The sequence below is a fragment of the Gossypium hirsutum genome, chromosome D02 (assembly GCF_007990345.1).
Source record: "Gossypium hirsutum isolate 1008001.06 chromosome D02, Gossypium_hirsutum_v2.1, whole genome shotgun sequence".
Taxonomy (NCBI): domain Eukaryota; kingdom Viridiplantae; phylum Streptophyta; class Magnoliopsida; order Malvales; family Malvaceae; genus Gossypium; species Gossypium hirsutum.
Window position 1 is genome coordinate 40,909,893 of NC_053438.1, and position 72,089 is coordinate 40,981,981.

The 72,089-nt window shown below is 33.8% G+C and overlaps 1 protein-coding gene across 2 annotated transcripts; it reads left to right on the plus strand.

The window, feature by feature from the left end:
* The first annotated feature begins 20,844 nt into the window (after positions 1–20,844).
* On the plus strand, positions 20,845–43,585 carry LOC107908438 (nuclear exosome regulator NRDE2). 2 transcript variants are annotated; one of them, XM_016835605.2, is made up of 10 exons: positions 20,845–21,479; positions 21,739–22,507; positions 23,181–23,799; positions 30,660–30,831; positions 31,977–32,337; positions 33,779–33,889; positions 34,587–34,938; positions 41,370–41,595; positions 42,302–42,523; positions 43,186–43,585. In XM_016835605.2, the coding sequence occupies exons 1-10, from the start codon at positions 20,992–20,994 to the stop codon at positions 43,337–43,339; spliced, it is 3,474 nt and encodes a 1,157-aa protein (XP_016691094.2). In that variant the 5' UTR covers positions 20,845–20,991; the 3' UTR covers positions 43,340–43,585. The 2 variants fall into 2 exon arrangements, with proteins under 2 accessions (XP_016691094.2, XP_016691095.2); XM_016835606.2 differs by lacking the exon at positions 42,302–42,523.
* Positions 43,586–72,089: the final 28,504 nt, after the last annotated feature.

The following is a 72,089-nucleotide window of genomic DNA, read 5'->3' on the forward strand; positions in this document are numbered from 1 at the left end:
AGCCTATAAATTGGTACTTAAATTATATTATTTTTGTCATTTTTTATCTTTTTTTTGTCACAAGCGGTACTTAAAATTATTTTTTTCTTAAGTTGATACACCTGTTAGTCAAAATGTTAAGTTTATGTAGAAAAAAGTTTTTACCCACAAATTGATATCTAAATTGTGTCTCTCTCTTTTTTTTTACTTGATACCTATACAAATTTTTTTTGTCACAAGTGGTATATAAACTATTTTTTCTCAAATTGGTACATTTGTTAGTTCATCGTTAATTAAATTGTTAAGTCTATTTAAAAAATAATCAAATAAAAATTAACATGTGTCAAAAAGGGTGAAAATATTATTTTCTCTTAATATATATTTTTTTCATTTTTCATTTTTCTTTCTTCAAAATGATCAAGCTCCAATTCTCAGTTTTATCTTATTCGTCTAGTTTGATAAAATAAATTATTTAAAAATTATAAAAATAGAAATATTTTTAAAAAATAGAAAAATTGGTTCAACTAGTTTTTTTTTTAGTTTGGTTCAACCAATTTGTATCGATTCACAGGTCTATTGACTCAACCCTATCTTTGAACCAGTAAGCCAACCAATTACCAATCCAATTGATTATCAGTTCGACTAGTCAATCCAATTCAGTTTTGAAAACACTGGTTTTAATCGATGGAATAACATTTTCGATCTTATCAGATTTGAGCAAGCAGGTGGTGAAGTCAGAAAACATAATTAATCGTCAACGTCTCAACTCAAGAGGGCAAATTTCGAGGATTGATGGTATTGCTAGACATTATAAATGAAGAAAATAGAAAAATAAAGAGAGAGAAATAATGTAAAATAAAATAAAAATATATATTTAAGTTTATATGATGTGGCAATTTATTATTGATTGAAAAAAATGTCGGATATAACATTTTTTGTGTAAAATGGGTAAACGACAAATAGTGTAGATAACACTTGTGACAAGATAAATGTTTAGGTATCAAAATAGGAAAAAGAAAAAAGATATAGTTTAAGTATCAAATTGTGGATTAAGCCTTTTTTTTTAAATAGACATTACGATTTGACTAACAAGTATCAACTTGGAAAAAAAATAATTTAAATACCACTTGTAACAAAAAAAATTTAAGTACCAAAATGAAAAAATGATATAATTTAAGTACCAATTTATAGATTAAACCTTTATAATATATATAACTTTTTAAAAACCTATACTTATATTATATAGGCCCTATTTGGCAATTGGCTGGTGGTTGATTGTTGATTGCAATGGTTGATTTGACCAACTAATTCTATTAACTATTTATTTAAAAGTGTTTGGTAAAATTTAGCTAATAGTTGAAACTTGATATATGTAAAATAACAAATAAGGGCATGACATATTTTATTGTTAAATATTTATTTGTTTATAATACTTTAGTCTTTATTGAGTGAAATTATTAAAATAAAACACAATTACCAAAGAATTAAAACATCCATTATGGAATTTAATGAGTGATTATTTTTGAAAATTTAAATAAACAATTTTATTAAATTCCTTATTTGCAAATATTAACCTTGTGGAAATTGATAAATATTGATAGTGTATCAATATAATTGTGAATTGTATTTTTAGTGATAATTATGTCATGTTCTTAGAATGTAAATTAGTGATAATTATGTCACATACTCAATAATTTTGTCAAGTGGCATATTTCAATTAATACAAAGTTACATAAGAAATCATTTTACACAAGTAAATTGAAAAAAAATTAAGAGTACATAAATATTCAAGAAATAGATACATGTGGCAAATGGAGTAATATTTTTGCAAGCATGTGACAAAAGGAGTAATTTTTTAGCAAGCATGGTCAAATATGTCATTTTACATATCTTATTACCAATCAACTGTGAAAAAAGCTATCCATCCCTGCATTTTTTGTTTTGGAGGTTTTAGCTCAATAAATTCTTACAAATCTTCATTAATCAAATACTACAATTAGAGGGTTTGATTACCCAATTATCTATTTGTACTCAAATCAACTAAAAAAAATTCAAAACTCTGTTTACCAAATACCCCCATAATATGTTTACTTTTTTATAGAACTCATAAAAAGGGTTAGAGTAGTAAAAAGACTCACAAGTTAGTTGTACATTGATTCAGCTAATAATTAACTAAAATATCATTTATTTTATTAAATAAATCATATCATATAGCGAGATATTTTATAAATCAAGTTAAACTACTTCCATGATAGCTATAAAATAAGATTTGTTTTATTTTAGGCATTCTAAATTTTTTTTCTCAATTAAGTCACCCTGATTAAAATAATTGTGCAAAGTAGTCACTGCTGTTGAAATTGTCATTTTCTCTAATAGATTGCACAGTCAACAATCCACCTAATTGTAACACCCATAACCCTCACTCGTTACTGGAATAAGGTTACGGAGCATTATCGAACTTTACGAATTAAATATGAACATTTCCTAACTTTTGTTACACATATTAAGAATCAATTATATAACACTCATATTGTCCCTTAGATGGACCTTCGAGGCCCAATATTCACCTTAGAAGTGAATCGAGACTAAACCGGGTACTCAGGGAATTTTTCCCAAAATTTTAAAAATTTTCTTAGAAGTAGGGGACACATGCCCGTGTCTCTGCCCGTGTGAACAAAAATAGGCCATTTTACAAGCCATATTTCTCACCCAATTTTGTGTCTATCTACAATCAACATTACATATATCAACAAGTCATAATTAGATATTCAAAACAAGCCAAAATAAGTGGCTAAACTCAACACACTACATATAAGCCATCATTAAACAAAATACCTATACATGCCATTGTAACCAGAATCAAAACATTCGGAAATACCGATAGAACTAATGGATAGTGTGATATATCTCTGACAATCTTCCAACCCAATCGAGTTTCCAATAATCTGAAAAGTAGAAGAAAATAAATACATAAGCAATGAATGCTTAGTAAACTCGTATAAACTTTAATCATAATACTTCCTTTTCAAATATGAAATTTATACTTATCAAGAATAATCTAATGTTGCTAACACAAACTAATGAAGTTATATTTAACAACTCACTAAGTGAATAAATCTACAGTATCACTTATACATAATATTCCTAGCATAGTAGGATTTTAAACAACTTTAACTCTTCCAAAATTTCTTTATTTTCATTTTCGTTTCTTTACTTTCCACACCCATTCCATATGTATAACACACCAGTCATAAGCATATCATTCAACCATAGATACAAGCTAGTGCATTTAAACATAGACATTTTTCGAATTAATCACACGATAACTCATTTTATAAGAAATTGCATAACTAAAAATTTACCATTCTTTCATGAGCACAAGTATATTTTCATTTGAGCACTTACCCTTTCAACGCATCAGATAATAAACATATTACCATTTAACCAGTAACTTGGCACTTGTCTAAGCGTCAACAACAACACTTGTTAACATACTTGAACATATTTCATATAAATTCAACATTGATAAACTTATTTTATCAACATATCACACTTGAGTTTATTACTCATCACAACTTACATAATGTCCAAGTATCAACATATCAAGATATTGATATATATACATATCATGAAACACATCATTCTCTTACTGTTTCTTCATATACATATATCATCCAAAAACAACTCCTATTATTTTACCATTCGAAAAACGACTTACGGATATGAGTACATTGTTTTCAAAAGCCCGAAGGCTGAACAGAAGCTCATGAGAGCTAAAAAGACAGTAAACACGAAAGTTCGCAACAAATGTTGAACCTCGGTTTACTTAGGTAATTTATCGTCAATTCATCCTTTACATTTTTCATCAATTCATCCTCTATATTCGTAGTGCCATAACCCAGTTATGGTCTTATCATAAAAATACCATAGCCCAACTATGGTCTTACATATAAACACTGCCATGGTCCAAACATGGTCTTACCTTCATATGTCATAACCCATTTATGGTCTTATCATCAGAATGCCATAGCCTAATTATGGTCTTACATATAAACACTGCCATGGTCCAACCATGGTCTTACGTTCATAGTGCCATAACCCAATTATGGTCTTATTCGTCAATCCATCCTTTGCCACAGAACAATTGTACTCAATCCCGCGTTCAATCCAAACTGAGTATTAAATTCGATAATCTATTTCTAATAATAATTCAATTTCAAAAATAGAACACATATACATATATAATATCCATCACCAAATAACATTCACTTTAATCAAAATTATACAGAATATAGTTCATACGAACTTACCAGGCTAAATTACAGAAATACCAGGATACAGGGGCATTTTGGTAATTTTCCATTTCCCTCGATTTTTCACTTGATCTTGATCTAAATTAATATTTCATTCAATTTATTAATTTAAATAATAAAACAATTCATTTCATGCAATTTGGTCATTTTGACATTTTTACAAAATTACCCTTAAAATTTTACTTTTATTTAATTTAGTCATTGAACCCAAATCATGCAAATTAACCATTTTTAATGCAAACCCATGCTAGCACAATATTCATGGCATTCAATACAGCCTAATTTTGCAATAATTTCATAATAAACCCTTATATTTTTACTATTTCAATAAATTAGTCCATAATCGAAAAATTCATCAAAATTACTTAATAAAATACTTTTAAATATCAACCAACATCTCAAATCCATCATTTAATAACTAAAATCATATAGATTCATCAATGGCAACATTCAAAATCTTTAACAAAATAAAAAAACTAGAGTAAGATTTAATTGGATCTAATTGTAATAATCTCAAAAATATAAAAATTACAAGAAACGAGTAAGAATTGAACTCACATAAAGCAAAATTGAAGAACCAGCTCAAGGAGCTCTCCCACGTCTATTTTTGAACCGAAAATTGGGAGAAGAATAAAGAATTGCCTAGAAACTTTCTAATTTCACTTTTATTTTATTTTAATTTCAATTTAATTACAATTTTGCCATTAATGGCTTTATTTTATTTTATTTTCCATGTTATGCCGCCTCATCTTTTCATTCAGGCATAATTGCTATTTAGGACCTTCTTTATTTATTAATCAAGCCATTTAGTCACTTTATTATAATTAGCAAGTTTTGCACCTTTTTTTAGTTTAGTCCTTTTTAATTAATTAATTGTTGAAACGTTAAAATTTTTCAACGAAACTTTAATACTACCTTAATGACACTTCGTAAATATTTATAAAAATATTTACGTTTCGGTTTATAGAAACGAGATCCCGATACCTCATTTTCTAAAACCACTTGAACTAGGGTTTTATCACTCGAATCTAATAATTCATTATAAGACATAAATTACTAATTCAAAATTTTTTTAAACCATATTTGACTCGTAAATATTAAATAATAAAATTTACTCGCTTACTCGCCGGATTTGGTGGCCTCGAACCACTATTTCCGACATCATTGAAAATCGGGCTGTTACATTAATATTTTTTTTCCAGGTAATACATGTTAACAAAAATAAAAAAAATATTTTTTAATTACAATTATATTATAATGGTTATATAAAGAAACAAAAGAGGGGGAGGAACTCACAAAGGAATACGGTAATCCATCTTCTTAATCCTATTATTAACTTGAATCAATTTTACTGATCTCGCATCCCCTACATCCTTTGGTAGCCAATATTATGCCAAAGTTTTTGAAAAATCCAACCGTTTGTTCTTACTCTCCATTTTTGAAAACCTTTTCATCGTCCCAAAACAATCACATGAACGAAAAACCCCCTACCACTTTTCATCTAAGCACCCACAATTCTCACAAACCTACCTAGCTTTACTTTTCCCTTTCATCTTATTCCCAAATATGTCTTTCAATCCCAACTCATTAACCAAGATGCCTTTTTTCGACTCATTTGTTGGATCAGGTGCCCTAAATATAGTATATTCATCTGTATACTTGTAATTTTTTCGAGCAGATTGGTTTAATAAAATTATTCATGAATTACATTAATACCCTTTGTATATTGTCCTCATATAGTTTTTGCATGCAAAACAAAATAGAAGTAAATATTAAGGCTTTTAGTGCAGGTTCCCAAATCTCACATCTTTTTTTTGTTAATGACATTATCCTCTTCTTTAAAGTAGATTACAAATTGGTTGACTTGATCAAGAGAGTTTTGGTGAAACTTATGCAGAAATCAAGCCAAAGGATTAACTTTCAAAAGACGAGAGTTATTTTTTCTCCAAAATATGACACTCAAAGGAAATCCTAGACCACAAATTCCCTGAACATCAGAAAATTCCCCCAGCTAGGTGTTTATCTTGGGTTTCCAATGCATTCGAGGTGTGTCAAGAAGGAAGACTATGCTTCCATAGTGGACAAAGTTTGAAAGAAATTGAACGCTTGAAAACCAAACCTTCTATCACAAGTTGATCATCTCATCTTGAACTAGTTTATGACCATCATTATCCCAAACTACTTTATGCAAGGTCACTTGTTACCCAAAAGCACAATTTACTACATCAATAGGAACTTCCTATGGGGTAGCGCAAAAAATTCTAAGAAAATTCACCTTACAAATTGGAAAAAAGTGATACAACCAAAATTGAGAGGAGGCTTAGGCTTGACAAGAGCAAAAAAATAAAAACAATGCCCAATTTTTAAAACTAGGATGTCTCCTCATTCATGAAAAGGAAAACTTATGGACCAAAACATTCCCTGATAAATATATACCAAACATGAGAAGTATGGAACGAAGAGGAAACCCATCCCTAACTTGGAAGGCACTACGGGGAAATTAGTTCTTTATTGGAGCAAGGATTGCACTAGGTAATTCACAATGGCAATGATGTTAGTTTTGTTGGAAAAATCGGTTTAGACAATAATGATTTTTAAGCATAACGAAAGTGTAAAATTCTTCTTTAAAACCAAGTCATTGTGATATTTATAGTAATAAAATTTAACCAAAATTATACATAAGATTTGTACGAGATGGTGAAGTTGATCCAAACTTTCTACCGAACGACCTCCTCCGCTATTCTCGAACCATAAACTGCTTTGAATGTAGGTTCAAAGAATCACAAACCAACCGCACAAAAAAAACTTTATTAACTTTCAATAGGAAAACTAATTCTCTCTTTAATCGATAACTATGCGTTTTTCCCAGAAAATAGAATTTATTTTGTAAAATGAATTATCACTATTTTTTGATAGAATAACGACACTTATGATGTAAGAGAACTTAGATTTGATAAATTTGATACATAACTTGTATTTATAGTAAGAGAGCTTGGATTTAATAAATGATGAGTTTACCCTGTTGTGAAATGTTCGACTTTATATCAAAATTCCCTTAACTACCTATGAATAATTGTCTGATCTTGAGAAGTTTGGATCAATATTGAGACACCATGCCTCATTACATCTTCATATGTGATAGAACTTTTAATTTAATTAAAATATTTTGACAAGAAGAAATTTAAATACAAACATTATTTATAAGAATGAGCAAAGTAATTAAAATTTCTTCCTTAGGATTTTAGTTTAGCCATGGTGAGATGGAATTTAAGAGAATGTACTCCTCTCATTGCACTGATTAGTTGTTTGGAAGACCACGAGTGTATCAATCCCATCGCACTTACCACCTCAACCTTTAAGGCATGTTTGGTTGGATGTAATAGCCCACGCAATCCAGCTCTATTCAATGGACCCACCATAAATAATTGTTTGGTTTGTTATAATATCCCATTACAGGCCGAATGGAATCAGCCTCTATTATGGTACGGCCTGTAATAACAATTTAGGGGCTTAGGGTCTGAATTGGCTATTCAATAACAAATGTAATTACATTTTTCCTTTTTGGACCAAAAAATCCTGGCCTCTCATCTCCATCATTTTCACTATTCACTTCAGACCATTTCATTCTTCCTTGACTTTTCCCCCCAAAGTGAACCCTAGAAATTAGCTTCTTAATCGACGACAAATCAAGCATTCATTCACCATCTTTATCTTCCTTCCAGTTGAACCTCCTTATTTACGGTAGGTGATGGTTTAATTTGGGTATTTAGAAGTATGAAACTGACTTGAATTAGCATAATCAGTGTTATTCTTTTGTTTCTTTTGCTTCCTTTTTCTTAAGCTCCACCCTGAAATTTGTTTATGCCTTAACAAAATCTCTCCTTTTCTTTTTACTTCTTATAGAGTTATATTTTATTTATTCATTCGAAATTTGACGATGAAAATAATTACTATTTGGATTAAAAATTTGGGTTCTAACCATGTATTCATCTTTCTCCATTTTTATGACTGCCATTTTTCTTTTGCTTGTTTCTTGAAGTTCAATCTTGTGATTTTTTAGCTCAATTTAATTTTTTATGAGTTTAAGTGAATTATTGTGGTTTAAATTTTTTTGGGGGCATGTTGCATTTAATTTGATTCTAGGTTTGCTTTTATTTTGTAGGTAAACTCGATTCTATTCTTTGAAGATATAATTTTGCTCTGTAATTTTATGCAATTTCTGTAAATTTATCATCAAGATGTGTTACATTCTTGTTATAATCTGTTTTGCATCTAATAAGACATGTCCATTCAAGGTGTGATTCCTAAGAGCTAAACTTGAGTCACTAACGTTTAAATAAAAGATTTTAGCTTCTCTTAGTGTATAAGCTATTGGTATATGCAAGAGATTGTTTGGTCATGGCATATATCATGTCGAGAGATTATTCCAATGTGGTCTGTGGTCTCAGGCCTTAGTGAAAGTTCTTAATATATTTGTTTTCATTTTCCTTATTTGAATTGAGATCAACTGTATTTTAGCCAATAAATTGTTGGATATCTATAGTGGTATTTGGTCAAAACTTGTTTGAAGCAGCTCTTGTCTGATATTTTGATGATACAGGTTCAAACTTTATCAAAAAGAAAAATGATGGTATTCCATGTGATTTACATAGTATGACAACTGTTAAATGAGTAAATCAATGGGGGTGAGAATAGAAAGGGGGCACATTAAAGGAAGTAGGTGAATAGTAAAAGAGGCATAATTAAAAGGTACAACATGTTGGCAGGTGTGGACAATTCCTCACTCACAACCAATTTTGGTACAAAGAGTGGTTTTCCATTTAGCCATATTCGTTAACCATCTACTGTATCGAAGAATTTTGCATCATTTACCATATGTGTTCTAGTTTAGATGCTCCTTGAATTGCTACTATTTGAAATGGTAATAAATTAAGTTGTCTCATGTTCAGATATGTATCATATATTCCTTTGGCACACATTTATGAACAAGATTATCAGGTTGTTTTGGCATATTTCGAAGTTGCATTGGATTCTACCAGGTGGTATGAGAGTAAACCTAAACACCTTCTCTCTAAAATAAAATCTTTAATTGGTTCTAAGTTTTTCCTTAAACTGTTTTTGGTCCATTTTTGGATTGCATACTTCAAGTTGCTGAATTAATGAAATCCTATACTTCTTGGTTAATGGAAATTCTAGAAGCATAAACTTTGTTTACGATTGTTTACATGTTCTTCATTAATTTTGTGAATCCTACTTTCTCCTGTTTGGAACTTTAAATTGGATGATAGTTAACTTTTATTTAAGGGCTAACTAGTCTTAACATCTATTGAAGCTTTTTCTTATTTCTTTTATTAAAGATGTTATGTTGTTTATAAATCCACATTACTTATAACAATTCTAATTTATCTAAGAACTCCATCTTATCAAAGGTATTAGTCTTACAATTTTTCTCCTCTCTCTATCTTTGGCTGAAATTTTTTTACAAAGCACCTATTTTTCTCTTTGGTTGAAATGCAATAAATTTTGAACTTAGAGATTAATACATATAGCAGTCAATAACTTTTATTTATTTGCAGTCATGGAAGTAAAAAGGCGAAAATGGGGAGGTTGGATGAATTGATGTTGGTTTATACAAACATACACTAGTTATTAGTTGAAAATCAGTAACACCTTGTTGACATTTTTCTTTTCAGAGTCGAAGCAAAAGTGCAAAATTAGATATAAAAATATTATTGAAGTTCAAATTATGTGACATAGTTTTTTAGATTTTATATAAACAATAAAAAAATAAAAAATCTACAATTAATATTATTATCTTGCAAAATAATATTGTTTTTATAATTTTACAATTAAATTAAAAATATTATTTATTATTTTATAAAAATATTATTTTTTTAATAATTTTACAATTAAGTAGAGAAATAGTCAATTTTGAGAGTAAAAATGGAAAAAAATTGTTACTACATCATTTGCTAAAACTTATATACACAAATTTAAAATTGTATGGTAGCTTTGTAACGCCCCAAAACCCGGCCTAGAAATTTAGATCGAATCCCGAAGGTCACATTGATCACCGAAGTGAACTAAAATATTTTTTAGTTTAACAAAATGGAAAACAAGACTGTATTTAAGTTACGTAAAAACTCCCAGTTATAAAATCCCGATATTACAAAAATTCGTACCACAGTATTCTAAATAGTACTCACAATTCAAAACTGTTTACTTATAAACTCAGAATTTATGAAAATACTTTTATAGCCTATTCTAAAACGTGGCTGTCCGAGACCTCCGGCGTTTCGAGTCCAGCTACAGAAGACAGAAATACCTGAAAAGGGAAAACCAAGGGAAGTGAGCTACCCTAGCTCAATGTGAGTTCAAAATGTAACAAATGACAGAGTTACAAAATAGAATTCCAAATTACAGTTCAACAGCGGAAACAAAATCAAGGGCAGTGTTTCAAGGTAGATACTTAACTATACAAGAACTCAATCGGTGTACGAAACAACCCATTTCAACAACCAGTTAAAAGGCAGGACGTATTACAAAGTTATCAATCATTACACACAGGTACAGAACACATCGAGCACATAACCTTTACGCAATTAATTACGCAATCCTACAGACAGATCAAATGTGATATGATGCACATACAGAAGAACAATCCCACCCATCCAGCCAAACACCTATCTGTCCCCCATTTACACCACGAATGAGCTATAAGAAGCTCAACCAACCATGCACACCACATAGGACCTCGAAAGACCCATCCAACCCTACACAACACGTATGTGGAACTAAGCCACATAAATAACAGTATGCAGCTAAGCTGTCAAAAGTATCGTATTGTGCGGTAAACCGCTATACAGACGCATTGCAGTTAAAACTGCCAAATTAGATCAGACTTCCTTCTCTTCATATCCCAACCCAAACATTTATGCAAATTCATGTATGTGAACAATCTCACAGAAATGATGAACACATTGCAGACAGTCAGACGGAATCAGAATTGCGCATACTCAATTGATAAGATACAAAATCTTTTATTGCATAGCATCCATTAGCTCACAATAAATCGATCAATTTAAGTTATGATTACGAATTACACACAAATTTAGGCCGAAAAAAAGTCCCGACCATCCTTACTAAGACTTAGTTAAGGGTCGGGACATACAGAAACATTATCGGATCAAAAACAAATATAGTACAAAAATTTATGATATAGGGCCACACGGCCGTGGCTACAACCGTGTGGAAAAGCCTAGGCCGTGTGGGGGTCAACACGCCTATGTGCTGGGGCACACGCTCGTGCGAAAGGAGGCACACACCCATGGGACGTAGGGACATGGCCGTGTGATTCGACCGTGTAACTCTCTGTCCAAAATGGCTAAAATTAAGGTACAGGGAAAACACGACCGTGTGAGGGTCTCACACACCCGTGTGCCCACCAGACAATGTCGTGGGTCTAAAACACATGCCCATGTGAGATAAGAACAAATCCCTAAATCCCCAAATGGACATGCTTGTGTGCCCATGAGCCACGATAGTGTAGAAGTCGACTAAAATCCCCAAATTTAGCCACACGGCCATGTGGCCAGGTCGTGTGGCACTAAAATTTTTCCAAAAACCCTCATTCCCTGCACACAGCTGTGTGAACTGCCCGTGTACGGCACAAACCCATCTGGCCACAAAACCACGCCGGAACAGGCTGCAGAACGTGCATTTGCTGTCGAAATAGTTCCCAAACCCTTGGTAACTCAGCAATATACCAAATTAAATCGAAAACATACGATTCAATGCTAATTTTGAATAATTTCAAAACACAGAATTTTCTGAATTTCACAGAATCAAATCGGCAATTCAACATTGAAATTACAGAGTTTCCAAACACACACATTATGTCGAATTTTCCAGAATCAACACAAAATTTCAAAAATGAAAAAGAAGAGTTCCGAACCCACACCTGATTTGCGAGATAAGCACCCAAACTCCATCAATGAACCATAATAATTGAAGACGAATATGGTGCAGGAACAAAATGACGGAGCAGGAAAACTGAAGAAAAAAACTAACGTGAGAAGAGTGGGAGAGAAGAAAGAAAAAACGTGCAGAGAGATTTTTGGGAAAAAAGAAACGTGAAAACTTTTTAGTTTTCTAAAATTAAAATAAAATAACAATTAAAAAAAACTAACTTTTGAAAAACAAAATAAAACCTTACTAAAAGTAATTCCCCAAACACACCTATGAAGGTTCAAACATAAAACCTAAATGTACACTAACACTTTACCAACCACCAGACCAATAGACTCATTCTAATACCAAAACGTGAAATGAAACTCAAATGTACCATCTAGCCACTGACCCTATCACAAAGTTCAAATCTTCTAACCCTAAAAACTAGGGTGTTACAAGATTGCTAAGAAAATGGTTTTTTTTTATGATAATTTTATATAATAAACATAAATTACACAATTAATCTTTTCCTTTTACTAATGAATGTGGTAGTTTAATACTTTTCAATTGAATTAATGTCTTATTAAACTCTAACATCAATTTAGTTAAGAATTTTATAATAATAATTATATTTTTATTAATTTTAGTTTCATTGTACAATCCTTTTTATAACAATTACCTTTTATAATAATGTTTTATTACAAAAACCAAATTTGTAAAAGAATTAATTTTTTATATTCTATTTTTATCCTATATTACAATTTTTTATCGATAACAATAACCATAAAGTGTACTATGTATTAATTATTATAGTTTTTGGTTATTTTAATTTTATTTATTTATGTCATATTTAAATATTTTAAAGTAATTTAGTTATCTTTAAATATCATCTCTAAAATAACTATAATTTTTGTTCAATACATTATTATTTGCTGAGCAAAGAGTCGATTTTGTTGAATGAAATTTGATAAAGAAATGAATTTTAGATTTTTTACTTGCAAAGATAATTGTAATTTCTATTTTGTGCTTTGCAAAGATTCTTAATATGTATTGTTCATTTTTCTTTAGCAGTGTATTATTGTTTCCTCTTCTTCTTTGGCTTGCTTAATTATTTCCTCCACCCATAGTTGAGCCTCTTGTATTCACTGAATCACTATAAGTTTTTTTGCAATTAAAATTTTTTTTGATTTTGTTTTACTATTATTAGGATTAGTATTGAAGAAATGTGACCTTTTTACTATGATTTGAAGATATGTAACACTTTAATATCTTGCAGTAATAGCCCGTCTGCCTTTAATAGTACAAAGTGAAAGGTGTAAAAGAATTGATCTTACATTGACAGTATGGTTGCAAATGTGTACAATGTGAGTTGGCTCTTAGTTACATTAAGTATCGTCCGTAGCCTACATACTTATAGACCAAGGACTAGATCATATATTTTATATTTTTATGCAAAACAAGATTATGTGAAAAGACTTGTATATGATAGTGACGAGACCTGTATTGAATAAGTTAGGATAAATAAAATTGTTTTTTTTAACTATGTGAGATGTTACAAACTTTAAGAGGATTGAAGTCGTTAAGGAACATGCTTGCTGATGAGCAAGTGGCAATGTTTTTACATATAATTTCTCATCACTTTAAAAATCGAGTTATCAAGCATCACTTTAATAGGTCTGGGAAAACCGTTAGCCGATCATTTTACAATGTTTTAAATGTTGCCATATGCTTACAAGATGTGCTATTTAAAAAGATAGAGCCAATTACAACTAATTCTGCAAACCCAAGGTGGAAATGGTTTAAGGTATTAAAGTGATTCCATATATAGCTCGTACATAATTTAGTTTATTTAGATTTAAATATAGTGTCCTAACCTGAGGTTTTATACATGTGATATAGAATTTCTTAGGTGCTTTAGATGGAACCTACATTAAGATTAAGGTTCTAGTAGTTAATAAACCTAGATATCGAACGCGAAAAGATGACATAACAACAAATATGTTAGGTGTTTGTACACCTGGTATGCATTTTGTTTATGTTTTTCCTAGTTGGGAATGTTCTGTTGCTGATGGACGGGTTCTTCGAGATATCATTAGTAGGAGGCATGCACTAAAAGTTCCTTATGGTAAAGTGTAGAATTGGAGGAATTTGAATTAACTTTTAAGATCATATATTTTTTGGGAAATTTAACCATGATAAATAGTTTTTTTTTCTTTTTTATAGGTTGTTATTATCTAGTTGATGTTGGTTACACAAACTGTGAGGGATTTCTTACGCCTTTTAGAGGATAAATATATCATTTGAATGAGTGGCGTTAGGGTTACCAACCAAGTAATCTGGAAGAATTTTTCAATATGAAACACGCTTCAACGGTAATGTTATTGAAAAATGCTTTGAATTATTAAAACTTAAATGGGGAATACTTAGGAGTCCATCATTCTATCCTATGAAGGTGCACAATAAAATCATTATTGCATATTTTTTAGTCCATAATTTTATTCTAACCTATATGAGTGGGAGAAGGATTACCTAGTAATGTGATAGATGGCGATGAACCGAATATCATAAATGTCCATCCATCGGATGCATTTGGTTACTTGGAGAACGGAACTAGCCAACCAAATGTTCTATGAATGACAAGCATCTAAAAATTAGTTAGGTTTATTAAAGCATAGTAGAAAGTTAATTTGTTTATGTTATCTCATGTATCTAGTTTATGAAACTTTGGTGGTGTTTGAATTGTCTTTATGTATTGTAATGGACTTGTTGAATTACAACTTTAATTTATTTTCTTTTGATTCATCATGTGTTATAATTTTATAAAGTGTCGACCTTTTGATTCATAATATAGAACCTAATTTTAATTTGAGTTTTTTTCTTAAGATAGTTATGTCAAGATTTTTGCAATTAAGTGCTTCTTCCCAATTCTCGAGGAATCAAGAGGAAATGAGTTCCAGAAGAAGATGCTACGTTGGTTGTTTGTATGGTCGACTTGCACAATATTGGAACCTTTAATGTAGATTCGGGATTCAAGGCTGGTTATTTAAATGAGTTGAAAATAATGTTAGAAAAAGTTTTACCCCATGCCATGTTGAAGGCTAAACCTAATCTTGAATCGAGGATTAGGACATTGAAAAGGGATTAGGCAATCATTTATGACATGCTCAGTGGAAAAGACAATAGCGACTTTGGTTGGGATGAGTATAGATAGCTTCTTGTTGTTGAAGATGTTGTGTGGAACTCATATATGTATAAGAATTATTTCTTGTTTTTATTATCTTATTTTGACCAAACTTATATCTAATGTGGATTTCTCCTTTTTTATAGAGTCATAAAGAAGCCGATCAATTTAGATATCACAGTTTCCCTTATTATGACCAACTTACTGCTATCTATGTAAAAGATCGAGCCACTGGGAAAGATGCTCAAACAACCGTTGATATTATTGAAGAAATAAATACTAAGGATATAGCTACTACAATTACTCATGAAGAAAGAAACAATCACCATGGATGCGAAGCTGATGTTTCTTTGGATGAGATGGATCTTTCAACTACACATCACAAACATTTAGAAACTAAGATGATTCCACATTTTTAAAGAAGAAAAAAAAGATTTCTGATATAAGTGAACAAATTTCTTCTACTTTATTTACTGATGTTGCCACGTTATTGGGGGAAAACATACAAACTGTTGGCCTTGAAATAAGTGGGAGCATTGCCTCTGAAGTACTAATTCAACAAAGGTTAGAAATGGTCATTCAATAAAGTGCCTAAAAATTATATCAGACCTTATGTGAAGTTGAAGGATTAACTGAGGATAAGCGCTTTCACGTATTGAGAAAAATTTTAGACTATCCAATGCAAATGCTCGTTTTCTTCAGTCTACCTTCTTCTGTGCGATTGGAATGAGTGAGAAGATTTATTTCTACCAATTAAAAATCATGATTGTGTTGGTGATATTTTGATAACTTTTTGTGTATGTAATATTTGGATGGTATAATGACACGGACCGGAATGAGTGAGAATGCCACGGATTGTTGTAACTTTTTTATCCTATAAAATTTAACATATAAGCTGATGACATCATGCAACTTTTTGTTAACGTATGAACATTATGTTTGGATGTAAAATATAATTATCAAGCTATTTATTCCTTCTAATCTTTTGCTTTTTAGTTTAGAGGATAATTAAATTATTTATTTTGCTAATGATATTCTATCACATTAAACATGCATTGAAGTTTAAAAATAATAAAGTAGGCTATATATTAATTTTCTAATATTATATATTATTATTTTTATTAATTCATATTTTAGAAATAATTATTTTAAGAATGTTATTAAATTATTTATTTTTATTTTAATTAATTTATATTTAATAATAATCCTATTAAAATTTAATAATAATAACAATAATATCTATTTAAAAAAAATTTCTCCTAAGAGTACTCTGGTCATTTCAACTTTTTTTCTTATGCTATTATAATTCTATTCCATTCAACCAAATAATTAAATTATTGATTACTCTATTTTATTACAACTCCATTTCATTACATTGAATCAAACTTAGTGTTGCTGGAGTATCGCTTCTGTCGAAAAGAATGCTATTCCAATGAAGCGTACAAAGATTTCATTTGTTGTTCTTTTATTTTATCGTGCAACTATACTGCCAATTATGACTCCTTGATTTTCTAAAGTTTTAAATTATTTACTTTTAATTATATTATATTAATGTAAATATGATTCTATTATTTTTATTATATATGCATACTCATTTTAATTTAATATCTATAATGATATTTTTTATTCTCTCTTCGTTAAAGGTGTGTTTGAATCTAAACATACATTCTTATCGTAATTTTTCTCATTGCCTTATCAAGGCAAACTTATCGCCCATCCAAAGTAAGCAGGGGCAGTGACATTAGGGCACTATGAGTGTAATTTGTTGGAAATATACTACTGCAAAACAAAATTGTTAGCGCTCACAGAAAATCAAATTGGTTGTGAATAAATAAAACAATCATTGTGTCGTGGAAGAACCACTGTCTTAGAAGCAAATTTGCCATGATCGGTATAATCGTGTAGTGGACGCTGCTTCCTAATACTAACACAGTACTTCAATATTCTTACACCTGAATAAAGAAAGTGGAACACAATTGGTATTACTCTTCTCGGAAGGAATCGAAACCGAAAAAACAAAAGCAGTTGGTTGAAAATCTGATTGGAAAATAAACTGGAAGAAATCGATGAAACCATACTAGGTTCAATTTCCAGGAAAGATTTGAGGGGTCATAGATGGTCCCACTTAAAACCCAATCTCCTAGACAGAATTTCTCTCTCGTTTAATTTTACGGAACACCATAATTTAGAGACTAAAAGGATGAGAGAAGTTGTTTTTCTCTTATTGTGTTCTAAATGAAAAATGAAGAGAATGACCTATTTATATTGTTTTCTAAATGGGCAAAATGATAAATTTGCAGAGTCAGTTTCCTAAAAAATCTTAACATCCAGAATCTAATTCTATCAAATCGTAACTGTTTAGAAGCTAGATTTTGATTTTATTAAATTGTAACTGTTTAAAAATACTTTTTTTCAATTTTTTTTTTGCATTACCAACATTCCCCCATTAATGCAAAGTAATTTTTGTAAACATGAAAAAAAAAGGGTAAAATGTGAGAAGAGCAACAACGAAATTAATCACTTAAACACTAGTATCTTGTGGATTTGAACTAGTACGTAGTGAAATTAATGGTTTTTCTCTTTAACAAGTGAACGGATCTTGAACTTATTAAGATAAGGGTTAACTCATGACACACGACTAATCTCGGATCCAATTGATGTTTCGCGATAGATCAACAAGTTTTAACCAAAACACCTCGTGATGCTGGTAAGTGCTCTAGAAAGACTGCCCAATGTCTTTTATAGAAGGTGACTAGTCCTTCACACTTACATAGGTGATTTCATCAAGTTTGTCTCAATATAGATCACCCGGATCGTAACTATGAAATCATTAAGAGCATTTATTAAATTAGGCCTCTCAAATTTGAATTAAGTGAATTCATCAAGTCCATCTTAATAGGACCACCTAAACTTTGGGATATGAACTCATTAAGAGTAATAAATTCAATCTCACATGTTGGTGAATATATCAAGTCCGTCTCAATAGGACCACCCAAACTTTGGGATATGAACTAATTAAGAGTAATAAATTCAATCTCACATGTCAGTGAATATATCAAGTCCGTCTGAATAAGACCACCCAAATCCTGGGATATGAATTCGTTAAGAGTGAGAACTCAATCTTATGCATGTACATCGTTCACCATAGGGATAGGTAGAATGCACACTATAAGTCTTTCCATGGTTTCGTTTGACCACGTTGAACTTAGAGAACTAAGTTGAGTATTCATCATGAATTCCTCAACCACTAGGCTTTAAGACCTATCCCCCTTTGACAAATCAAGAACCATTTTCCTACTTAACCTTTTGGTTAGTGGATCAACTAGGTTCCTTTGAGATGTCACGTACTCTAAAGTAAGTATTCCATTCTCTTATAAAGAAATCTCTACAAGTAGATTCCTAAGCCACTCGGCCTCTTGCTTGACTCAGTCAAGAGTTATAAATGCTGATTTTATCGTGGAGCGAGCAATAAAAGTTTGTTTAGCAGACTTTCAAGAAATAATTGCTCCACCCAAAGTAAAGACATACCCACTTTTAAAGCTAACTTTACCAATTACCCAGTTTGCATCATAGCATCTCTCTAGGACTGTAGGGTATCCAACAAATTCCAACTTTTAAATTATTGTACTTTAATTTCAATCAAGACAATTTGGGGAAAGTTCAACCTTAATAACTAGCATAATAAATTGCAGACCATGACATTCTCCCACTTACTATGTCGATGCCCTCATCGACATGAAACCACACTTTTAGTAATTTTTTTGCATTGAGTTGACATTTTAGTTTCAAGTCTATATTGGGTCTTCAAGGCCTAATGTTATGATCCATTCAACGTGCATTGGACATAGACTTGAAATTGGTCTCACCTCAATCGTTGGTGTAGCCTTGTCTATACCTATTCCTCCACCAAACACTCGGACTCAATGTTACAACACATAATTATCAGGTTACAACCTTGAGAAACCTTTAATGATGTGACCCTTTATTGATCGAATATTACCATGTCATTGATATTAAAAAAAACATCCTTTTAGATGTGGCACCAACAGTACTTTTGCGGCATCCCGTTGGATGAGTCCCTCTAGACGTGATTTATACCAACCGTCTATTGTGGCACTAACACAAAAGTTCTCAACATGAAAAATTCAGACACATTGGCCATCCCCAACTTAGGCCTTCTCGACCTCTCTATGGTCACCCTATTGGGTGTGGCCATCTTGGCCAACTGCAACACATATGGCACCACTGAACTAGGTTGATCTCAATATCAATTTCAGATTTTAATTCTCATTCACGCAAACTCTGTCATGCCGCTTCTTTCTCTGCACAATCTCATAGGTTACGTGAACAAGACATCCCCCACTAGTTCTTTTGTTCAAGCTCTCAGACTTGATAACCCTTCAATTTACTTTGGTTAAAAACTCAGTGACGCTTAGACTGGCTCCACAGATCTCATGTATTAATAACTTATCATGGATAATGGCATCGTAAGCCCTATCCCAAATACAAGGATCCAATGATCCGCTTATGGTCCTCCGACCAACTCAAACTCTAAGGTCTTCGGACCCACTCAAACTCAAGGGACCTTCGACTTATCTCGAACTCAAGGGTCTCCAGACCCACTCAATCTGGTTAGGCCTTCCAAGCCCATTTTGATCACAATGACCCACTGACCAACACAGATGGAGCTTGCAACCACTCCAACACTACTTAGGCACACTCTTGCACTATTCAAGTGCCCTCAAATCGATTGCCTCAATAGGACACTTCATTTGCTCCAACGACCCTCAAGTGTATTCTAGCCCATTGCTTGTAAAAGCCTTCATTGGTTCCATAGTGGGAAACAAAAACGATTCTCATGTTTAAACAGTAGTATAAATTTGGTTCTAAATTGTTGACAATATACTACTGCAAAATAAAATCATTAGCGTTGACAAGAAACCAAACCGAGTGTAAATAAATAAAGCAATCATTGTGCCGTAAAAGAACCACTGCCTTAGAAGCAAATTCACCCTGATCGGTATAATCGTGTAGTGGATGTTGCCACCCAAAGATAATACAGTACTTCAATATTCATACACCCGAATAAAGAAGGTGGAACACAATTTGTATTACTCTTCTCGAAAGGAATCGAAACCGAAAAAACAAAAGCAATAGGTCAAACATCTGATAAAAAAATAAGCTAAAAGAAAACCAGCGAAATCACACTAGATTCAATTCTAAAAAAAAACTAGAGAATAAAAGGATTAGAAAAGCTGTTTTTCCTATTGTTGTGTTGTATGAAAAACTAGAGACTGAACTCCTGTCCTGAATAGCTAAAACAGTAAATTTAGAGAATCAAATTCCTAACAAATTTTAACAGCCAGATTCTCAAAATCGAAATCATTTAAAAACTAGATTCTAATTTTTTCGAATCATGATAGATTAAATTTTTTTTTCAATTGCATTACCAACATAATTACCTATCTTTTTATTACCACGGCGCGGTGTCCCCGAGCAAAATGTTTTTAAAAGCGGAGGTGACATTAGACGAGAATAAGAATAGGAATAGGAATAGGAGCGGTAAGAATGGATGGAAATGGCGACGCAGTGGACGACCAACCCCTAAATCCCTCTCTATTTCCTCTCTTTCCTGCTGCCGCTTCTACAGTTACTAGTACTAGCAGCATCCCTCAATGGCTTTCCAACCCTAGCTTCACCACCGACCTTTCCCTCATCAACGACGCCGTTTACTCCCTTCCCCGCTCCCTCGACGACGTACAAGAAGAAGATGCCCAAGAGGAAGAAGAAAACGAAGCCAAGCGACAGGAGCAGGAGAAGCTCCCCCATTCTTACGAGCTACTTGAGGAGGAGGAAGAAGAACAAGAAGAAGAAGAAGATTCTGATGGAGACAAGTACGGCGAGAGAAAAAGGAAGAAGAGAAGTAAGAGGAGAAACAAGAAGAAAAAGATTTCGAAAGAAATCGGTGATTCCAAATCCAAATCCATTCATTCCAATGATTATTATTTTGATTCTCATCCAGATCATGATAACTTGGCCTACGGCTCTCTCTACAGGTTTTTTTTTCCTTTCATTTATTTTTTGGTTTTTGTATCTTGACCACTTAGTTATTTCTCAGGTTGATATGGCGTTTTCCCTTTGGCTAAAAAATTACCGCACATATATTTTTAATTCTGAGAATGTATAAATAAAACGAAAATCGGAAATTGCCTTAATCTCTGCATATTTCGCATTTCATTTTTTGACTTAATTGTTTCTGCTATCACCTCTTGCCGAAACATTCTAAATTGATTGTCCGACATTTTTCCACTGCAGGATGGATGTTCCACGCTATAAACTTAAAAATCCTGAACAATTATCTGGATATATGTCCCAAGGTTTTTATGGTCTGACTCACAGGTTTTCAACATATGATAAGGATGCTGATATTGATGCTTTGGATACCAAGCTAAAGTCTTCTGGTCGATACTGGTCTCCCAACAATGCTGCACTCGAACATCATAAGAACTTAAAGCGACTTCGTCGTTACCCCCCAAAAAATTCTTCACACGCAGTTCCTGCTGATTTCATTCCTTTATCTGATATTGAATCATCACCTCATCGTGGTGATGAAAGTTCAATCTCAAACAATTCTGTCATTGAAGAATCTTGGGAGGATGAAGTGCTACGTAGAACAAGGGAGTTCAACAAATTGACCAGGGAGCATCCCCATGACGAAAAAGCATGGGTAGACTTTGCAGAGTTCCAGGACAAGGTTGCAAGTATGCAACGACAGAAAGGTGTTCGCTTACAGACTCTTGAAAAGAAGATTAGCATACTTGAGAAGGCAACTGAGCTTAATCCCGATAACGAACAAATCTTGCTTTTTCTAATGAGGGCTTATCAGAAAAGGGATAACACTGATGTGCTAATTGGGAGATGGGAAAACGTGCTTATGCAGCATTCGGGGAGTTATGTGTTGTGGAGAGAATTCTTGCATGTTGTTCAAGGGGAGTTCTCCAGATTTAAAGTTTCAGATATGAGAAAAATGTATGCACATGCGATCCAAGCTCTGTCTGCTGCCTGCAATAAGCAGTTTAGACAGGTTCTTAATTTAGTGCATTTTAGTTTTATTTATTTATTTATTTATTACTTGGGTTTCTCTGGTATTACTGGTGATAGATATTTTCTTTCTCATGCATTTTTCATTTAAACTAGTCAAGTAATGCCTGGTGCACGTATGTTGTGAAGTTATGTGAACATATGTTTATTACTGCATTGCATTTATGGTGTCAAAGTTTGCTGTTTTATTAGTATGATTATGACTCCATCATGTCTTCTGAACTGATAACGCCAGTAGATGATTAATTCAGTACAAAATAATTGGGCATTATTTGGTTCTATCTATTTATACTGATATGTTTAAGCATAATTGATAAGTTGACGTCTGGGAGTTTTTATCTTTGAACTTATTAATAACCTTAATTTTGTAGAAATTACAGAGGGAATAACTGGTTTGTACTTGGAGATGAAGGCTTTCTGTATGTCAAATTACATGATAATTGATATTAAAAGTTGTTCGTCTATGGCTATTTTGTTGTTGTTGTTTAGGCTCATGTTGATACTGTTGGTTGATATGAACTACAGATCTTTAATCAGCATTTGGTTTCCACTCCCTTCCTGTCTTTTACATTATATGGACTTTGAGATTGCTAAAAACTTTCTAAGTTAGAAAAGTTTCTTTATCTTAGTGTTTATGGATGGTCAATTTCTTGCAGATTCATCAAACTAGTAAACCCACGGATAGTGCTATGGTCCATCTTGAGCTTGGTCTGGTTGATATATTTCTCTCTCTTTGTAGGCTTGAGTGGCAGACTGGTCACCAGGAATTGGCCACTGCTTTATTTCAAGCTGAAATTGAATTTAGTTTGTTTTGTCCTTCTCTATCGTTGAATGAGCCTAGTAAACAGAGACTGTTTAAGCACTTCTGGGATAGTGACGGTGCAAGAGTTGGAGAAGAAGGGGCTCTTGGTTGGTCCGTATGGTTGGAAAAGGAAGAAGAAAATAGACAGAGAGTTATGAAAGAAGAGAGTTCAGATAAGACTGATGAGGGTGGTTGGACTGGTTGGTCAGAACCATTATCCAAATGTAAGGAATCTAGCACAAGTCTTGAAAATGTTTCCCATGATGATGCAGCAGTTGAGGATTTCCATGAGAAAATTGAGAATGAAGATATTAAGCAAGAAGATGATACAGAATCATTGCTAAAACAACTAGGAATTGATGTTGATGCTGGGGTTGATGGCGAGGTTAAAGACACTTTGACATGGGCTAGGTGGTCAGAAGAAGAGTCCTCAAGAGACTCTGCTCAATGGATGCCTGTTCGTGCAAAATCTGGTCTCTCTCTCTCTCTCTCTTTCTGATGCGTTTGAGGTTTACATCTTATTTTGTGATTTCTGCAAAGAGTTGAAATACTTCATTTCATCTAGGTGAAAGGTTTTATGTTAGAAGTCAAATTAATTATTTTATATTAATTTATTACTTATTTTATTAGGAGAGGTATTAGGAGTTCAATTCTCTCCCTCTCTCTCTAATGCATTTGAGGTTTACATCATATTTTGTGATTTCTGCGAAGAGTTGAAATACTTCATTTTATCTAGGTGAAAGGTTTTATGTTAGAAGTCAAATTAATTATTTAGATTAATTTATTACTTATTATTAGGAGAAGTATTAGAGTTCAATTGAAAGTATCTTTATGGTATTAGGGTTTTAGAGTCTTTGTTTCAAATAAGTAAACCTATGTAACATCTACTTAAGAGGCTAATTGGTAGCAATAAAATTAAATCAAAATTTATTTCTATATTAAGAGGTTTAATACTCTCTTAACAAGTCTAAGGTCTGGAATTCCCTTTGACGAGTTCCACTTATTCATCATAGGTCATTTGCGAGGAAGAAGTAAAAATCAGGGAAAGAACCTTGCCTAAAACAAATAGTTTGTCGGTGAATCGTCTGGTGACAAGATCCTTTAGTTGGGACTGTAACAATTTAAAACATAAGCATCAATCTAAAATTATTCAAGCATTGGCTTGTTTCATACACTCCATTCTTAACTTACTATTGGAGTTTATGTCAATTCTAAATTTTTTGGAAATATGTTGAGAGCCTATAATTTAAAATATATTTTTGCTCTCTAGCTTTTATTTTATTTTAATGTTTTAGGAAATTGTTATCTCTTTATTATCCTCTTATCATTGATTTAGTTGATTTGATTATTCTCATTCTAATGACCAAGAAACCTCAGCTGTCATCTGGATGCTATATTTGGCACTAAGGATGTACCTTCCTTTTGGTTTGTCTCAGAATTAGTTTTACTTGCTTTAAGCAATTTTGTTTTATTTTTTATGCAAAATTTAATAATAAAATTTATGGTTCTATTTTGTTGTTCATTTATCCCTGTAGTACTTATCAAGGATGAAGTATGAAGGACTAGTAGCTTCACCAATTTCTTTGACCAAATGATAATTTTGACTTACCATCGAAGAAAATAAAAAAAAATGTTTTGCTGATTTGAAGCCAATGCCCCCCCTAAAAAATATAGTTGCAAAAGTCTTGTGTATGTTACTACATTAATAGTTAAATGGAAGTCTTATTAAAGATTCTTCAATCTTGAATAAAGCACCTCCTACCCTAATTTTTGCTTGCAGTTTCTGTTGGAGCTTGAATAATTTGCTTTTACTTGAGTTTATTTTGAATTAGAACTCTAAGAAAGCATTTCAAAATGGAAAATTCTTAATTTATGGAAATATCGAAATATAATTGATATAAGGTCTCTTTCTATAATCAAAGGGTTTATACACATTATATGTATTAATATTTGTTGTTATGTGTATTAAAGGTAATACTTTTATTAATCTATTTCTAAAATAATAATAATATTAAAGATAGAGTTGCATATTGTACAAATAAGTGAAACTACAATAGTTTGTATTAATTAACATTTGTGAAAAAACTCGGAGGAAAAAATTCAGTTATATTTCTACTGCTTTAGTTACAGATTTATATAGAGAGGAATAATCGTTTTAAAGGAAATAAATCCTAATTTCCTAAGAATCAGTAATTGATATCCTAATTTCCTAAGAATCAGTTACTGAGATTAATTTCTATTTACAAGAGAACTAATAGTAATAAGTTAAGATTTCTATCCTTAATTATAGGGATTCCAACACTCCCCCTCAAGCTGGAGTGTAAATGTTAATCAAACCCAGCTTGCCAATAAGTTCTTCAAACATGTTTATGTTCAAACTCTTAGTTAACATGTCTGCAACTTGTCTAGTAGGTAGGTAGGTAGGTGATGCATACTTCTCCTGAGTGTATTTTTTCTTTTATAAAGTGACGATCTATTTCCATATGTTTGGTCCGATCATGATGCACAGGATTATGTGCTATGCTGACAGCAGCCTGGTTGTCACAGTACATCTTCATAGGTCTGGTATAAGGCACTTTTAGTTCTCCCATAAGTCTTTGTATCCAAACTCCTTCGCATATACCATGAGATAGTGCTCGATACTCTGCCTCTGCACTGCTGCGTGCTACCACAGACTGTTTTTTGCTCCTCCACGTCACGAGATTACCCCAAACATAACTACAATAGCCGCTTGTAGACCGTCTATCATTAACAGAGCCTGCCCAGTCTGCATCAGTGTAGACTTCCATGCTTCGGTTGACAGTCTTCTTAAAGTACAGGCCTTTACTAGGAGTTCCTTTTAGATATCTTAGTATTCTATATGCAGTTTCCAGGTGCTTCTCCCTCGGGGCATGCATATACTGACTAATAACACCCATACTGAAGGCTATGTCTCGACGGGTGTGAGATAGGTAGATGAGCCTTCCTACTAGACGTTGATATCTCCCCCTGTCGATTTCTTCTCCATCCTCATTAGTTCCCAATTTAAGGTTAAACTCCATAGGAGTTTCAGCTGGTTTGCTGCCCATCAAACCAACTTCCGACAGTAGATCAAGAACATATTTCTTTTGGGAAATGAAGATACCTTTTTTCGACCTTGCTACCTCCATACCAAGAAAATATTTAAGACTCCCCAAGTTTTTAAGTTCAAACTCTGTACCAAGAAATTCTTTCAATCTCAAAATTTTGCTCGAGTGATTTCCTGTTAATATTAAATTCGTCGACATAAACGATAAGGATGCAACATTTACCCTCTTCCGAGTGCTTGTAGAACATGGTGTGGTCTGCCTGTCCTTGAATGTAATTTCTGCTAGTCATAGCTTTTGCAAATTGGCTGGACCACGCTCGTGGAGATTGTTTTAGCCCATGCAAGGACTTCTTCAACTTACACACTTGGTCCTTGTTTTCTTCAAACCCGGGTGGGAAATTCATGTACACTTCCTCATTTAATTCCCCGTTGAGAAAAACATTTTTAACATCCAATTGAGTCAAGTGCCGATCAAGGTTGGCAGCAAGAGATAGCAGGACCTGAACGGTGTTTAGCTTGGCAATCGGTGCAAACGTCTCGTTGTAGTCAAGACCATAAGTTTGAGTGAATCCCTTAGCCACAAGTCGAGCTTTGTATCGGTCAATATGGCCATCGGGTTTAAATTTCGTAGTGAAAATCCATTTGCACCCTACGGTTTTTTTCCCTTTAGGTAGATCCGAGACTTCCCATGTTTCATTGTTTTTGAGGGCCTTCATTTCTTCCATCACGGCTTGTCTCCACTTATCTGATTCAAGAGCCTCTTCTATATTTTTTGGAGTTTTTACATAATCAACTTTAGTCACAAAAGCTTTGTAAGACTTAGATAAATTTCCATAGGATACAAACCGAGAAATAGGATGTTGAGTGCAGCTCCTTGTACCCTTTCGAACTGCAATTGGAAGATAGATGGATGGTGACGGAGGTGGGACTTCTGTTTCAGAACAGTCCTCGGTTGGAGATGTAATTGGCACTGCTGTATCAGTTTCAGGAGAACGATTCCCTCGGGAGTAAACCTATATTTGTTGTTTTCCTTGATCAGGTGGTTGTTGTACTTCGGTGGAGGTATTGTTATTGGGAAGGCGGTGTTAAATTCTTGCTGCACAGGGGAAACAACAACTAAATCTGGGATAGGTTTGTTTGTGATAGTAGTAGTAGGATCAGGACGTATAATGAGGAGAGTATTAAGGGTCTCATCTTCATTAAAAATCTCCCTCTGAAGATGAGATGCTGCAAAGTATGGTTCATTTTCAAAGAAGGTAACATCCCGAGAGAAACATTCGGCGCAATGTTGGTGAGTAACACTTATAGCCTTTTTGTGTAGGGGAATATCCAATAAAGATGTAGGTGTGGGCTCGAGGATCAAGTTTAGATTGATTTGGTTGATGGTTATGGACAAAAGCTTTACAGCTGAATATTTTGGCTGGAAGATTAGGAACATGAAATAGAGGGAAGGCCTTTAAAAGAGTATTTAGAGGTGTTTGGAAATTGAGGATCTTTGATAGCATTCGGTTTATGAGATAACAGGCAGTGAGGACAGCTTCTCCCCACAAGTATTTTGGAACATTCATAGTGAACATTATGGCTCGAGCCACATCAAGGAGATGACGATTTTTTCTCTCAGAGATCCCGTTTTGTTGAGGAGTGTCAGGACAAGAGCTTTGGTGTATAATGCCTTGGTCAGAAAGGTATGGACTTAAGACAGAGTTGATGTATTCTCTCCCATTGTCAGTACGGAGGGTATGTATGGTAGAGTTGAATTGGGTTCGAACCATTGAGTAAAAATTTTGGAATACTTTGGGTGTTTCAGATTTTTCTTTGAGTAGATAGACCCAACAGACCCTAGTATGATCATCAATGAATGTTATAAACCATCTAGCCCCTGTAATATTTTTCACTCGGCTGGCTCCCCATAGGTCACTATAGATTAACGAAAAAGGTTGGGACTGAATATGTGGTTTTAATGGGTATGGCACACGGGTATGTTTAGATAATTGACAAATTTCACACTTCAAGGAATTAATACTTTTATTTCGAAATAACAGCGGAAGATGTTTTTCCAAATACAAAAAAGTTTGGATGTCCTAACCTACGGTGCCATAACATAATAGTGTCCTCTTTTGAAGTGGATAGAGCCAATCCCCCCTGTGTACTATTTTTATTCCAAATATATAGTCCATCATCAACTTTAGCAGTGCCAATCATCCTCCCTGATTTCTGTTCCTGTATCACACAACCAATTTCAGAAAATTCAGCAAGAACTTTTTCATCCTTAGTAAGTTTACTAATTGAAAGTAAATTACAGGACAAGTTTGGGACATGTAGGACTTTATCGAGAGAAAAACTCTTTGTCATTTGTACTTCTCCTATTCTAGCCACAGCTGAGTAAGAACCGTCAGCTATGCGGATCGGGATTTGTTATGACAAGGAGTGTAGGTGTGAAACAACGTGGAGTCACCTGTCATGTGATCGGAGGCACCCGAATCGAGTATCCAAGGAGATTGATTATTAGATTCAAAAGCAATGTTGAGGGCAATACCTTGAGTGGCTAGAGATCCATGAGTAGTGGGAGTACCAAGTATCTTATGGAGAGTCTCAAGCTGTGTTTTGGTTAAGCGAACATCAAGAACATCATCAGCAGTAGTGGAGGATAACATGGCAGTCTTATTGTCCTTCTGTTTTTTTTAAGGATAGCCATGGAGTTTGAAGCATTTTTCTTTGTATGACCAACGCGATTGCAGTGACTACACCATGGTCTTGTTGATCCAGAATCATTTTCAGCACGTTGTTTTTGTGGCTGTGGACCTTTGGAGATGAGAGCAGAGGATTCAGTAGGACGGTTAGAAATCGGGGTCATAGGTTTAGGTTCCTTTGAATCTCCCATCATGACAAGACGACGCTTTTCTTCTCTTCTAACTTCTGCAAATGCTTCACCTATCATTGGAAGAGGTGATCTGCCCAGAATTCGGCCACGGACCTCATCTAACTCACGGTTCAGTCTCGCTAAAAACTCATAAAGACGTTCATTGTTGAGATGGGTCATAAACCTGTTGTGTTCTAAGCCTTCACCCCAATATGCCTCATAATACATATCCAGTTCTTGCCACAAAATTTTCAGATTGTTGTAGTAGTGAGTTACCTCGAGTGTTCCTTGTCGGATATCCTTTAACTTAAGCTTGATCTCAAATACTTGGGAGGCGTTTCCAAGATCTGAGTAGTTTTCTTTGACTGCATCTCACATGTCTTTTGCAGTTTTGAAAAAAGATAGGTGCGGCTTATATGGCCTTCCATCGAATTGATTAGCCAAGCCATTACAATTGAATTGTTGAGTTCCCAAGTGGCATAAGTAGGATCAGTTATGGTTGGTCGTGGAATTTCTCCATTGATGTACCCTAATTTGCCACGACCACGAATCACCATAAGAACCGATTGAGACCATTGCAGGAAGTTCTTCCCATTTAGCCGATGATTGGTGATTATAAGGGATGAATTAATTTCACCTTGAGTGATTCCCTGATTGATATTCTGAGTTATTTGTGATGTCTCAGTTTCAGAGAAATTTTCATTGATATCACCCATTGGAGGACTAAACCGAAGGAATTTTTAGGAAGGAAAATTAGAGAAGAAAAATAGGATCGAATGAATCCTAAAGCTCTAATAGCATGAAAAAACTCAGAGAAAAAAATTCAGTTATATTTCTACTGCTTTAGTTTACAGATTTATATAGAGAGGAATAATCGTTTTAAAGGAAATAAATCCTAATTTCCTAAGAATCAGTAATTGATATCTTAATTTCCTAAGAATCAGTAACTGAGATTAGTTTCTATTTACAAGAGAACTAATAGTAATAAGGTAAGATTTCTATCCTTAATTATAGGGATTCCAACAATTTGCATTAACATGAAAATTTATTACATGTTCAGTATCTATCAGATTAGCATAAAGTTTGTGGCTTTTCATCAATGTAAAATGAGAACTTAAAAGTTAAAGGACTTAAATGTGAACTTACAAATTTTTTATTTATCAAATAAAGCCACTTGATGGGAGTCTTTCAATGGAATTATTATTCTTATTTATAGAATGAGTAAATCATATTATAAGAAAATTAAAATGTCAAATTTGCAATATGATGAAGGAAAATTTGTTTTCTCAATCTAACGTTTTACTAACATACATGTTCTTTTACATATTAAACATTTTATGCATAGATTGTGATTTACGGTTATCTGAAATAACTAATGACAGGTTAAGTTATTGGTTGAAAAACAGGTGCAGTCACTAATTTTTATGAGGAACCTAATGAAGAAGTGGATGAGCAATTTATGAGAGAGATATTATATGAAGATGTATGCGAATACTTGTTCTCATTGAGCTCGACTGAGGCTCGCTTATCTCTAGTATTCCAGTTCATTGACTTTTATGGTGGGAAAATATCCTCTTGGTAAGTTTCACCTTATTCACCATTTTATAATGGTGCAGTTTTGTGTCAAATCTTCTTATTCTGTTTTGCTCTCTCACTGGTCTTTGATCGACCTATCTTGTCTGTTTATCTATTTCTTAACTTGCATATGTAAATTTGCACGCATAACAAATAATTAAAAATTTGGTTCTCATGTGTGGCTGAAATATGTGGATACTTGATGCTTCATACCAAGTATTTACATGTGTTCTGAATTTTCTTTTTCGTTCAAAGCACCTTTATCTGTTATGGAATAACTTTCTAAAATATATATCATAAAATTACAGTATGGTATGCTTAGGAATACAGAATGTGTAATGGTAATATAGCTTGTTACTGATAATTTTGCATATATGTTTTCTGATTTGGACCCCCAAATGGTTGGAGATTAGTAATCTAACGACAGAGAACCATTAGAGTTTTATTGTATTTAAGAAAGAGTGCTTGTATAATGAATAGGCTTATCTATGTTACTAAAGGGAAATAATATGTGTTCGTTGTTCTGTAATTAAAAATGTGGAAAGCCCATGAATTTATTTATTTATTTTTATGTTTTCAGTCTTGGAAATTCGTTTAGAGTTTTTTGAGCCTTCACTGGATTTTAAGTTCTAGGTAATTATGTATTCCACTTTGACAACTTTTCAAACATATATTGAGTTGGAACTTGTTTCTTAGAAGCTCTAATCTAGCTAAAATAGTTGAATGTCAAATAATTCTATTTGTTGAAGGAAAACAATTTTACCTGGAAAGTAGATGAAATGATTAGGCTGATAATTTATTTTGTAGAATTTTCCATCTATTTTGGAGGGTAGGATTGTCATAGTTCTTTCTCAGGATGCTTCCATGTGGGAAAAAGCCAACTGGAAGTTGCATTTTCCAAGTCCTTAAAGCTGGCCAAAATTTTATATAAGAACTGATGGGTCTCTATTCTATTGGTTTTTGTTTAAGCTTGTGAAGGCATGATGCTCCATATTAGAGTTAATGCAACAGTGACCTGGTTTTAGCCTGTTTAAGGACGAGGGCTGCATGGGAGTGTTAAAATCTAACACCATGATGTGTGCATTAATATGTTAATGGTTTCATGTTTTTTGAGTTAATGTTATTTAACTAACTTCCTTCTCTTCTAGGGTTTGTACCAACAGTTCCAGTTGGACCGAGAAAATTCTTAGCCTGGAGGAGTTACCAGATTGTATTTGGCAAAATATGAGAAGACTGCAGGATGAGTTAAACAAATCACAGAGTATGTCTGGTGAATTCTGTTTTGAATTCCTTTTCGATGGTGCCAGAGGCATCCCTCAGAGGACTGAAATGATGAAATTTCTTCGTAATGCTGCGTTACTTTGTTTAACTGCTTTCCCCCGTAACCATATATTGGAAGAAGCTGCTCTCTTGGCGGAAGAGCTCTTTGTGACAAGAATGAACTCTTCTAGCTGTTCAGGTGCTCCGTGTCAATCTTTGGCGAAGCGCCTTCTAAAACGTGATCGGCAGGTATTTTTTATTTGTTCTACCTGCCTAAAGGTGTACATATACATACAGATTGGATCCTGTACTTGCTTAGCAAATATTTTTTAATTATTAACATGAAATGTTTGATTTGTTTTTCCATTTACCATGAGCCTTAGTTAAAGTTTATATTGTTTCCCTTAACCACTAGCAGTAGTGATGTTACCCATGAGTGTCTGTAAGGTTTCCTCAGTCATTAGGAAGAAATAATGCAGTTGCTTATAGAAATTTATGTTTCCATCTGAGTTCCTTCACTTGGTCAGAGGATACAAGTTTGCTTCCAAGTTTTTATAGTTATTTCTCAAGTTATTTTTTTGTTTGAATGTAATCTTAGATTGCTAAGTTTATGTGGTGCTCAGTGGAATAATTAGTCTTTATCCACTTATAAATGCTAAATTGTGTAGCCGCTACTTTATTAGTGGTGTCAATTTTTATGTTTTGTATTTTGTTGCTTTACTCAATATAGGGAAATATTCTTTTTAAGCTATTTCTACTATAGATTGGGATGGTTTTACTTCAAATTATTCATGACTTCTCTTTCCCTTTCTCATTCTGACCTTTTAATTTCATTTTGTTATATAGCTTTGGCTACTAATTTTTTGCTTTCATAAGGAAATATATTTGTTAATAAAGAAAATAATTTAGTTGGACAATTTAAAATTAACATTATAATTTTTTGGAGAACATAGTGCATGTTTTTCCTTTTATTTTTTGTATAACTGGTTCAATTGATATTGCATTATAGTTATGTGTTAATTTTCAATCAATAAGGTTTTTGTTTTTCCAATTGCTTTTTCTGTTTAGCAATTTTCTAGGAAGCAAAAGCAAAGAGAAAAAAAATCAAGTAGTAAAAACTAGAATCAAATGATGTCTAAATAAATATATGTGCATTTCATTAAGGCTAGAATTGTAAAATAAGTAGAAAGTAATTCTGGAACAAGTTTAGGAATGATGGAGCAATTTAAAGATTAACGTGTTCATAATTTGATTGAGTCTAGCTATTAAAACAAATAGAAAGCAATACTGGAACAAGTTCAGGATTATGAGGGAGTATTGTAAAGTTTTAACATTTTTATAGCCTGACATTGTGTGAATCTTCTAAATTGAAATGAATATGTATATGTAATGTCGTGTTTCGACTTTCTCCATTGCAATATGAAGCTTTAGTACTTTGTGATTGTAGGATCTCTTGCTTTGTGGAGTTTAAAGATTAACTTGTTCATAATTTGATTGAGTCTAGCTATTAAAACAAATAGAAAGCAATACTGGAACTAGTTCAGGATTATGAGGGAGCATTGCAAAGTTTTAACATGTTTATAGCCTGACATTGTGTGAATCTTCTAAATTGAAATGAATATGTATATGTAATTTTGTGTTCCTGACTTTCTCCATTGCAATATGAAGATTTAGTACTTTGTGATTGTAGGATCTCTTGCTTTGTGGAATTTATGCACGTAGAGAGGCTTTTTATGGGAATATGGATAATGCCAGAAGAGTGTTTGACATGGCATTGCTGTCACTTGCTGGGGTTTCATTGGTGAGCTCTTAGTTTTCTGATGACTGTTAACCCAATAGGTTGAATGTTGAAGCTGACCTCTGCTTTCCATGGACAAAAGAATTATGTTTTTAACAAATTTTTTTTCAAGTTTCATCTAGCTCAAGAATTATGTTTTATTCTTCCATTAATACCTAAAGTGGACACAATTTCTTATACATTGCTTTATATTCAATCTAGGTTTTGCTTGATTTTTAATTTATGCAGCTGTTTGACAATATGCCATATGGTTAATAAATATGATGTTCATGTTTGGTACCATAGATTGTGTGATGCTTTTATGGTTACGCATTATACCCAAAGTGGACTCTATTTCTTTTCCACTGATCTTTCTATGGTAATTTGCTGTTCTAAACTGTTTCTTGATGTGTTTATTTCTCTGATTCACTTTCCTCCCGTTTGTGTAAAAAGAAATGCTTGAAGTTTACAATATATCCGACTCTTTACTCTTCTTGAAGTTCTTGCATCTGGTTCATAGTCGGACATGGATATAGGGATATAAGCTTCCAATACATGAAAAAGTTTGCAAAAAATTGAGCATAACACTCGTACCCAAGTTCAAATAACATAAGATCTGACATCTGAACGTTTTTACTCATTTTATGTGTGCTTAAATGTAATAGTTTAATCATCTTTGAGTTTTTTCAGTGTAATGATATACTCTTATTTACATGAGCAGGGTCTACAGTCTAATTCTTCTCTTCTATATTTATGGTATGCTGAGGCTGAGCTTGGAAACAGTAATGGGAGTAAATCAGATTCATTGTCACGTGCAATGCATATTCTCTCTTGCCTAGGAAGTAGTGCGACATATGGTCCATTCAACTCTCATCCATCAAGCTTGCAACTACTGAGAGCACGGCAAGGGTTTAAAGAAAAAATAAACTCATTAAGATCAAAATGGGTGCGAGGTTTTATTGATGATCAGTCAGTTGCCCTAGTTTGTGCGGCGGCTTTGTTTGAAGACTTGGCTGCTGGATGGGCTGCTGGTATTGAAATTATAGATGATGTTTTTACAATGGTGCTCCCAGGTATTCTTTACTTTTTTCTCCCTTTTCCTATCTTCATTTGGTTTATAGCTCTAGGGCCCTTTACTTTTTCTTAGTAACTTAGCTGATTTATCTGTGTTACTGTCTTCTTCCTCCTTTTTTTACTGTTACATTTACAAGTAGCAAAAGAAATAATGGTAAAGTTGTGTGATTTTATTTGGCCTTAAATTTAGGGTTAGGATCTCGAATATAAGGTGTTTTAGACTTTAGATTTTGGCATTTGGCAATTGGATATATGATTGTTCTCTAACCGTTTCTTTGAGACTGCATGTTTTATACAATACAGTTTCAGTGGAATACTTAGGGCCTGAATAATTCAAATCTGTATTTGTTTGTTTTAGGCTTGACTGGAGATTTTTCTTTTAGATATTGTTTGGAAAGGACCTATTTAGAGAAGAATTTCCAAAACTAATATGCAAATGAACACAGGAAATATGAACTATGAAGATTAATTGTTTCCTCCGTTTTGAAATTATATGTATTTCTTTCAAATCTTGTTTGGGAAGTGACCTATTTAGAAAGAATTTCCTATATTTTACTCCATATTTTCTTATATCTTTGGACTAAAATTAAATTCCAAGTCCTAATATATTCCCTTATTCTGTTCTGAAAATTAGTAGATGTGCATATATTATTAGATGAATGTACAAATTAACTTTATAAAATACATAACTTGGGTAAGCAAAAAAAATGCTATAGTTTTAATATAATTGCAACCGTGTTGCTTACCTGTGCCATGTTCCCAATGGCTTGGTTCGCCAGCAGCTCTATGCTAGAGTCTGAAAGGAGAGATGAACTGGAAAAAGAAAAAAGAAAAAAACCTGAAGAATGGTGGAGAAAAAAGGCAAATTTGTATCCTGCCTGACTATATGCAGTTTTCTGTCGCCTTTTTATACACAATTTTTTATCCACTCTTCTTATTTCTAAGTGTTATAATTTTTGGAAAAAATAGGGTGAAATGGGAAAGCCAAAATTCCATTAAACGTGTGATGAAATTAGAGATGAATACTCTAATGTATTGAGGAAAAACACTCTCAAAAGTATGTATTTCTTAGAAATATGTACAGCTATATATACATGAAGCATTGAATCAAATAAGGAAAGAATATCTCTAATTAGAATCCCTAAAACTCAGCTGTAATCTCTAAAGATATGCTATTCAATGCTATCAAATAATCAAAGATTCTCAACACTCCCTCTCAAGCTGGTGCATAGAGGTCTCGCATGCTCAACTTGAAAAGAAGATTATGATAAGTCTTACAATTGAGCCCTTTAGTAAAAACATCAGACAACTATTTTTTGGATGCTAGATAAGATAAACTTAAGGCACCACTGGCTACTTTTCCTTGATAAAATGACAATCTATTTCGATGTGCTTGGTTCTATCGTGCTGCATTGGATTGAGTTATGCTGATGGTCACTTTGTTGTCACAGTACAAGGTTGATCCATTTTCATTCAACGACTTTAGCTCTTCCAATACCTTTTGCAACCATAAAAGCTCACTAATACCTTGAGCCATGACCTTATATTCAGTCTCTGCATTTGATCGAGCCACAACACTTTGTTTCTTGCTCCTCTAAGTGACTAAGTTTTCTCCCACAAGAGTACAATATCCTGTTGTAAACCTTTTGTGATCAAGAGAGCCAGCCCAATTTGCATGTGTAAATACTTTTATCTTGAGATGACTATTTTTGGAGAAGAAAATACCTTTGCCCGGTGTAGACTTCAAATAACTCAAAATTCGCAATACTGCCTGCATATAAGCTTCGCGAGGATCATGCATAAATTGACTTACCAAATTAACTACATAGGCTATATCAGGTCGAGTATGAGTGATATAAATCAATCGTTCGATAAGTCTTTGATATCTCCCCTTATCCACCATTTCACCAATCCTTGCTTGTAACTTGTGATTACTCTCAATAGGTGATTTTGCTAGTTTGCAACCTAACATGTCAATCTCTGCCAGAAGATCTAAGACATAATTTTTTTGGGAAATAAAGATTCCCTCTTTCGATTTGGCCACTTCTATTCCGAGGAAGTATTGTAACTTTCCCAAGTCTTTGATTTTGAATTTCGAGCCAATTGTTTCTTAAGCCAAGCCATTTCTTCCCTGTCATCTTCTGTCATAATTATGTCATCAACATAAACTATAAGGAGAGTAATTTTACCCTTGTGATGTTTTATAAAAAGGGTATGATCAACATTACTTTGTCGATAGCCAAACGATACCATGACCTTACTAAATTTGTCAAACCAAGCTTTGAGAGATTGCTTTAGTCTATATAGGGTCTTTTTCAGTCTACATACCTTCTCTTGAGTATCCTCGAATCGTGGAGGAACTTTCATATACACTTCTTCTTCTAGGTCTCCATGTAAGAGGACATTCTTTACTCAAACTGCTGTAAGTTCCTGTCGAGATTTGCTGCACATGATAAAAGGATCCTAATCGTGTTCAATTTAGCAACTGGAGCAAATGTTTCTTGATAGTCCACTCCATATGTCTTGAGTAAATCATTGCGCTACTGATCTGGCTTTGAGTATTTCAATTGAACCATCAGCCTTATACTTGATAGTAAATACCCATTTGTAGCCAACCATTTTTTACCCTTCAGGAGGATTGACCAGTTCCTACGTCTCATTTTTTGCTAAAGCCCTCATTTCTTCAATCATAGCCTTCTTCCATCTTGGATCAGTGATAGCTTCTCTTCAGTCCTATGGAACAAACATAAAGAATAAAGACAAAGCAAAAGCTCTATAGGATGGGGATAAGGAATCATAAGAGACAAAGTCAGAGATACGATGTAAAGTGCAAGTTCTACCACCTTTTCATTGGGCTATTGGTAATTTTAAGTTAGTAGCAAACTCTGGTAATGTAGACTTACCTGATAGTAAAGAGATCAGGGCATAAAGTAGATTGCATGATGGCATCTTTTTTGCTTTTTCTAGTTTATGTCCTTAAATTAGGCTTATCCAACAACTGTCCACTAGTCTTTTCTTAAACCGAAGTCTCTGTTGGAACTAAATTCTTTCTCGGAAGAGTAACAAAATAAGGTGTCATCTCTTCATTTCAATACCCTCCCCCTGAAGAGATTGTTATGATGAAGAAAAATAGGATTCATCCTCACGAAATGTTACATCCATATTTGCATAATACTTTTAGATTGCAGATGATAACATTTGTAACCCTTTTGTGTGGGAGAGTATCTAATGAAAACACATTTAACTGCTCGAGGATCCAGTTTGCTCCTATGTCGAAGATGAATGAAGCAAACACAATCAAAGACCTTAGGTGAAACTAGGTAATCTTTCTTGTCATGTAAGGTTTCTACGAGACTTTTAAAATTAAGGACCCGAAGAGGTATCTGATTAATGAGATAAGCAGCAACCAAAATCACATCCCCCTAGTAAGGTTTTGAGAGGTTCATAGTGAACATAAGTGATCTAGCAACCTCCAAAAGATGCCGATTTTTTCTTTCGGCAATATTATTCTGAGCACTTGTACCTGGACAACTGGTCTAATGCAAAATCCCATATTATTCTAAATAATCATTAAAGTTATACTCGGTTCAATTATCGGTTCGCAAAATCTTAACCTTAGCATAAAACTAGTAGTAATCAATTTATGAAAGAACGAAAACACGAGAAAACATCAATTTTGGACTTTAACAAAAATACCCATGTCATCCAAGTGCAACAGTCAATAAATGTAAGAAATCAACAATTACCAGATAAAGAAGTAAGGCGAGTAGGGCCCCAAACATCCGAATGAATAATCTCAAAAGGAACAGTACTTCTATTATTATGTAAAAGATAACTATTTCTTGTATGCTTAGCAAACTCACAGGTATCACAAGCTAAAGAGTCTAATTGAGTTCTTGAAAACAAAATAGGAAACATCTTGGCAAGAACAATAAATGATGGATGTCCTAACCGCCTATGCCACTGAATTATCTCTCGGTTGATATCTTTATTATTTCCAAATAAGGCTTGAGGCATATTGAACGATCGATCCAAAACATATAAGCCATCACACAATCTACCACTGCCAATCTTCTCTATCTGGAGGTCCTAAAAGGCACAGTGATCGAGAAAGAATTCCAGTTTACAATTTAAGGCTTTAGTGATCGTACTAATAGGTAAAATGTTAACTGAGAATTTAGGGACATGGAGGATAGAGGAGAAAGTGATATTGGGAGTACAAACAACAAAACCTGTTTTAGAGACGGAGGTAAGGGAGTCATCGACTATTCGTACACTATCTTTAGATGGACAAGTATTATAGTTAAATAAACTTTTGTTTAACCTTGTCATATGTTTATTCAAACTGGAATTAATAATTCAAGATTTAGAAGTAGATGAAGCATTTAAAACATAACTTGATTTTGCATGATTAGACTTAGCAATTGAGGTAGAGTCCAATTGAGAAAAGAGGCGTCGGAGATGTTGAATCTTGTCCGAGGTAAAACTCCTAGTAAAAGTGGACTTGTCCTTTATTGTCACAGAGTTTGACAAATTTGCTTGAGACTGAGAATTACCCTTCGTTTTCCACCACGACCTCAAGTGGGGTGACCATGCAACTTCTAGCACGAATCTTTGGTGCGCCAAGGCTTACCACAGTAGTCACAGGTTAAGTGATCCTTGTTAGACTTACCACCTGATGGACCATCCTGGTTATCAATGAGACTAGCTTTGTCAAGAGGTGGATTATAGAGTATAACAACACGATGACTCTCCTCCTGTTGTACATAGGAGTTTGCTTTATGAAGAGAAGGGAACGAAGTTTTGCCAAGAACTTGAACTCAAATATGAACATACTCACTATTCAACCCAGCTAAAAAATAAAAAACGTGCTCCTTTTCCACCATCTTCTGAAATTTTTCGGCATCATTGGTACAAGTCACTTGAAAAACCTTGATAATTGGTTAGAATCACGAGCTTCTTGTCCTTAGACATAATGCTAGAAAAAACATCTAATACCAAAAAATTGCTTGGAAAAAAATATGAAAAGAACACCCCAAAAGAACAGAAAAGAGATCCCACACAAAAAAAAAACTAAGCCAAAGAAACACGACGACTTAGAAGAGAATGAGCAGTGAGCACAGCAATGGCGTCGAAAAAACCATGGCGGTAGCAGGTGAAGGTCATGTGTGGCGTGTGAAACAAAGGGACCGTAACTTGCGACGGCGTGTGAGGCTCACTCGCGGGTTTTCTAGTCATCGGATTCTGGGGTTTTGTTGGCCAGTGGATGCCGACTTCAATGATAGGGGTGGTGAGAGAAAAAAATAAGGCTAGGGTGGAAAGTATCAATTTTGTGTTTCTAAGGTTTTTTTTTTTGAACAAACTTTGAAAATTAGAAAATATTATCCCGCTAGTCGGATAAAAAATCTGATACCATGATGAAATTGGAGATGAATACTCTAATGTATTGAGGAAAAACTCTCTCAAAAGTACGTGTTTCTTAAAAATATGTACAACTATATATAGATGAAACATTGAATCAATTAAGGAAAGAATATCTCTAATTAGAATCCCTAAAAATCAGCTATAATCTCTAAAGATATGCTATTCAGTGCTATCAAATAATCAAAGATTCTCAACAACTTGACTTTCTTTTTTCTTTTTTCCTAAACTGAAGGTGGGATTATCTTGCTATATTAAGGTTGATTCATAGTGCTACTTGGCCTATTTAAGACAATAAGCTAAACTCTTCTGTGTCTTCATTCATAGAGATAAATTGTCACTGAAGCAGTTGGCCTTAGGAGTGAGTATTCGATCGAGTCGAGTTGAATTGAGTCAAAAAATTTTGAGTTAGTCGAGTTGACGAATCTTATTTTAACAACCGAACTCAATTTGAATTTTTTTGAATCGAATCGAATCGAGTCAAAAAATTTCGAGTCAAGTGGAGTCGAATTAATGAATATTACTATTTATACTCAATGTTACGTTTATATGAGCCGATTATTTAACTAGTAGACGAAATACTAGATTATTTCACTGTATAGACAATATAATGGTTTTGCCTTTTAACTTAATAAGTAAACATTTATCAAAATGACGTAATTTTGTCTTTTAACTTAATGATTTTGACTTTTAACTTTAAAAAGGTAAACATTTATCAAAACGACGTAGTTTTGCCTTTTCTTATTTGAAGTTTTGGATAACTCGAATTGTGTAATTCATATTCGAGTTAAACCGAAAAACTTAATTTTTTATTCGAGTTTATCCGAATATCTTGATTAACTCAAATAACTTGAACTATTTAATTTAAAATTTGAATTTTTTATTGAGTTTTCCGAATCGAATCGGATTTTGCTGACCCCTAGTTGGCCCAAAGGTTTTCCCTGTCGTTCTGATTGATAGTATTACATGGTTTGTTTAATACAATAAACTAAATTCTTGTGTTTTGCAGAAAGAAGAAGCCAAAGTCACCATCTAGAATATCTATTAAACTATTATGTTAGGATACTTCAAAGACATCGTGAGCAATTTACTTTGTCCAAAGCTTGGGACGCTGTCACACACGGGCTGCAAATATATCCATCAAGCCCAGAGCTCTTTAAAGCTTTGGTGGAGATCAGCTGTCTTTACACAACTCCTAATAAATTACGGTGGATGTTTGATGAGCACTGTCACAAGTAAGATCATCTTCCTTATATCTCTTCAAAGTGTTCAGGGTTGTGCTTTTTGTTTTAGGGAGCAAAATCCATATGCTAGATATCTATATATGTCCTTGTTTTAGCCAAGCTTTTCAATTTAATTTAATTTTTTAGAAGTTTTTACCTTTTGCATTGGACCTATTTTTACTGGAGGGTTACTTTTCTGAAAGCTGTTTAAAATTATGGGAAGTGGTAACTAGTGCATTAAATGCTATATTTTTATAGAAAAAAAGTGCAATCAATGCACTACTTTTTCTTAAATTTGACATGCTGTTCATTAAATGCTATATTGTTAAAAGTGCAATTAAATATTTGTTAACTAGTGCCTGTAGTCATCCACAACTGGACCTTAAAATCAAATTGTATGTTAAATAGTTCTGTTATTTGAGATGGTCATATATATTCTTTTTCCTTTTTATACCTTGACTGCCAGCTTCATTCAGTAATTTTAATGTTATTTTCAAATCTTTTTAGTGGATTTATTGTTGATCACTCATAATAAATGAGTGAAATTACATACTTAAACATGTATATTCTATTTTTACATTCCATTTCTCTCTCTATAAATGACTTAACGAGGAATTTTTGAGCAAGTTTTTTCTTTAAGGATTTAGCATTTTACTTTTGGGTTTGTCAAGAAATTTCATGGCTTACATTGACAGTGTTATTCTGTAAATATTTTCAGGAAACCATCAGTAGTTGTTTGGCTTTTTGCTTTAATATTTGAGATAAGTCGGAGTGGCTCGCTGCATAGGATCCATGGATTGTTTGAGAGGGCACTAGCAAACGATAAATTTCATAATTCAGTTATACTCTGGCGATTGTATGTCGCATATGAGATTAACGTTGTTCACAATCCATCTGCAGCGAGGCGAATATTTTTTCGTGCTATTCATGCCTGTCCATGGTAAGCGACTTTCCGCTTGATGTCCTGATAAATCAAATTAAAAGAACAAGCCATAATTGTAATTAACCTATTAAATGGATACCATTTGTTAGATAGGTTTAGGAACCAAAATCTGAAATTAATGCAGTTAATCTGCTTTAGTGATTTTGTAGTTTCTCCAATTTATGAGTAAACTAGCGGAAATATGGTATGAAAAGAGAGGGCCAACAAACAAAGAATTTTACTAGGAGAGTTGGTGGAAAATGTAGGGTTTGTGCTTGTTGCTAGGTTCTGATTATTTTTCGGTAAAATACTAGAAAAAAATTCTTTCGATTTGGAAATAAATGAACATTACTATGGGTAGTTACTATAAGTGGGTATGCACGAACATTTATATGAGACTTGCCTGGGAATATAGTATATATATCGGGAAAAATAAGTCTGATAATTGCTGCAAGAAGTTGGCTTACATGTTTTGGGTGGGTATGTATCAGGCACGTCAGAAAGAAGGAACAAAGTTGTTTTATGACATGTTTTGTTTCAATGTTGTTTAAACTTACCAACTGAATGTTTTGGCTTGCATTTCTTAATTGCAACTTTGAATACATTTTAAACTTGATATGATGTAGGTTCATTTATCTGTGTTTAACTATTGTTCCATAACATGTAATAATGATTGGCAGGTCAAAAAAGCTTTGGCTAGATGGTTTTCTCAAATTGAACTCCATCTTAACCGCAAAAGAGCTGTCAGATCTTCAAGAAGTAATGAGGGAAAAGGAGTTGAATTTAAGGACAGATATTTATGAAATTCTTTTACAAGATGAGATACTGTCATGATGCCTGCTTGCACGCCATCCCAGGTTATATATATCTGTAACTCTGAAAATATTATGTTGTACATATGTAGATATAAAAACTCTTTCAATTATTGTGTATGGCTAGAATGGACTCATGGAATGTCGGTCTTTGGATTTTGGGGGTGCCCAAGTGCCGCATTCTGTGGTCGCTTAGGATTTGGTTTCTGAAATCATAACAATTTCTTGAGTTTTATTAGTAAAATAGCTGACATTCTTGATGATTAAACTGGTTTTTCAATGATTTCAAAAGTGTTACTATATAGGCGATCTTCAACAAGTCTTTAGTAATTAAGAAAATCACCTAAGCTCTTCAGGTGTTTGGGTACACAGTTTCTTGTGCAAATCAACCTTAAACGATTACAACTCCAATACAATGAATTTGCACAGTTGTTATTATATATTAAATTTCGTACATTATTCCTTCATAGGATGAACACCCAGTAAATATGTCATCATAATTTGAGTTTTTAGATTTTATGATCAAATATGAGTGATTTTAAATGAAAGACCCCACATCCTAGAAAAGGAAGACCTAACCCCACGGCAATACAGCATTCAATTGTTTTTTTAAATGAAATGACAGAAATTTGTGTAATTTTGATGTTAGACAGGAATTTTAACCTCAAATAAGAATTTGGAGATAATAAGAAGGGAATTACATTATTTCCATAAAAACTAAAATGCAATTCATTTAGGGAATTGAATATCTATTTACATGTCACAAAACAACCAGTAATAATATTTTAACACTTCAAATATTAAAAATTAAAAAAAAGAGAGTTAAAATTTTGGTCTCTTTTCAAATCGGTGGATTTAGTTATTTTTTCTTTAAATTTTTAAATTTTAACCTTGATTTAAATGGTGGTAACTAAATTTGTTGGGTTAAAATTTATTTGGATCTCTAAGTCCTATCATAGGCTATTGCTGTGTGTGGATTGTTTTGTTAGTCTGTAGTCTGGATTGATCCAATTCTTGATTTGTGCTATAATAATTTATTTCGTTGTTGTAATTCTTTGTGAGTACTTGCACTTTGAGTCTTCTGTATCTGTGTAAAGTTAGAGATTTAGTCTATACTCTTCATTTTGATTATTTTTAGTCTCTTTGCTTTTTAAAATTTTAATTTTTTTTGAAACAAATTACCACCGTTATATCTATTAATTGATTTTTAGTAATAGGTGAAAATATAAAAATCACATGGCATAAGATTTTAAAAAAAGAATAACTTATCGAATTTAGTGATTGTGGTTTGGTTAGGATTAAAATTTTAAAATTTGAATTAAAAAAAACAAATTAAAATATATCAACAAATCTAAACTAAAATTTCAAACTCTAACCTACTAGTAAGTTTGTGCACAGGACCAAGCTAGTTTTCGGAACATTCATTTCTTGAAAAAGAAAAGAAGTATTGTTTAGCTATTTTCAAGAGAACCAATTAAAGAAGCAAAAGTTTTAGAAGGTGTTAAGAACACGGAAATATGGTCGAGTTATTAGGTGATTAATGGAAACATTGGAAGTGTAACACTCTATATCTGACTTGATCGTCGGGTTCGAGTTATAATATGTTACATTCGTTATCGAAGAAACTACAAGTAATTATTTTAATTTTTCAACAATTCATACATGTTAAAATCATTGCGCATTTACAATATGCTTTGTAATCATATCAAATTTTATAAGGCCTTATAGAAGTTCTTTAAATTACCTAAAGTCGAATAAGGATTAAAGTGTAAAATTTAATAAACTATCGGTTTGACGTTGCAACTTTGAGGGTTTCAAGTTATGATGTCATTCACTATCCATTTCTTGTTGCAACGTTAAGGATCCGATGTCGTGACGTGAATTTTGTTTTCATGAAATTCATATGTATCAATTCACAACACCCTAAAAAATGTTCATATACCACATTTTAATCAGTACAGCTAATATATCATTCTCATATCCCCATTTCCAACCTTTAGCCTCATAATTCAACATATAACTTAATCAAAATTTATCAAGCATTTTCACTAGAAATCTTAAGCACATACTTTGTTTTAACATATGTAAATGCCATATCCTATTACTAAAATATTAAAACCATACCCCCTCTAAGCCTTGAGATGTTATATGATGAGATAAGATTGTATCTTCACTCTAAAGCTTCAATTCAAGCTTCTACTACCTATGCGTTGAAAAATAACTCGATAAGCTTATAAACGTTTAGTAAGTACGTCAAGTATTAAACTTACAATTACCTTTATTAAATTTAACATATTGATAATTTAAATATAACACAACGAGTTTATCTAAATAATCATTAAACATATATTTTCACATACAATCTTACCACATTTCACTTATTGATTCACTATGATCAATTTCACTTAACATTTTTCGTTTTTCCTACAATAGGCTCAATAGGACATATAAGATATGCAAAACAATTACTAATTTGCACCGAAGTGTCACTTTCAATTGCACTAGAGTGTCACTGTCAGTTGCACCGGAGTGTCTCTGTTAATTGCATCGAAGTGCCATGATCAATTGCACAAAAGTTTCACTTTAAATTTGCGTGTTGAAAGTTTCTTAGTTCAATGCTATCTATATCTCACTAGTTCACATCTTATCTACTTGGGAAAATATATCAAAATTATCTTCACTTTTACATCTAAGAACATAACTTATATACTTTTGCATTCTTTTTAATTAAGTCATTATTATAGAATTTCAATAAACACTATAGTATTGTTTCTTTGACACATGGAATATATAATAGACATATAATATTCCATATTTACTATCAAAGTGTTGTTATATTTCCCATGTCACTACACATTTGCAATTTAATGATTAATTTCAAAAAAAATTGATATTTACTGACATGTCACTTTAATTTCACTTAGCATTGAAACTTACTACCATAAACACTTAATTAAAATTCTCCATTAATATTTTATTACACATATTAAATTTTGGTCATTTTGCTATTTAATTTTCTTTGCATTTATTTGACTTTACTTGACTTTACAATCTTTTCAATTTAGTCCTTGCTAACATATAATTTAATAATCACTATATTTTCACTTCTATATTCATTTCATTGCCATAATTGCTTCACACATATTTATTACAATATTTTAGAACACATAGCCACTTTTGAATATTTTACAATTTAGTTCTTAGCCATATGAAATTCCATAACCACTATAATATCTCTTCAATATCACTTTGTATTTACTCACTCACACCTAACACTTCATTTAAACTCTTTATCCTATTATTTCGTTTTACACAAATTTTTTTTACACTTTTCAATTTAGTCTCTTGTTCCATACTTTCATTACACAATTTACTTTGAAATTTAAATTAAATTGATATTTTCACTATACTTTAATCAATTTCAAATTAAATAGTAATACAAATGTTCTTAAATTAATCACACAATTTTTAATATAACAATTTCACATCTTTTGTTAGGATTTCACTAATTTTCCTTTAATTCTCTTCCTTCCTTACTTTTGTCACCATCTTCACTTTGTTTCCAATAATTCCATTATTTCTCCTCTTTTTCTACTTCATGAATACATCAAATACATAATAAAAACTCACACTAAAATTACTTTCGTATACTTCTACTTCAATTAAACATAAATTCTATCAGAAATACTTGAATTTCTCATCTTGTCTCTTTAATCTCTTCACTTTTTCCACAACTTTCTCTACTTTCACTTCCAGTTTCTTTCTTCCAAGATGATTTTCTAACTCTCTAAGGTCTCTATTTCACTTTTCCTTTTTGGTGGGTATGGAAATTCTCAAGATTTTTGAGTGAAAAAGGTGAATTTTATGGAAAAGGATTAAATTGTAGAAACAAAGAAAGTTTCTCTTCTTCATTTCTTATGCACGTTGGAAACAAATGGGAAGGATGAAGAACTTTCTCCATCTTTATTCTTTTTATATTCACTTTAATTAATTAAGATATTAATAAAATAATATTAAATAATTTTATCTAATCAAATCTTAATACCTAGCCCATAATTATCATGATAATTATTCTATTTGAGAAATAACTAATTTACCCCTAATCATTTTCTACAATTCTTTCCTTGAATCACTACTTTATTTGGTAATTTTTTGATTTAGTCCTTCATGTTTCCCCACTTATTCAATTTGGTCCTTGCTTACCGGTTTCATGTCACAAGAAACTTTAGATTATTTTTATTTTTGGTCCTTCAATTTTCTTATATTTACATTCCAATCTCTCAACTTTTGAATATTTACACTTTGACCCTTAAAACTTTTCATATTTTTTACAATTTAATCAATACCTCGAATTTATTTCTCTCAATACCCAATCTTTTCAATTTCTTCCGATATCCAATTGCCTTCTCTACTAACACGAATAATTCTTATATAATTTCTTTTGAAAATTCTAACACATGGCAACTTGTACTAACACTATTTTTGACTCAGGGGGTTTTAGCGATATTACAGGAAGTGATTGCCTTCCCTTTATCACTATTCCTAGAACGATCTATGGCGATTGATAATCGGCTTGTGGAAGGGAGACTAAAACCTTTAAATCTCATTTAGAGAGAGACCTAGAACTCTTGAAAAAATAGATAAAATTCTACTTATGCTTTTTATTCTTCAATAGATCCTTAAATAACTGTAAATAAATATAGGAAATAAAACAATTTAACCCTAATAAAAAATAAATAATTTTCACTTGCGTTTTTTTCCTCACCATCCACAACAGAAGGCATATATAAATTTATTTAGGTGTATAGCAATTGAGAGATGTACTGTGAAAAGCCAGTGTAATTAATGTCAAAAGAGTGTCCTACTAAATTCTAATTAATCACACTTTAAGCTCTTTTGGCGAAAATTATCCACAGCCTCTTTTAATTAAGAAAAGGCCAAAGAAAAAAAACGATGTTAACACTCATTTTTGAATATTGAACTGAAAAGAAAGTGAAACAAAAATACCTTGTGAGGTTAGGATTGTTCTCATCACATATCTTTTTAATGACTGAAAATTTTGGATTTACCTTAAGCTACCATATCTTCACAATAAAAAATGCTAGTAAAAAGTAATCGGGGAATTATCGGCTAAGGCAATGAACTTTTGTAGCGTTCATGATCGTAGAGATGAAATTAAGTACTATAGCAATGAGATTAAAACCTATGGTATGATATGTTTTTTGATTCAAACACAACTATAGCGGTAATGTGAGAATTTAAAATGACTATTGAAGATATCAGACTAAAATTTATATGGATTATAATTTTTAGTATACGTGATTTATTATATAAATTAATTTATGTTTTTATTGTATTTATAAATATAATTATTTACATATTCATATAGAATAAATAAAATATTAAATATGATTTGAATTAATAATAAATATTGTAATGATATTGTAAGTGAAAACATTAAAATAAATAAGTTTAAAATTATTATAATTAGAAGAAAGAAAGAAAAAATATAGTCATCAACTGATTTTTGTAACATGGATAAAAAAGTTAAGATTAAAAGATAAATGATAAAAAAAGAAAGGAAAGGAAAAGAAAAGCAAAACATAAATATGAGGTTATAATGGATATGAAAATTCCCATTGATTATGAATCTTTTCACAGGACCTAAAAGCACCAGTCAAAAATTATAGGTGTGTTTACTCAATTATATCGCACCATTGCTATCCAAAGGGAAGCAAAATGATGTTTGGCCCTCCCATTGCACCTCATTGGAGGTAAATGGAGATCTAAACTGACCTTTAGGCCTTTTACTTTGATTACCTTTGTCTCACATTACATGACTTGATTTGTTTATGGTAGAGTGTGAAAGTGGTGCTTCGACCATAACAATCAACTTCCCCATTAAGAGAATTTGTATCTAGAGAGAGTAATAGAAGTGGCACATTAACCACAATGGTCAACTTTTTTGTGCAAGAATTTGTATTTTGGGGAGTTAGGAAGTGGCGTTTTGACCATTATGGTCGACTATTCCATTAAATGTACTTGCACATAGGAGAGTGATGGAAATGGCACATTGTCTACGACAATTAAATTCTCTATTAAGATAATTTGTATTTTGGTACAGTAATGAAAGTGGTGACTTGGCCATAACAATCAATTTCTACACTAAGAGGATATGTATTTGCAAGAATGGTAGAAGTGATGCATTGGCCACAACAGTCAACTTCTCTGCTAGAGTATTTGTATCTTGGGATAGTGACGAAAGTGATGTCTTGACCACAACAATCTACTTCTCCATTAAAAGAATTTTGACCACAATAGTTGACTTTTTTATTAATAGAATTTGTATTTTGAAAGAGTGACGAAAGTGGCGTTTTAGCCACAATGGTCACTTCTCTATTGAGTATTTGTATTTTGGGATAGTGGCAGAAGTGATGTTTTGACCACAACGATTGACTTCTCCATCAAAATAATTTATAGTTTGAGAGAGCCATAAAAGTGATGTTTTGACCATAACAGTTGACTTATTTGCTATGGTATTTATATTTTGAGAGTGTGACAGAAGTGATGTTTGACCACAACGATAAAATTCTTCATTAAAAGAATTTATATTCTGAAAGAGTGATGAAAGTGGCTCTTTGACCAAAATGGTTGACTTCTTCGCTAGGGTATTTGTATTTTGGGAGAATGACAGAAATGATGTTTTGACCACCACAATTGATTTCTCTACTAAGAAAATTTTTATAGTGATAGAGTGATGAAAGTGGCGTTTTGACCACAACGACCAACTTCGCTAGGGTATTTGTATTTTGGAAGAGTGACAAGTGATTTTTTGACCACAATGATTGACTCATCCTGTAACATCCCTCATCCAGTTCGGTCGCCGAACCTAAGCTATAGGAATGCTACAACAATTAACGAAACATTTACATGAAAAAATAAATTCAAATATATCAAATAACATGCAATTATTACATATATCATGCATAACAAACAAATCTGAGTCTAAGTCGAGCTTACGAAAGCTCTAAAATTGACTTGAGAATAATCAAGGATCAACTTACAACATTTTCAAAAGTTAAAGGTAATCATGCAAAACATGGGTCACACGATCGTGTGTCTAGGCCGTGTAACTCTCTGAAGTAGTGTGAAACTTAAATGACAAAATTTATAGTACTCAAATGGGCATGTGGCCAGTCCGTGTGACAATTGAGAACTATGTGGGTTTAATGCTTCCTAATTTCCAGTGGACACATGGCCGTGTGGACAGGTCGTATGGTACAAAATATGCCATTATGTGCCTATTTCTTTTCAAGACAAACCAAAGGCTCAAACGATACATATAAGACCATTCAAACCTACACAAAATAAATCTAAACACATAACAAAACATCCATTTAACCAACCATAAGACCATGCAAGCTATTTCACATGAAATGATCATTTTACTAATCATAACAACCTAAGCATTTATCAATTACTCAAGCATTACTTATCAATCACCTTTAACATTCCAAAATTCAACCAAGATCCCATTTAATTGATGCAATTCAATATCTTAACACTTGTCTTGATACAATACCATTAATGCACATTCAAATTCACTAAAACCATCTAAATGCAAGCATTATCCAAGCTTAAAGCTGCCATATCCATGTAATCTCATAGACTTAGTAAGACTCAAAATATTCATCATGCACTTAAACATATCATATATCAACTTCCAGATCAACTAACCAATATGCCTCAATGACACCAATGCACAATGATCATTTAAATCAAAACAAACTATCAAACAATTAAGTATCATTCCCATCACATTATTACCATTTGTACAAACAAATTTAACAATTCAAATGCTTTAATCATAACTTACCATATTACCTTTGCACTCAATTATAACATACCGATTCAGCATTCATTTCAAATGTCTTTTAAGGATCAAAGTGATCCTCATTCCAAGTAAACTCTTATACACATCAAAACTATATACATATTGTAGTAGGCCAATTTGCCCGGGCCCAAAATCACAAAGGAAATAAAACCAAACAAAAATAATTAAACAGATCAGTTTACCAAAAATATATGGCCCAGTACAAGCCCAAATCCTAGTCTAAATGCCTGATAGCCCAACTAGCCTAAACCCAAGCAGCCCAATTACAGTGGTCCGATACCCCTAGCCTAGAATTGAAACAAGCAGAAGCCCTAGGGTATCTAAGATCTCAACCGCCGCAAGCCCCTATGTGTGGCCTCCCCACATGTGCCTCCAAGCCTTTGCCCTCGCGCCGAGCCGTGCCACGTCAACATACGGCCTCACGCCAACGACACCTGCAACAAAGACGCCGTACTTGCACACAAGCAACAAACACAACAACGCAGAAAAGGCAGAACAAAAGAGCAATAAAAGATTGACAGCAAAAAAGACAAATGGAAAAAAGAGCAAAGCACATTTTTCTCTTGTAATTTTTATTATTTTCGGCCATAAAAGGCCATCTTTCAGCATTTGTGAAGGATATTGTACCAAATAGAAAAAACAGAGAGGAATCAAAAGATCATTTTTTCTTTCTAAGGTGGTTATTTTTTCCCTTTTTTTCTTTCTATATTCTCTTCTTGCATTTTCTTTTGGTCTCATATAGATATAGAGATAATAAAAAGAGGCTTAGGGACGAGAACTTACCTTCGTGGATGCGCCGATGACGCCTTCTCCTCCTCTACGAATCGAAGTCGAATGAGCAGAGGCTCGGACTTGAAATGGCAGAGAAAGGAAAACGAGAGGCGGCGCTCTCCTTTTCTTCTGCCAAACTGAATGAGGGCCTTTAGATTTAGGGTTTCCCCTTTTAGTTTAGTTTTTAAAAGTTTTCATAAAACGACGCCGTATTGACTGCAGGGCCCGTACCCGATGACCCAATCCAACCGCGGCTAGATCCGCGTGTTTTGGCATGGGGAGGGTTATTTGCGCGCCAAGTCCTCCACTTTTGCATATCGGTTCAATCTAGTTTCTATCGTTCTTTTAAATTAGGCCACCTATTTTACTGCGAATTTCATTTCGGTCCTCATGCAACGCAGCGTTTTTGGGGACGGGATATTTCCCATTTCGGTCCCCCATGTTATTCGCGCATTGCACGGGGGCCCTTTTTAGGCTTCATTTATGTTCTTCCCCAGTAATCCTGTTTTAGTTGCAATTTAGTCCCTTTCATATTTTTTTTCTTTTTTTATCAATTATTTTAAAAATAATAATAATATTATTTATTAATCCTACTATTATTTGTATTATTATTTAAACTTGTCACATTTTTGGGTTAAGTTCGATATAATTGGCGCACATTCATTGATAGTTTTACAATGTTTTTTAATTTCTCTTTTATACATCTTTATGTTTTAGAAGATTGGCATGATAATATTCTTATACAATAGTTTTATATATATATATACACCCACACGCATGCTTTGGAATTAAATTATTTTATTGATTATATATATTATTGACCTTAAGGGCTTTTTAAATATGTTTATACGTTTCTCTTAAACCATTTTTTTATATATACGAATTATTTCTTTTAAATTAAAATTTTACATTATTATATATTATTTCTTGTATTATTATTAGACTTTTCAGTTCATATACATGTTATTTATTTAGATTAAAGTATGTAGGTTATTTGATATATTACATATATATTTATTTATTTACTTTAAAATTCATTTTAATAACATAATTTCACATAGTATTTCTTTTTATGTTTCCTTAAACCTTTTTCAAACCCATACATATATTGTTTATGATAAAAATATTTTGCATGTAATTTATTGTATATTAATGATTCTCAATTTCCTCTTTTGCATATTATTCATTTTTTTTTATTTTTTCTATTGTAAAGCTTGTTCGTATTAATTTACTAGATATTCCTTTTAATTCTTTCGCTTTAAATATTAATGTTTATCCAACATAATATGAGATTCTTACTATTGTTATATTGTATTGTTTATTTACATTGGTTAATTGTTTGACATTCATTAGTGTGCGTTTTAGTTTATGAATCATCATTTCGTATGGTACATTATTATACAATCGTTTTTATCCGTTCAAAAGATTACGTTTAATATCATTTAAGTCTCGAAATCGACTTATTCAAAAAAAAAAACTTTTAAGATAATGCAAAGTTCGATATTTGAAATCTTCGAAGGAATTGAACCCTAACGTATTGGGTTCCAATTTTCTCGTTGAATCTAAATAGTCGAATTTTTTTAAACATACAAATTTCAAATAAAAACCCATTCTCGGGAATTCGACACGTTGTGTCCTAACGCATTGGATATGACATGTTATTTTCTCGAGACGAGGATTTTAAAAATAAAGGCAATGTTCGATATTTAGGAATTTTGTGAAATCGAACCCTAACTTACTGGGTTTTGATTTTCTCATTTTACCCAAATAATCAGATATCCTTCTCAAAATGCATAGTTTACATGATATGCATTTAATACATAATCAAATGCATGTTTTAACAACTCATTTCATAACATGTAATAGCCATTTCATAACTTATTTGCAAACATATACATGTGTATTTATTTTTATTCATGTACCACCATTTAATCCAGTTCATTTTTTGTTTCACTTTCTATTTTCGCTCGGAGAATTAAAGAATATTGAACTCGAATACATAAAATTGATTTAATTCCACAAATTGTAGAGTTGATTTGCTTATACAAGCTTTATTCAATGTTGCTCACTCAAGTTGTCGAGAATCTACAATTTGTGCTGGATCTTAGCCATTGATAAATAATAATTTGGTTTTCTCACACAAATACTTGAATTTGCTCACACAAGCTGTGATATTTGAGCTGCTCACACAAGCTACAAGTTAGGTTTACTTTTACAAACTTTTTTCGATGCTGCTCACTCAAACTATCGAGAATCTACAACACATGCTGGATCTCAGCCATCGATAAAGAAATCCTTGACCAACACCCGATTACCTTTTGAACCTTAATGGTATGGCATTCATATTCTAATAATTTACTAAATTCATTTAGGCACCGTTATAGTTTCTATATCATTTCAATCTTATAACTGTATACACACTTTTTATATATCGAATAAAAATCCATATACATTTTAAACTTTATAACACCATCACATAATACCATTCAATTACATAGCTGATCACATCAATTTAGTAACATATACTTATTCAATTTTATCATTTAATTTGTATTTTACGGTTGAGTCCATTTGATGCCAAACATTATAATCACAATAATTCAACTAGAAAATTACAAAATATAACACAAACATATTATGGATTAATAAAATAAGTCCCATATGAACTTACATGGAAAACGCCAACTACAAAGTGTTAGTGACTAATCTGTAATTTCTCCTATTTCTCGATTAACTTTCAATTGATTTAAATCCCAACCTATAATAATTAATTGCCAATTATCAATGCCAATTACCTTATAACATTGTGTTCAAGGTATATGATAACTTAATTTCATTCTACACAATTTTCCTAAAGTTTTTTATTTTATTCAATTTTAGTCTCTAAAACCAAAACTATCATAAATTTCACATTTAAGCCTCGTTTTTCATTATGATTTCAATTTCATACCTTTATATCCTTCTAAATGATGAAGAAAATACTTTTTACCTTATGTTAACATATTTTAACACATGTTTAACACTTTTTTACGCTTTTTAACACTTTTTACCTTATTTTAATTAAATAATATTTAACATAATTTTCAATTAATTAGTGTCCCTACCTTCCACTACCTTTTAAAAGTGGTTAACTGTCACTTAAATCCTTAAACATTTACCCTTTAAGCCCTTTAACTAATAAAAATCAATAATGATTAACTTTTGTGATTTTTACGATTTAATCCTTACACCCTAATTAATCACTAAAATTTTCAAACCAGAATTCAATTCACCTATATAAAAACTCTGTAAATATTTAATAAAAACATTTATGGGCTCGATTTATGGAAAATAAGCGCCCAATACTTTATTTCAGAAACCACTGAGTTTAGGGTTAAACCACTTGTTCTTTAACTAACTGCCCAATTAACAAATTTATCAGACCAACATTCAATATAACACTAATATTGACTCATAAATATTAAATAATAATATTTACAGACTCACTTGTCAAAATTGGGGTATCGAAACCACTATTTTTGACACAACTAAAAATAGGCCGTTACAATTCTCCCTCCTTAAGAAATTCGTCCTCAAAATTTTTACCTGAGAACATGTTCAAATATTGAGATTTCATTGATTCTTCCAAAGCCTACGTAGATTTATGAACATCATGACTATACCACAAAAAGTTCACTCAATTTTGACCAATATAACGGAGTTCTGCAATTACAACTATATAAAGCTTTATATGACACCATTTATGTAACAACCCATTTTCAGTGGTGTCTGAAACAGTGGTTTTAGGACCATAATTTTGATGAGTGAGTTATTATTTTAATATCTATTTAATATCTATGGGATTATTTTAAGGTCGTATTAAAGTTTTGTTAAGAAATTTTGAAGTTTAAATGGTTAATTAGGTAAAAAGGACTAAATGATAAAAGGTGTAAAAGTTAAATTCTATTATTTAAAAGAGCTAAATGGATATGGAAAGGAAAGATAATGGACTTGAGTGATAAATATACCGTATTTAAAGTTAGTGGATGTTTATGGATAGGTTTTAGTGAAGTTTTTGATTAATAATAAGGGTAAAGTAGTAAATTGGTAAATAAAAGAAAAACTAAACAAATAAAACACAAAATAAAGATGATATCTTCTTCATTTTTGTTTCAAACCCTAAAATAGACATTAGAGAAGAATAAATATTTGACCAAGCTTCTTTTGATACATGTAAGTGATTTCAGGCCCTATTTTTAATAATTTTTATGTTTTTGAGTTCATTTTAGCTTAATCTAGCTAGCCTAGGGGTTAATTTGCAAAAATGTTAATGGTTGAAGGACTTTCCATGGTTTTTTTTGAATATTTTTTTATGTTAGTTGATAGATTATTAACTCTAGTTGTTAAATAAACATATTTTGATAATTGATTTTTAATGAATTTTAAAATAAGGATTAAATTGTTGAAAGTAAAAATCCATGGGTTTTATTGTGAATTGTTAATAATTATGGGTTGTTCCGAGGTCTCTTGTAGCTTTGGTTAATATGGATTTAGATTAAAATGGTTAAATTTCAAATTACGAACTTAAGGACTAAATTGTGTAAAGTTAAAATGTTAAGGGCAAATTTGTAATTTTACATAAATATGAATTATGGTTTAAATTGAATACTAGAAGTGCTTAATTGAATGAAATTATCTATTTAAATCAAGATAAATAATAACTAGATTTAAATCGAGGAAATGCTAAAGCTTCAGATTAGTGTTCAACTCTATTTCTACGACCCTAGTTATTGAGGTAAGTTCGTTTGAATTATGATCATATTAATGTTAGCTAAATTGATTATTTTTTTATTTTGTTTTAATATAAACGAATTTGAAATCGTATATGTATCTATGTATGAATAATTATCGGTTAACGAGTCCCGTTTGAACTTTAAAAATTCTTAAGATACGAATGACATGTCATTAGGGATTTCATGTTTCGAGTGCTGGTCTTGAATGTCCTATCAATGGCTGAGGTCCTGCATTTGTTGCAGATTCTCCATAGCTCGTGTGAGTAGCATCATGTAGCTCACATTTCGACCTATAGCTCGTGTGATCACTATTGAAAAGGAAAGATTACGGTTATATGGAAAGGCACACTATGTGTCTGAGTATTCCTGAGTATCCGATGCAATTCTAGATGGTTCAATGGGTAAGAAAAGGAATGACAAGGTAAGTAAAGGAAATGGAATGGTTCATGATCTTCAGAAAAGGTTGATGAATAAATGATGTGTCTTATGAAATCTTATTATGTTATAAATGAATATATATGTATTATGGATGAACCTACTAACCTGTGAGTTTGATGGTGCTTGAATAAGCTTTTACTAAGCTATTGGTCTTGGTAATGATATTATGCTTATTCTATAAATTTTGCTAATGAGATGGTAAGTTATGTTTAAGTTTATACGAGCTTATTAAGCACTCGTTGCTTACGTAGTACTTTCCTTTGTTTTATAGTCTATTGAAAACTCGATCGGTTGGAAGCTCGTCAGAGACCTATCACACTATCCAACAACCATTTCGGTAGTTTTTGAATCTTTATGCCAAGGTTATATATGGAATTTATAGGACCTTTTGTAATAGTAGTTCATGGATGTGTAAATGGTGGATTTAGTATATTTATGCCTTTGAAGTTTATGTTTGGTTGACGGACTTGTAATGCTTGTTAAGTTAAGTCATCTTGACCACCTTTAGGTAATTGAAATGCATGGTCTTTTGGTATGTTGTGGTGGCTTAGAAAATGGTCATTTGTGATATGATTTGGTAGATAATTGAACTAGATTATATGCTTGAAAAGTAGCTATGTTGCTTTGGTTTGATCCATGATGTTTTGATACAATTGTGGTGCCTTTGAATGACATATTGGTTAGATGAATTAGGATGTTTGAAATGACATGTTTAGGTGTGTTTGAATGATGTTTAAATCCCTTGGATGTAACACCCCGTATCCGAGACTGTTGCCGGAGTCGGACACGAGGGGTTCACAGACTAAATTCGCTTACTATCGCAGTCCATTTTAAAAATTTCCAGGCAGTTGGCTAACTGCGTCACTGTCACCTTAAAAATCATATCTTGAGTTTAAAAACTTGAAAATCAGTTTCGTAATTTTTCCCTAAAACTAGACTCATATTACCATCTACATATTTGTTTCTAGAATTTTTGGTTGGGCCAATTAGTACAGTTTATTAGTTAAATTCTCCCCTGTTACAGGGTGCGACTACACTGATCTTCATGCATTACGATTTGGATATCTCCCTGCACAGAGCTTCAATACTGATGCCGTTTGTTTCTATAGAAACTAGACTCAGAGAGGAATCTATACATATATAGCATGACTCCTAATTATCTCTGGTTAATTTATAATGAATTTCCAAGGTCGGAACAGGGAATCCAGAAACCGTTCTGGCCCTGTCTCACGAGAACCTGAATATCTCTTAACATACTGTCCATATGATCGTTTCGTTACTTTCCTATGAAAATAGATTCATCAAGGTTTGCTTACATAATTTATTCACTATTTAATTCCATTCCTACTATTTTTAGTGATTTTTCACATCCACATCACTGCTGCTGCCAGCATCTGTTTTTTTAAAGGTAAACTTTACCTATTTCATGATCCTCCATGGATCAACTAGAGTTTGTCATACATATTCCAAAAGTGATCAAGAATAACCCTTCCCATGGCTAACCGTTACCAACATTTCCATACCTCTCGACGGACAACATACAAAACGATTATAATGCTATGATCAAAGTATATTTAAGCCATTTTCGCATGGCTATCCAAATTTACACAAAACCGAAGGGTACATGACCAACAACAAAAGGGTAGTCCTATACATGCCATTTCAAAGTTCAACCAAAATTGTACCAAAAGGGGGCTTTGATAGTGTGGGAGACTTCGACTTCCAAAAATCCCGAGTCCGATAGCTGACGAGCCAAAATCTATAAAACAGAGAAACAAAGAAACGGAGTAAGCAATTTATGCTTAGTAAGTTTTGAGCAAGGGATTCCAGCACAACAAAAGTATAGCATTCATGTAGCTAAACAGATAATTTCATATGCACAAATTTTCAATATCATACTTACTTCACATTACCAACCCTTATATTCATACACAAAGATCAACTTAGCCAAAGGCCGGTAGCTCATTTATCAACTGAGCGAATACTTATTTGTAAGGGCTCAACTAATTCAAAGCACATACGAAACATACCTCAATGTTGGGATGTTACAAGCGTATCAACTGAAATTTTTACAGCAAGATCGTTCATTCCCAAATCACGTACCTTCGGAATTTAACCGGATATAGCCACTCGTTCAAATGCCTTCGGGACATAGCCCGGTTATAGTAACTCGCACAAATGCCTTCGAGACTTAACCCGGATTTAGTAACTCGCACCAATGCCTTCGGGCTTAGCCCGGAATTAGTAACTCGCACAAATGCCTTCGGATCTTAGTCCGGATATGGTCACTTAGCACAAAGCCTTCGGGACTTAGCCCGGACATCATTCGAATAACCATGCACATTTAACAATAAATCATGACACATTCGTATTTCATTTTCATTAGCAAAACTCAAACACAAGACACTTATCAGTCTTGCAATTTCGGCTCAATAGCCACACACAAAGAGCATGATTTTGATTTGCTTAAAACATGATCTAATCAAATCATAATTTAAGCTCTATTACTCAAGAACTTACCTCGGATGTTGTCGAACGGTTTCGACGGCTATTCGACCACTTTTTCCTTCCCTTTATCGGATTTAGTTCCCCTTTGCTCTTGAGCTTAATTCAAACAAATTTAACTCATTAAAGTCTCATTTTGCTAGCTTATGGCCGAATATGACAAGGAGTTTGATAGGTCATATGGCCACCTTTTAGCTCAAATACACAATGGTCATACGCATTTTTAATCACATCAAGCAATTTAATACAATTCATTCGAACATCAAAAGAGAAGCTCAAGGTACTTAGCCCATATATACATTAGACACTAGAGTCACATATGTACGAAATCACGAATCGAATTCAACATACTAGCTAATATTTCCCCTTAGCCGAATTTTCTAAGTCAAGCTAAAGCCATCAATAGGCTACCTATGGCCGAACATACACATAACTTATGTACTTATTCATGTGGCCGAACATACATGTTTATGTTGGGGCCGATTGCATCACAACACCATACCATTTCAATTTTTGGTCATGGTTAAACAAAGAACTTAATGTCTCACTCAAAAATGCTAAAAGAAGATTCAAGAATCATCAATCCACCATCACATGCACCATTACAAAGCTTCACTTTTAGCATGCAAATGATATCAACACCAATCCACCTTGGCCGAATATCATCTCCATGACATAGTAAAGATTTGAACCATGGGCTATTTAGAACTCAAGCTAACTACTAAAACATGCATGCATCTCATGGAACATCATCAAACACACCTTAGTCTATCAAACCACCATAGCCGATTTCCTCAAAGCTCTTTTTCCTTCTTTTTCTTTCTCCTATTCGGCCAAGAACCACATGAGAGCTTTTCTCTTCTTTTTTTTTTCTTTTTTTTTGGTCATGCATGAGAATGATGAACACATTTTTTTCTCTTTGTTTTCTTCCTTCAATTTCTTATTAGTTTATTGCCCATGCTTCTTATTTTATTCTTCCATTAACACAACATGTTTCATGACATGTTTTGCCCATGCTTCTTATTTTATTTTTCCATTAACACAACATGTTTCATGACATGTTTTGCCCATCATCCCTTGTCATGGCCGGCCACTAGTACTTAAATGGGGGAAATTGACATGCAAGTCCACCTCTTTGATTACATGCACTATTAGGCCACTTGCATTTGCCTAGCACATTTCTAAATTTTCTCACATAAGTCCTATCAACTAAATTCACATGCAATTAACTAAATCGAAGCTTAAAACTTTCACACATTTATATTCACATATTTTAGGCAATAATTATCACATTCAAATAATTTGGTGACTCGGTCTAGCGGTCCCGAGACCGCTTTCCGACTAGGGTCACTTTAGGGCTGTCACAACTCTCCCCCACTTAAGAAATTTTCGTCCCCGAAAATCTTACCGGTAAATAGGTTTGGGTATCATTCTTTCATCGAGCTCTCGGTTTCCCAAGTAGCTTCCTCGATCCCGTGTTTGAGCCATAACACCTTTACTAACGGAACCCTTTTGTTTCGCAACTCCTTCACTTCACGAGCTAGGATACGCATCGGTTCTTCTTCATAACTCATATCGGCTTGAATTTCAACCTCTGATGGGCTAATTATGTGCGATGGATCAGATCTATTGCGTCGAAGCATCGAAACATGAAAGACGTCGTGAATCTTTTCAAGTTCAAGGGGCAAAATCAATCGATACGCAACTGGACCAACCCGTTCGGAGATTTCGTACGGCCCAATGAATCTCGGACTCAACTTGCCCTTACGGCCAAATCTGAGTACCTTTTTCCAAGGCGAAACTTTAAGAAACACTTTATCTCCCACCTGATATTCAATGTCTTTTCGTTTCAAATCCGCATACGATTTCTGACGATCTGTGGCTGCCTTCAGACTTTCACGGATTACCTTTACTTTCTGTTCGGCATCTTTAATCAAATCAACTCCGAAAATTTTACTTTCACCGAGCTCGGTCCAAAACAATGGTGTACGGCATTTACGCCCGTACAAGGCCTCGTAAGGTGCCATCTTAATACTTGATTGAAAACTATTGTTGTAAGTGAATTCATTCAAAGGTAAATACCGTTCCCATGAACCACTAAACTCGAGGATGCAACATCTCAACATATCCTCAAGTATCTGAATTATCCGCTCGGATTGACCATCGGTTTGTGGATGAAAAGCGATGCTAAAATGCAGCTTGGTACCCAAAGCTTCTTGCAATTTCTTCCACAATCGCGAGGTGAATCTCGGATCTCTATCCGACACGATAGAAATAGGTACCCCGTGTAATCTCACAATCTGAGAAATATACATTTCAGCTAGTTTATCCAATGAAAAATCCGTACGTACGGGGATAAAGTGAGCCGACTTAGTCAGTCTATCCACAACAACCCAAATCGCATCTTTCTTACTTGCCGATACTGGCAACCCAGATACGAAATCCATCGTGACTCGATCCCATTTCCATTCAGGTACCATGATTGGCTGGAGTAAACCCGTAGGCACTTGATGTTCCGCCTTTACTTGCTGACATATTAAACACTTCGAAACAAAATCGAAAATGTCTCGTTTCATACCATGCCACCAAAACTGGCGTCTCAGATCGTTGTACATTTTCGTACTCCCCGGGTGAATTGACATTCGGCTACAATGGGCTTCGTTCAGAATCATTGAAATGAGTTCTGAATTTCTTGGAACACACAACTGACTTCTAAACCTCAAACAATCGTCATCATCAATTTGAAATTCGGATTCCATATTTGGAACACATTCAGCCCGTTTTGCAACCAATTCATCGTCGACTTTCTAAGCTTCATGAATTTGATGAATCAATACTGGTTTGGCCTTTAATTCAGCTACTAACACATTGTCGGGTAGAACAGACAAGTGTACATTCATCGCTCGTAAAGCAAACAGTGATTTCTGGCTTAAGGCGTCCGCAACCACATTAGCGTTTCCCGGGTGGTAATCAATGACAAGCTCATAATCTTTCAACAACTCAAGCCAACGTCTTTGTCGCAGATATAAGTCTCTTTGAGTCATCAAATATTTGAGACTTTTGTGATCCGAAAATACATGGCACTTTTCACCAAATAAGTAATGTCGCCATATTTTTAAAGCGAATACGATGGCAGCTAGTTCGAGATCATGGGTCGGATAATTTTTCTCATGTGGCTTTAATTGTCTCGACGCATAGGCCACAACTCGACCTTCTTGCATCAATACGCAACCTAACCCAAGTAGGGACGCATCACTATAAATGACAAACTCTTTGCCTGATTCGGGCTGCACTAGAATTGGAGCTTCGGTCAAATAAGTTTTCAGTTGATCGAAACTTTTCTGACATTTCTCCGTCCATTCGAACTTAACATCCTTTTGAAGTAGCTTCGTCATTGGTGTGGCTATCATCGAGAAACCTTTTACAAACCGTCGGTAGTAACCGGCGAGTCCCAAAAAGCTCCGAACCTCAGTAATATTTCTCGGAGGCTTCCAGTTAAGTATGGCTGAAATTTTGCTCGGGTCAACTCGAATACCCGATGCAGATACCACATGGCCTAAGAAGCTAACCTCTCTTAACCAGAACTCACACTTACTGAACTTAGCATACAACTGCTTATCCCGTAAAATTTGCAACACTAATCTCAGGTGCTCAGCATGTTCGGTCTCATCTCTTGAATAGACCAAGATGTCATCAATAAACACAACTACGAACCGATCCAAATATGGTCTGAAGATCCGATTCGTCAAATCAATAAATACCGCAGGGGCATTAGTGAGCCCAAACGGCATCACTAAGAACTCGTAGTGACCATATCTCGTTCTGAAGGCAGTTTTAGGTATGTCCGAATCTCGAATTCGCAACTGATAATAGCCCGATCTCAAATCTATTTTTGAGAACACTGAGGCTCCCTTCAGTTGGTCGAACAAATCATCGATACGCGGTAACGGATATTTGTTCTTTATTATCACTTTATTCAGCTGACGATAGTCAATGCACAACCTCATGGTTCCGTCCTTCTTTTTCACGAACAATACTGGTGCACCCCAAGGTGGGAAACTTGGTCGAGCGAAACCTCTATCTGTCAACTCTTGCAACTGAGCTTTCAATTCTTTTAACTCGGTTGGTGCCATACGATACGGAGCTATTGAAATTAGCGTAGTTCCAGGTACAAGCTCAATACCAAACTCTATCTCCCGAACAGGTGGTAAACCCGGTAACTCTTCAGGAAAAACATCCGGGTATTCACAAACCACCGGCACAGATTCGGGTTTCTTTTCTAATTCTTTGTCATCAAGTACATACGCAAGGTATGCTTCGCACCCTTTTCTTACATATTTCTGGGCCAACATTGAGGATATTACAGCTGGCAACCCATCCAAGTCCGTAGACTCAACTCGGATTACTTCGTTATTTGAGCACCTCAAATCAATAGTCTTGCTTTTGCAATTCACAACCGCATCATGCACGGTCAACCAATCCAACCCGAGAATAACAGAATAACATTTCTTACACATTTTGTCGACAAGCATGTAACGACCCAAGGGATTTGACACCCGAATTACGAACTCAGTAGACTCAATAGGTAAAGTCTTACTGGATGCTAAGGTTTCACATATGTAAGAATGAGTAGAACCGGGGTCAATCAAAGCAATTACATTAGTATCAAAGAGAGTAAAAGTACCGGTAATAACATCAGACGAAGAAGCATCCTCGCGGGCACGTATAGCATAAGCTCTAGCAGGTGCACGAGCCTCGGATCTGGTCGTAGCATCTCTAGATCCTCTCTGACCACCACTAGCATTGCCCGTATTTCTAGATGGTCTACCTCAAGCAGTGGTAGCACCCGGTTTCCCACTCTGATTTACATTCTGTTCAGACAGCCTCGGGCAATCTTTAATGAAGTGGTCAACTGATCCGCACTTGTAACAGGAGCGGTCATGGAATCTACAACTCCCCGAATGCCATTTACCGCAATCTCAACATTCCGTTCTGTCTCGACGTTCATTCCCAACACTGGCGACCGAAGTGCCTCGTGTACCCACAGGGGGTCGATCACGATCTCGTCTAAAAAGGCCCGAAGTGCCTCTAGACTGGCCCACATCATCTTGAAATTTCTTCGATGCCTGTTGAAGAGACTTTCCCGAGGATCTTTTACGAAACTCTCCAGTTCCCACATCAACTTTTTGTTTTTCTTTTCTAAGCTCTTCGGCTTTACAAGCTCGCTCTACAAGTACTACGAACTCTCGTATTTCAAGAATGCCAACGAACATTTTTATATCTTCATTCAGCCCATCCTCGAAGCGTTTACACATGATAGCCTCGGACGAAACACATTCCCGAGCGTATCTACTAAGTCTAACAAATTTTCGCTCGTAATCAGTAACTGACATAGAACCTTGCTTAAGCTCAAGAAATTCGTTCCGTTTTTGATCAACAAATCTCTGACTGATATACTTTTTCCGAAACTCAGTTTGGAAAAACTCCCAAGTTACTTGCTCTCGGGGCACAACAGAAGTCAGGGTACTCCACCAATAGTAGGCAGAATCACGTAGCAAGGAGATAGTACACTTTAGGCACTCATCGGGTGTGCAAGATAGCTCGTCGAGTACCCGGATAGTGTTGTCCAACCAAAATTCAGCTTGCTCGGCATCATCGCTGTCCGTAGCTTTAAATTCAGTAGCCCCATGTTTTCGGATTCTGTCAACTGGGGGCTTATTTGACCTTATTTGGTCAGTTTCCGGAGGTATTGTAGGTGCGGGGGTTGTATTAGTCGGGAATGGAGGTTGTGGAACAGCCGTATTAGTTCGAATGTATTGGTTGAACCAATCATTCATCACGCTATAGAAAGCTTGTCTAGCTTCATCATTCGGGTTACTAGCATTAGGTTGAGAGTCCACCGGCGCTGTCCCTTGTGCGGGAGCAGGCGCTACACTCTCTAGATCATCAGCTACCGCTCGGTCGGGATCGGGATCCATTACTATAAATAAACACAGTTGCAAATGTCAGAAATCACCACACTATCAAATAATCACATAAAATGGCATGTATAGCTAGACCAAACGCATTACGGTAGTCCTAGAATCGACTAAACCGTAGCTCTGATACCAATAAAATTGTAACACCCCGTACTCGACACTGTTGCCGGAGTCGGACACGAGGGGTTCACAGACTAAATTCGCTTACTATCGCAGTCCATTTTAAAAATTTCTAGGTAGTTGGCTAACTGCGTCACTGTCACCTTAAAAATCATATCTTGAGTTTCAAAACTCGAAAATCAGTTTCGTAATTTTTCCCTAAAACTAGACTCATATTCCCATCTACATATTGTTTTCTAGAATTTTTGGTTGGGCCAATTAGTACAGTTTATTAGTTAAATTCTCCCCTGTTACAGGGTGTGACTACACTGATCTTCATGCATTACGATTTGGATATCTCCCTGCACAGAGCTTCAATACTGATGCCGTTTGTTTCTATAGAAACTAGACTCAGAGAGGAATCTATACATATATGGCATGACTCCTAATTATCTCTGGTTAATTTATAATGAATTTCCAAGTCCGGAACAGGGAATCCAGAAACCGTTCTGGCCCTGTCTCACGAGAACCTGAATATCTCTTAACATACTGTCCATATGATCGTTTCGTTACTTTCCTATGAAAATAGATTCATCAAGGTTCGCTTACATAATTTATTCACTATTTAATTCCATTCCTACTATTTTTATCAATTTTTCACATCCACATCACTGCTGCTGCCAGCATCTGTTTTTTTAAGGTAAACTTTACCTATTTCATGATCCTCCATGGATCAACTAGAGTTTGTCATACATATTCCAAAAGTGATCAAGAATAACCCTTCCCATGGCTAACCGTTACCAACATTTCCATACCTCTCGACGGACAACATACAAAACGATTATAATGCTATGATCAAAGTATATTTAAGCCATTTTCGCATGGCTATCCAAATTTACACAAAACCGAAGGGTACATGACCAACAACAAAAGGGTAGTCCTATACATGCCATTTCAAAGTTCAACCAAAATTGTACCAAAAGGGGGCTTTGATAGTGTGGGAGACTTCGACTTCCAAAAATCCCGAGTCCGATAGCTGACGAGCCAAAATCTATAAAACAGAGAAACAAAGAAACGGAGTAAGCAATTTATGCTTAGTAAGTTTTGAGCAAGGGATTCCAGCACAACAAAAGTATAGCATTCATGTAGCTAAACAGATAATTTCATATGCACAAATTTTCAATATCATACTTACTTCACATTACCAACCCTTATATTCATACACAAAGATCAACTTAGCCAAAGGCCGGTAGCTCATTTATCAACTGAGCGAATACTTATTTGTAAGGGCTCAACTAATTCAAAGCACATACGAAACATACCTCAATGTTGGGATGTTACAAGCGTATCAACTGAAATTTTTACAGCAAGATCGTTCATTCCCAAATCACGTACCTTCGGAATTTAACCGGATATAGCCACTCGTTCAAATGCCTTCGGGACATAGCCCGGTTATAGTAACTCGCACAAATGCCTTCGAGACTTAACCCGGATTTAGTAACTCGCACCAATGCCTTCGGGCTTAGCCCGGAATTAGTAACTCGCACAAATGCCTTCGGATCTTAGTCCGGATATGGTCACTTAGCACAAAGCCTTCGGGACTTAGCCCGGACATCATTCGAATAACCATGCACATTTAACAATAAATCATGACACATTCGTATTTCATTTTCATTAGCAAAACTCAAACACAAGACACTTATCAGTCTTGCAATTTCGGCTCAATAGCCACACACAAAGAGCATGATTTTGATTTGCTTAAAACATGATCTAATCAAATCATAATTTAAGCTCTATTACTCAAGAACTTACCTCGGATGTTGTCGAACGGTTTCGACGGCTATTCGACCACTTTTTCCTTCCCTTTATCGGATTTAGTTCCCCTTTGCTCTTGAGCTTAATTCAAACAAATTTAACTCATTAAAGTCTCATTTTGCTAGCTTATGGCCGAATATGACAAGGAGTTTGATAGGTCATATGGCCACCTTTTAGCTCAAATACACAATGGTCATACGCATTTTTAATCACATCAAGCAATTTAATACAATTCATTCGAACATCAAAAGAGAAGCTCAAGGTACTTAGCCCATATATACATTAGACACTAGAGTCACATATGTACGAAATCACGAATCGAATTCAACATACTAGCTAATATTTCCCCTTAGCCGAATTTTCTAAGTCAAGCTAAAGCCATCAATAGGCTACCTATGGCCGAACATACACATAACTTATGTACTTATTCATGTGGCCGAACATACATGTTTATGTTGGGGCCGATTGCATCACAACACCATACCATTTCAATTTTTGGTCATGGTTAAACAAAGAACTTAATGTCTCACTCAAAAATGCTAAAAAGAAGATTCAAGAATCATCAATCCACCATCACATGCACCATTACAAAGCTTCACTTTTAGCATGCAAATGATATCAACACCAATCCACCTTGGCCGAATATCATCTCCATGACATAGTAAAGATTTGAACCATGGGCTATTTAGAACTCAAGCTAACTACTAAAACATGCATGCATCTCATGGAACATCATCAAACACACCTTAGTCTATCAAACCACCATAGCCGATTTCCTCAAAGCTCTTTTTCCTTCTTTTTCTTTCTCCTATTCGGCCAAGAACAACATGAGAGCTTTTCTCTTCTTTTTTTTTTCTTTTTTTTGGTCATGCATGAGAATGATGAACACATTTTTTTCTCTTTTTTTTCTTCCTTCAATTTCTTATTAGTTTATTGCCCATGCTTCTTATTTTATTCTTCCATTAACACAACATGTTTCATGACATGTTTTGCCCATCATCCCTTGTCATGGCCGGCCACTAGTACTTAAATGGGGGAAATTGACATGCAAGTCCACCCCTTTGATTACATGCACTATTAGGCCACTTGCATTTGCCTAGCACATTTCTAAATTTCTCACATAAGTCCTATCAACTAAATTCACATGCAATTAACTAAATCGAAGCTTAAAACTTTCACACATTTATATTCACATATTTTAGGCAATAATTATCACATTCAAATAATTTGGTGACTCGGTCTAGCGGTCCCGAGACCGCTTTCCGACTAGGGTCACTTTAGGGCTGTCACATTGGATGTGTGCTCCAATGGAATGGTTGGTTGGGTATGGTTTGACCTTGAAATGGCTTGATTTTAGGTAAATTTTTTGGAGTCACATGGTCGTGTGACACACTCGGCCTAGCTACATGGCTGTGTGACACACACGGCCTAGCTACACGACTCTGTGTCATTAGAAATTTCCTAGTGTTTTAAGTCAATGAGTTAAACGGCCTATAGATTGCCCGTGTGTGGCAAGTCAGAGAGTTACATGGCCTGTGACACGGCCGCATGACCTTACTCAGTGAGTTACACGGGTGAATATATGGGCTGGGACACGGCCGTGTGTCCTTTATTCGATTGTTACACTGCCTGGGAGTTGTCAAACAGCCTGGCCACATGGCCGTGTGACCCCTATTTTCACATTTTTACATCTTTTTCTTAAAACTTCTGTTTTGTTTTGATTTAGTCTTGAATTGCTTCTAAGCTATTTTTAGGACCTTGAAGGCTCGATTTAGGGACCAAATGCATATGTTTGATGTGGTTTTGATTGAGATTCATTATTTACATGTTACGATGATAAATATTTTTTGATTAAACAATAATACTTTGTAACCTTAATCCTACAACGGAGACAGGTTATGGGTGTTGCATTTAGTGGTATCAAAGCTAGGTTTATTCGGTTCTTGGATTGAATGTAGCATGTATGGAGTCTAGAAGTACATGCCATTATATAACCATTGATAGTGTGATATCTCCTAACTCAAATTGAATAATGGTTTCGTATAGATAAAAGATGTCATCCAACCGGGCTGATTTTGATGAGGTTGAAAGTAATGCGCAAGCCTCCGTACACAGAGCAACTAGTAGTGGGCCCGTAGCTGAGGGCCGGGGAAGTGAGGTGAAAGAAGCCTTCTTCCAAATGATGTCAGAGTGGTTCTTTGAGTTCATTAGAACGAACCCAATGGCTTAACGACCTCCACCCCCTCCCGTGCCCAAACCTGTCCCCATTATTCCTCAAGGTTTGGAACAAGTACGTGTAAGCAAGCCTCTAGTTGATAAAATTCATAAGTATGGGGTTGAAGGGTTTTGAGGAACAGTTGAAGACGACCCTGAAAAAGCTAAATTTTTGTTTGAAAATGCTGTGAGGGTTTTTGATGAACTGTTTTGCACTTCCATTGATTTTTTAAGGTGTGTAGTATCTGTGTTGAAAGACTCAGCGTATCAGTGGTGGAATACTTTGATTCCTGTGGTAGCAAAGGACCGTGTGAATTAGGATTTCTTTCAGACTGAATTCAGGAAGAAATATGTTATTTAGCGGTATTGTGACAAGAAGCGAAAAGAGTTCCTCGAATACGGTAGTCGAGTACGAAAAAGAATTCGTGTGACTTAGTAAGTATGCTCGAGAATGTATACCATTAGAAGCTATTATGTGTACCCGGTTTGAAGACGATTAAATGAAGATATCAAACTATTAGTTGGATTATGGAATTGAATGAATTCGTGATTTTGGTGGATTGAGCACACAAAGCTAAAGAACTTAGTAAAACTAAAAGAAAGGTAGATTTCGAGGCTCGTGACACTGGTAAATGGCCTATGGGAAAATCATTTTCGTCTCTGTTAAAGAAATCAAAGGAATTTCACAGTCGTACATCAGCTTCAGTAGGATTCTTGGGAAGTGATAAAAGAAAGCAACATTCAATTTGTAGACCTCAGGCTACTTCTGTAGTAAGTGTCGGTAGTGTTTGAAATAATAAACCTGAATGTCAATAGTGCAATAGAAGAAATTTTGGGGAGTGTAAATTGAGAGATGGATTTTGCTTCAAATGTGGTTCCTATGATCATTTCGTTAGAAGCTGCCCTGAAAGATTTGATAGAGAGAAAGCTCAGAACACTCGTTTGAGTAACACGGCTGCGAAAGGGAGACCATTTAGAAAAAGTGGAAATGTGGGCAATAGTCGAAGTGGAATGAAAGATTCTACAGTTAGATCTGAGGCTCGAGCACCAGCTAGGGCTTATGCAATTCTAGATCGTGAGGAAGCTTCGACACCTGATGTAATTACCGGTACATTTTCTATCTTTTATACTAATGTTAATGCTTTGATTGACCTGGGTTTAATGCACTTATATTTATGCACAACTTTAGTCTCAGATAAGAAAATACCTTATGAGTCAACTAAATTTGTGATCAAAGTAACGATTCCTTTAGGTCAATATGTGTTAGTCAAAAAAATTTGTAGAAATTGTCCCTTGATGATTCTAGATTGCTACTTTCTGGCTGATTTGATGCTCTGAAGTTTGATTATTTTTAACAAGTCTTTGTTTAGCTAATAAATCTAGATAAACTTCCCAAAACTCTTGAATTCTTTGTATAAACATCAATTTAGTTTTCAAGTTCTCAGAGATAGATCGTTACATTCTATAGTAAATGGAAATTCATAACAGTAAATACTTCTAGATTATGTGTAGAGAAATTTTGTTCGTGCGGTTTAAATTGTTGAGATAAATGCCTTTCTTTACTACATTAATATACAACCTAGACTGTTATGCGGAATATCACTGAAAACAACAATTTCCTATTCGGTTTCAGGCTGAGTTAACACTAAAGCTTCTGTTAATATAGTATTCTATTGATTGAAACTCTCTCGATTCTGTTCTTTCTCATTGAAACTAACATTTTTATTTAACAACTTCGGTATCGATAATGCGATCGTCGAGAAGCCTTAAACAAACTGTCTAAAATTCTCATCCAGTCTCAAAAAACTGTGCGCTTCTGTGTATTCTTCAAATATTTATAAACTAGATCCAATGATCTTTCGTTCGGTTCAATACGAATACCTTTTCCGGTATTACATGTTCCAGTAATCTTGCTTCTGGGAGTCAGAATTCATATTAGATAAAATTTACATACAATTTCTTTTCTCGTAAAGTCTGCCATAGAGATATCAAATATTGATCATATTCGTTTCTATTCCTCGAGTAAATCAGGATGTCATCAGTACGGAACAACATCTATTGAAGCAGTTTTTAGTGCTAATTCAATAAGAAATTCAACTTTTCTTTTGGGCGAGAACTTTGGTAAATCTTCTGAGAACACATTAAAGAATACATTTACCATCGAACTTGTTTTATCTTCAATCTTTGTATTCTGTATCTAAAATGCAAGACCTTCTTTGATTAGTGCTTGAGCAGATAGTACTACCATTATATTGGTGGAACATTCATATTTATCAATCACTAACA

What these genes read in the sequence shown, in the direction of transcription:
- LOC107908438 (XM_016835605.2), top strand. Translation starts at nt 20,992, where the DNA reads ATGGATGGAAATGGCGACGCAGTGGACGACCAACCCCTAAATCCCTCT. An exon ending in GCAATAAGCAGTTTAGACAG is followed by an intron (nt 22,508 to 23,180) that starts GTTCTTAATTTA and finishes AATTTCTTGCAG; the next exon opens with ATTCATCAAACTAGTAAACC. An exon ending in CACTTGCTGGGGTTTCATTG is followed by an intron (nt 33,890 to 34,586) that starts GTGAGCTCTTAG and finishes TTACATGAGCAG; the next exon opens with GGTCTACAGTCTAATTCTTC.